Source organism: Nannospalax galili, unplaced genomic scaffold (genome assembly GCF_000622305.1).
Source record: "Nannospalax galili isolate Female #2095 unplaced genomic scaffold, S.galili_v1.0 scaffold261, whole genome shotgun sequence".
Classification (NCBI taxonomy): domain Eukaryota; kingdom Metazoa; phylum Chordata; class Mammalia; order Rodentia; family Spalacidae; genus Nannospalax; species Nannospalax galili.
In genome coordinates this window covers 2,205,362-2,262,736 of record NW_008345226.1, presented here as the reverse complement: position 1 = coordinate 2,262,736, position 57,375 = coordinate 2,205,362, and the positions used below count along the sequence as shown (strand labels likewise).

The 57,375-nt window shown below is 40.2% G+C and overlaps 1 protein-coding gene across 1 annotated transcript; it reads right to left on the bottom strand.

Moving 5' to 3' along the window:
- Positions 1 to 6,399: 6,399 nt before the first annotated feature.
- On the bottom strand, positions 6,400 to 25,666 carry LOC103740747 (leukocyte surface antigen CD47-like). The gene is made up of 4 exons (XM_008841431.1): positions 25,291 to 25,666; positions 16,008 to 16,097; positions 6,893 to 7,056; positions 6,400 to 6,525 (listed from the first exon to the last, which is right to left on the bottom strand). Exons 1-4 carry the CDS (start codon positions 25,664 to 25,666, stop codon positions 6,400 to 6,402), a joined length of 756 nt encoding a protein of 251 aa, XP_008839653.1.
- Positions 25,667 to 57,375: the final 31,709 nt, after the last annotated feature.

Genomic DNA, 57,375 nt, shown 5'->3' with positions numbered 1-57,375 from the left:
TGCAGCTTCAGTTGCAGCGAAGACCCCAGGATTGAAGGGGTCATGGAGAGAATCTGAGGCTTTGCACCTGGAGAGGCAAGAAGAGGCCATTGGTGAAGGTGTAGCCTCAGTTTCAGTGGTGACCCCAGCTTTTTGGAGATGCCGGGACCATGGGACGACCACCAAGGACAGCAATAAGTGTGGAATGGAGCTGGCCTGGGTCTGCGAGATGAGCTGAGTGTGCTGTAGACTGCAGAGTCAGAGCAGTGGAGCTGCCAGTACCCTTTGGAGCCAGAAGATCGTGAATCCCAGATGTCCAGCTTTGAGCTACTTTGCTGGTCTTTGGTTTTGCTTAGGTGTACCTGATTCTTTCCTTTGAAATAAGGCAGTACTTGTTTTGGATTTTACAGAAGCCCACCCACAGTTGAGACTTTTAAAAGAGACTGTGGACTTTTAAGTGTTAGATATTTTTTAAGGACTGTGGGGTTTTTAAGGTTGTACTGTCTTATGTTGTGATATTAATGTTAACATCATAGCTTGGGGACAAGAACTGGAAAGCTTATGGTTTAATAGTGATGTGTTTGTGTGTCAAGTTGACAAGGGGTCAATTGTGCTGGATAGCTTTAGTGTCAACTTGACACACCTGGGTTGAGGGAGCCTCAATTGGGGAATTTCCTCTATTGGACTGGCCTGTGGCCATGTCTGAGGGCCATCTTCTTGATGAGTGATGTGGGAGGGCCCAGACCACTGTGGGTGGTGCCACCCCTGGGCAGGTGGGCCTGTGTTGCATAAGAAAGCAGGCTGAGCAGGAGCCAAGGGAGCAAGCCTGTAAGCAGCGTTCCTCCATGGCCTGTGCTCCAGCTCCTGCCTCCAGGTTCCTGTCCTGAGTTCCTACCTTGGGCTCCCTGATGAACTACAACCTGGGAGACGAAAGCTGAATAAACCCTTTCCTCCTCAAGATGGTAGTGGTCAGAGTGTTTTGTCACAGAATGAAGAAACAAACTAGGACACTTCCTAACTGCCTTACAAAGATCCAGATGAGAAATCTCCCCTCATCTTTTATCATGCCCTCTGTATTAGCCAGGTTCTCCAAAGAAACAGAACTGATAGAATGAATATATATGTATAGAGATTTATCAGCTTAGCTCACAGGATAGAGTCTGAGTAGTCCAACAATGGCTGCACCAACACTGGAGAGGCTGAGAATCCATAGTTTCTCAGTCCATGAGGCTGGATGTCTCAGTATTCCCAATCCAGTGCTGAAGGTTTGATGAATTCCAAAAGATCAACTAGTCTTCAGTCTATAGCAGCAAGATGAACTCACTAGCAAGAGAGAAGGCAAGCAGCAGGAGGCCAGGCGTTCTCCTCTGCCATGCCTTTTATACGGGCTGCCATCAGAAGGTAACACCGACATTTAGGGTGTGTCTTCCAGCTTCAGATGATACAATCAAGATCTCTCTCATTTCAGTTAATCCCAGATTCAGTCAAGTTGCTTAGCCATCACAAATCCACCTCTTGTCAACTTGGCACCCAATAGCATTTCTCTAAGCCATGCTTATTTTTCAAATGAAAACAATGTTGAGCTCATAATTTCACCTAACATGATATGATTATCCCATCATACAATGACCAATGCATTCTATATCTTAGAGTAGGTGATAAAGTCTTCGAGGAATGCCTAGTCCTTTAGTATCTCATAACCCAATATAATCATATAGGTTTACAACACTTAACCACTTAACACTTATCTCAATTACACATTCAAAAAAAGACTAAAAAGCAGATACTTATCTGCTTAACATATGTGTATACATGCACAAGCCTATTCTTAACCAAATAGGACAAGAATAATCATGTCAATTTCAATCCACTTTTCTGCAACTGGTCATGTGGCCTAAATTGGTATTTGTAACTACCTTCCTCTAGTACCCATTCTGTATTTCCTCCACCATCAGCAAGCACCTCTGCAGGTCTCGGCTCCTTCCCTGGAGGAGTGACCCATACTTTCATTCCTGAAGGGTTTTGGCCACTTGTTGTCCTATCTGGATTGGGTTGTTGCAGTTTCCCATTGAACTTAATCGCAGGACATGGTAACACCAAAAGTCTCCCTAAGGAATCTCCTGCCTTCCAGATATAATCTTCATTACCTCCATTGTGGAGAACCAGTCCAATTTCCCCCTGGTAGACTGAGTCAATCGCCCCTCCTAATACTGTTATTTTTTTCTTAGCCTGCTGAGTTAAGGGCATCAGAAGCCCAAAGTGTCCAGGGGGAAGTCTTAGCTTCCAGTTCAATGGAATGTTTATTGTCTCTCCTGGCAGAAGCACTCCCTCCTCTGGAACCAAAACATCCAAGCCAGTAGAGTGCAAAGTCGAGGTCATAGGAAGCAAAAATTTTCCTAGTGGGTCACCAGGTGTGATAGTGAGTGGAATCATTCCCACTTCCATCCCTTGATTCCTGGACCCATGAATCCTGGCTATAGGAGAAACTGTACCATATATTGGATGCTGATTCAAAGCATATACCACCTTTTGAAGGACCCTGCCCCAGCCCTCCAGGCTATTGCCACCCAATTCTTGTTGTAACTGTGTCTTTAAGAGACCATTCCATCGTTCTATCAAGCCAGCTGCTTCAGGATGATGGGGAACATGGTAAGACCAGTGGATTCCATGACCATGGGCCCACTGTTGCACTTCTTTGACTGTGAAGTGAGTTCCCTGGTCAGAAGCAATGCTGTGTGGAATACCATGACAGTGGATAAGGCATTCTGTAAGTCTGGATGGTAGTTTTGGCAGAAGCATTACATGCTGGAAAGGAAATCCATAATCAGAATAAGAGTCTATTCCTGTAAGGACAAAACACTGTCCCCTCCAAGACGGAAGTGGTCCAATGTAGTCAACCTGCCACCAGGTTTCAGGCCGGTTGCCACGGGGAATAGTGCCATATTGGGGGCTCAGTGTTGGTCTCTGCTGTTGGCAGATCTGGCACTCAGCAGCAGCTGTAGCCAGGTCAGCTTTCATGAGTGGGAGTCCATGCTGTTGAGCCCATGCATAACCTCCATCTCTGCCACCATGGCCACTTTGTTCATGGGCCCATTGAGCAATGACAGGGATAGCTGAAGAAAGAGGCTGCCAGTCCACAGAGCAGGTCATCCGATCTACTTGATTATTGAACTCATCTTCTGCTGAAGCCACTTTTTGATGAGCATTTACATGAGACACAAGTATGTTCACATCCTTTGCCCATTTGGAGAGATCCACATACTTCTTCCCCAAATGTCTTTCTCACCAACTTTCCAATCATGCTCCTTCCAAGTCCCTGACCATCTAACCAAACCATTGGCTACAGCCCATGAATCAGTATATAATCGCGCTTCTGGCCATTTCTCCTTCCAAGCAAAATGCATGACCATGTGCACTGCCTGAAGTTCTTCCCACTGTGAAGACTTCCTTCCCCAGTGTCCTTCAGGGTTGTTCCAGAAATTGGCTGCAATGCCGCAGCTGTCCACTTCTGAGTGGTGCCTGTATAGCGTGCAGAACCATCTGTAAATCAAGCCCTAGTCTTCTCTTCCTCAGTCAACCCATCATAGGGGTCATCATAGGGGTCATCATAGGGGTCATAGGTGCATGCTTGAGAACAGGAGGCATCTTAACAGAAGTAGGAACCATAGGCATTTGGGCAACTTCTTCATGTAACTTTCTTGTGCCCTCTGGGTCTGCTTGGGCCCAATCACATATATACCACTTCCATTTGACAATGGATTGTTGCTGTGCACAGTCTACTTTATGGCTTGGGAGGGTCAGCTAGCACCCAGCTCACGATGGACAGCTCTGGTCGCATGGTGACTTGGTGGCCCATTGTCAAATGTTCAGTTTCCACTAAGGCCCAATAGCAGACTAAGAGCTGTCTCTCGAAGGGAGACTTGTCTGCAGATGAAGACAAAGAGAGCTGTCTCTCAAAGGGAGAATAGTTGTCCTCAGATGAAGGCAAAGCCTTGATCCAAAATCCCAATGGCCTCTGCTGTGATTCCCCTATGGGGGCCTCCCAGAGACTCCAAACAGCATCCTTATCTGCTATTGATTCCTCACTGAAACATCAAGCACCATCAGGTCTGCTGGATCATATGACCCAAGGGGCAGAGCATTTTGTACAGCAGTCTGGACCTTTTGAAGGGCCCTTTCCTTTTCCAGGCCCCACTCAAAAGTAGCTGCCTTCCGAGTCACTTGATATATGGGTCATAGTAACACACCCAGATGAGGAATGTGCTGCCTCCAGCATCCAAACAGGCCCACCAAGTGTTGTGCTTCTTTCTTGATGGAGGGAGGGGCCAAGTGTAACAACTTCTTATTCTTCTTAGAAGGAATGTCTCTGCATGCTCCACACCACTGAACTACTAGAAATTTCACTGAGGTAGGAGCCCTTGAATTTTGGTTGGATATATTTCCCATCCTCTCATGCGCATATGCTTAACCAACAAGTCCAGACTGTCTGCTACGTCCTGCTCAATGGATTCAATCAGCATAACGTCATCAATATAGTGGACCAGTGTGATATTTTGTGGAAGACTCGGGCAATCAAGATCCCTTCGAACCAAGTTATGGCACAATGCTGGAGAGTTAATACACTCTTGAAGCAGGACAGTAAAGGTATACTGCTGACCTTGCCAGCTGAAAGAAAATTGCTTCTGGTGGTCCTTATGAACTGGTACTGAGATGAAAGCATTTGCCCCTGGCAGAGGCAATTCCAGTGGTTTCCATTTAGCCTTTCCAAGCATAATAGCCCTCACTCCACAGGTCAGGGAACCAATGTGGGGATTCTGCCAAATCCTAAGTATATCTATCCCAATTATACATTCTGATACTGGGGAAATAACCACAGGATGAGTTCGGGGACCCACTGGACCCACTGTCAGTCGGACTTCAGCCAAAACTCCACTTATCACCTGACCTCCATAAGCCCCTACTTTAACTGGAGGGCCACAATGCTTTTTAGGATCTCCCAGAATCAGTGTCAACTCAGAACCAGTATCCAATAGGCCATGGAAAGTCTGGTTATTTCCTTTCCCCCAATGTACAGTTACTCTAGTAAAAGGCCACAGATACCTCTGGGGAAGGAAGGGTAAGAGGCGAACAGCATAACTCTTTGGTACTGTAACAAGGTCCTTCCTCAAGGGCACCTGGCCTTCCAGTCTGGAAACTGGTTGAGTGAGTGAGATTCTCTATTGCTAAGATCCAATACTGACTTCCTCTGGTTATTTCCTTTCCCCCAATGTACAGTTACTCTAGTAAAAGGCCACAGATACCTCTGGGGAAGGAAGGGTAAGAGGCGAACAGCATAACTCTTTGGTACTGTAACAAGGTCCTTCCTCAAGGGCACCTGGCCTTCCAGTCTGGAAACTGGTTGAGTGAGTGAGATTCTCTATTGCTAAGATCCAATACTGACTTCCTGTCATTCGTCCTAGAGCTTTTCTGCTTATACAGATCAACTAAAAACTCAGTAGGCTTCTTATGTATGTGGTTCCTGGAAACACCATGATTGATTAGCCAGTACCACAGGTCCATTTGAGTCATGCCATTGTAGGTATTGTTTTGCCTTTGCCGCCCATTACGATAAGTATGCTCATCTTGTCTTTGGTAATTCAATATTGTCACTTGACCCTACTCCGAGGTCCTATTACACCTACTATATTTACATTTAATTTATGCAATTGAGCAGCAGCATCTCCAACTGTAAGATTTGACATAAGGAAGAGAGCAAACACAAAGCTCTTCAAACGTTCTGGTGTCTCTCTCAGTACTTTCCATCTTATAAAATCAGTAAAAGGCATGTCCTCTGGGCCTCCCATTGTGGAGGATTTGGTGTTGCACTGTGAATCCACTCAAGCATACCAATTTGCCTGAGCCTTACAATCCCTTCATCAACACTAAGCCAAGGGATATCAGATATCTCCAGCTCTCTGTCAGTAGGCCAGCTTTTGATAATACCTCAGCCAACCAATCAAATAAACTTTTAACACCTTTTTTAACTGCACGAGCTTCCATATTAAACCTAGAATCTCTAGTCAGGGGGCCCATGTCAGTAAACTCAGCGTGTTCCTTCCACCATTATCCCACACCCTTAAAATCCATTCCCAGACATATTCACCCTCATTTTCAATATTTAGTTTGTCTCAGAGATGAATTGACTGTTTTTCAAGTTGTGTTCTGATTGCTTCTCCTCCCCAGACCCTCAGCAACCATAGATGCACAGAGACCTTCCAAATCCATGTTCCTAAAGCTTCCACCTGCACCGAGTCTGCCTAAGAAACTATAGTGGCATTCTACAGTTGGTTGCTGTGACCTTGGCCTGTTGGCTTTTCTTTCCATGTGCTCTCTGCCCTTATTTTCTCCCACACTTCCAATCCTTCAGTTGCAAGAACTACTTCAGACAGACATGGTTCCCATGTCAGTGTCTGCTTCCACATCCTGGCCAATGAAGTTAGCTTCGATAGCAGACTTGGGGGTGGCCCTGGTTATATTCCTACTTTTTGTCCTCAAAACCTTATTTGACTATATGACAAAAGATCTGATTAAATTAATGATCTAGAAGGAGGAGCTTAGCCTGAGTTAAGTGACTGTCTCTAATTCCAATGAAAAGTGTCCTTCTGAAAGAAGGGAAGGGAGGGAAATTTCACAGAGGGGAACACAGAGGAGAGGAGACACTGGACCACGCAGGCAGAGATGCCAGCTACTCTGCCACAGGCTAAGAAATGCCAAGCATTGCCTGCAAACACAGAAAGCTAGCAGAGGCAGGGAACAGTCTTGCCCAGAGTGTCAAGAGGAGCACACAGTTTCCAGATCCTTGAGAGAATTTCTGTTGTTTGAGGTCACATCATTCGCCATCTGTCACAACAGCCCTGGAAACTGATGTACCTACCCTGGGATGCTTCCTCACATCAGCCCTGCACCCACCACAGTACCTGTGCATCTCACATGGGATGAAGAGAATGGCTCCAATAATGACAACTATGGTGACCAACAGTCCAGCAGCAGTTAAAAAAATCATTTTCTTATTCATAGGGTTGGATTTATATTTTTGTACTTTAAAAAAGAAATAATTACATGAACTCAATCATAAATGAATCCATTTCTACAGTATACATTATACAGAGACAAATTGGCAACTCAGTACAATAGGATAACCCCTGAAGAAAGCTCTTACCAAGTTACGTGTATCTTTTCATAAGGCAATGGATAAATAGGGTCGTGGAAATATTAATGTAGATGCTAAATGTGTAAGTGACACTGTATTCTGGAATGTTTTAAAGAGGAAGTTACAATACACCAGGCTTTCTCAATGGAGGCATTGAGGCACCTCCTGTGATGGTAGCTCTGTGCATTATAGAACATTGAGCTACATCCCTGGACACCACACAGAAGATGGCAGCAATATCCCCCAGTTATATGTCAATTTAAATATCTTCAGATAATGTCAGTGTTTCCTGAGGAGAAAAATCATCCCAGACCGACAAGACAGTAGTGATGTACAGCTGATGAGAAATAACTACTTTGCAATATCAGAAAGAGAATTAAGTTCTACCTTATATAAAATTAGTAAAACACCTAGAAATTGTGATAATTTGTTTTGATAAGAGGACAGAATAAACATTAACACATACCCTTGTGGAATCCTGGAGGAGAAAAATGCCTAAAACTTTTAACTGAGGTATTTATATAAAAGCACATCGCCAGGGTTCAGGAAGGTTCATGGCAGATGTCAGTGTTCCTGACACAGGCTCACCCTCAAGTGCTGCTGCATTCCAATATAGAATAATGATGACCTAATGATGCTTGCTTTTACTCTTTATTGACCTTTTGGTTGGATTAATGTTGAAATTAATTTTCTGTAAAAGGGCAACTAAGACCAGATTGAAGAGCAGAGAGCAACAGGGTGTGTGACAGAAATTCTGCTGGTGCCTCTTACACGTGACTTTCTCCCTCCTGGGAGTGAACAGATGATGGGGGTAAGAGGGAAATATTTTAAGTATATATATTTCTTTTAATTTTCTTCTAATAAATGATGAACAGATTAAATATAGAAAAATCAACGAAGTATTATTGACCATGATAAAAATCTGGATTTGGGTTATGATCGCATTTCTAGTCACTTTAGCAGGGAGACACAGGCCTAAACAATTATCATCCACAAAGCTCAGTAACTTGACACCCATGTGGGTCAAAGACATATCCATAAAAGTCAGACAGCATCCTTTGGAAAGTTCTCTGAACTTTTGATCTGTTCTTTTACCTCTATCCAGCCCTAGGACTTTTTTCAATGTAGCTAAAAGGAAAAGAATCTGATGTATATGCCACAGAATAGTCCATAAAGCTTTTGCTTGTGTCATTTTCCAATCCTTTAAAAAAATCAGTTTATCCTTACTTATCAAAATCTTAAAAGCAGCAAAGGAAATAAATTCAAGTAATCACTCAATAGTATGAAGAGAAAACTAATTTGATGTTTTCTTAACAAACTCTTATCAAACTTGTGGCTGCTTGTAAGATGATCTGTGATTCAAAATACTTGCATGCTTCTTAAAACAACTGTTTGCACTCCTTTTTCATTACAATAATGAAATACCTGAGGGCGGTTTTATTTTACAAAGAAAACAGGTTTATTTAGCTCATAGTTTTGAAGGTTGAAAATCCAAATGACATGGTGCTAGCTCTAGCACAGGCCCCATGGAACACGACAAGAGCATGCTTGAGTCCTGAAATCACATTTCACAACAGGATGTCAGTGAAGGTTTCTAGGGATAAGACTTTAGATTTTTTTAGTACTGACTCTAGCAGGAACTAATTCTAAGAAACCAGCATTCTCTTCTGAGGATGGGACCACCAGAGACCCATGGAATTCCCACTAAGGCCCCATAATTTAAGATTTTTCACTACCACTTTTAAGGGTTCTTTGACCACTCTGAGGACCAAGCCTGTAATATATAACCTTTAGATAATAAATTTAAACCACATGTACCCTCAGGTAAAACCACCAATGTCAACACAGAAAAGCAAGTTGGAAGGTCACTGAAATGTACCAACAGTTTTCCAGATGAGTTTTTTCTTGATTGCTTCCCATACTATACTAATGTTCTAACATGACCTATATTGACTTATTAAAGTCAGAAAGAAAGTAAAAATATGGCTGACTATGAACAGATCCAGGATTAATTCATTCCATTAAAAGTACTGTTACCCTTTTAAGTCCACACCCTGGAGTGAGGAGATGGAGAGGTAGGATAGTGGGCTCTCTCCTACACACCCATGAGTATGAAAGAAAACATACTGGAGGACAGAAAGGATGATAGAGAAGCAGTCTGACAAGAATAGAGTTATGGAAAGAGTCTACAGGTAAGGAATAAGATGACAGCTAAAACTTAATAGATTTTATACTTAATTCTAGCAGGAAGTTTTTTTTTTTTTTTTAGTTCCAGTAAGACCCCTTCAACTGACCTGCTCAGATGGATTCAGAGTCACAGCCCATCATCTGAACTAAGTAAGGCTGGGGGCCTGCCAATATTCTCTTATTTTTTTATGGGAACCAATCTGAAAATATAGGGAGAGTCCAAAGTATCATTCTGGGAAAAGAAAAGAGTATTTCTAAGTAAAGCCATTGGATTCCCAATTCTAGGGTGCCCTCCAATGCTAATGGAGCTGTCCAGTTTATGCATAATAAAGAAATCTTTGCTGTTGCTTTCTCCGAATTTCAGTCTTCTTTCTTTCCCAGAAAGTCAATTCTTTGCTAGTCTCTCTGAAGGAATCCAGACCCCTAGACATGCCTATCTGATCTACATCAGACCCTCAAACACCCCATTACAATCTGATCCATGATTCTGAAAAGAGATGAGAAGTATTGAAATGCAAGGGAGACTCACAGTAAACAGAGGACAGTGAGAGGTCAGATAACATACAGAGATGGACATTGGATTTATAAAGGAAATAACAAACCGTAGCCTAGAGCGGTGGACAAAAGTGCTATGGAAAGAGAAGCATGCTTCCCTTTGGTCTGGGTATACAACTGAAAGTCTAAATGAAAATGTCCAGAAGCAAAGACAGAAAAAGAAAATTTGGAATCACAGTCCCACAAGCTGTATGAAGCAGATGCTGGGAAAATACCAAGTGCTGATGTCCGACCCTGTGTCATTGCCCATTAGGCTGGGATAAGAAGGGCACAGAATGAACTGATCTTCTGGGAAGAGTTGAAAATTGCACAATAACCCCTCCCAACTCCAAAATACCCATCCACCTATTAGGAGCACAAGATCCAGAGAACCACAGAGCCATATGAACACCCCCTGGAGTTTATCTGAATTGCAACTCAGCATAGCAAGTACACTTAAGCTAAGGCCATGGACACAAGCAGCTCAAGCCCTGGTAAGAATATCTACCTGCATAGGAAAACACAAACTTGGGCATGCCTACATCAGAACCTCAGGCATTGAGATCCAGTGGGGAAGTGAGGAGAGCACCCATCACATGCTGAACACATGTGCTAGCTGAGAAGACTCTGAAGTGACACTCCATGCTGAGGGATGGGAGACTCCTGTTGATGCCTGGGCAGGATTCTACACCACAGGCAACCTGTTTGAACTCCACTGAGACAGGGACACTGCATACAAACCAGTGTGGTCAAACAAGTTTGAACTGGAGACACAAGTGGATGGTTGTCACACAAGTGTTAAACCTATGACAGCTCAGGAAGGGAAAGACATTGGTTGATGCATACATACACACACACACACACACACACACACACACACACACACACACAGCTTTAGTTTTCTAATTGCTCAATTAGGTCTTTGGGTTTTTGTTTTTTGTTTGTTTTTTTGTTTGTTTGTTTTTTGACAGGGTCACCCTAGTTCCAGCCTGCCTGGAAGTCACTATGTGGACCAAGCTGGCCATGGATATCATAAAGACCCAGTGGCCTCCTGAGGGCTGGGTGCAGGCAACAACACCTGCCATTCAATTTGGTCTTATAATTATTTGGCTTCAGCACCTGCTCTACAGTGTTCTCTCTACTGGTTTTCTTGCCTACAACCTGTATACTTTCCCTCTCACTTTGACCTCACTTTCTCTTTCTTTCAATCTCCTCCTCTATATACATACTTCTTAACTGATAGACTTTATGATGTTTATATCCCAACTCCTCATTTCTATTTATTTTTCCCCATCTATTTTTTTTGGTCTTTTTGAGACAGGGTCTCCCTGTAGCCCCAGGTGTCCTGGAACTTACTATGTAGACCAGGCTGGCCTTGAACTCACAGAGATCTGCCTGCCTCTGCCTCCCAAGTGCTGGGATTAAAGGCATGTGCCACACGCCTGGCTCCTCATCTATTTTTATCTCTTGTTCTTATACTAATTCTTAGTCTTACTCAGATTATTTCTTCCATTCCTACATGTAATAACTAATCCTAGTATATACCATGTTATCCATGTCCTCTTTAAAAATTTTTTGATTTATTTATTTGTATTTTATGTGTACGAGTATTATGCCTGCGTGTGTGTAAGTGTACCTGTGTCGTGCAATGCTGGCAGAGGACAGAAGAGGGTGTTGGATCCCTTCAACTGGATTTATGGACAACTGTTAGCTGCCATGTGGGTGCTGGGATTCACACCTGGTTCTTCTGCAAGAGTAGCCAGTACTCTTAACTGCTGATCCGACTCTCCAGACTTGTTTCTTTTGACCTAAAAGGTATTGGAGTTGAGGGAACAATTGTTTTTTAATACCTATTAGTGTATTTTTATAGAAGGTGCATTTAAAAGTTGTGGTTGTTTCTGCAATTAATATTCTACTCTCATGATGCTGGAGACTGTGTCTAGTGCCTTGAGAATTTAACTACTGAACTATACCCCTGGCTCAGAAGGTAGGAACTCTAACCATAATACAACTCAGTTCCACTTGAACATTGCAAATCTTTCAACTGAAAGGGTATGGATTATTAACCATCAGCAGCAGCAGTCCAACCAATGACCTAATTTTAGACATGTAAGTTCCAATGTAGAAACACAAGAAATATGAAGAACTTAATACAAGCAGACATAGCCATACTAATGTTTGAAAGTTATACTTTAAACCAAAATTAGTAAAAAGAAATGAAGAAGGTCATCTCATGTTGCTTAAGAGAACAGAAAATTATAATTCTAAACTTAAATGCACCAAACTTCAGCATATCCAATTTCATAAAACAAATACTCTTAGATGTAACAGCATAGATTGAACTCAGCACAGTCATAGCAGGTGACTTCAGTATCCCAGTTTCATCAGTAGACAGGCCATCCAGACAAACCTTATCAAAGGCACATCATAATTAAATGTCATTGTAGATCAAATAGACTCATCAGACAGCTACAGAATATTCTATCCAAAGACTGCAGGTTCTCATTGTTCTCAGCAGCCCAAGGAACATTATGTAAAATAAACTATATTTTAGCAACTCTTAACAAATACAGAAAAGTCAAAATTATTTCTTAGAAAAATAAATCAAACCACTTTTGTCAAAATCAGGAACAAGGCCAGAGTGGCTATTTTCTAAGTCTTGAAATATTAGCTAGAGCGAGGAGATAAGAGAAAGAAATGAAAGGACTATAAATAAGAAAGGAAGAAATCAGTGTCCCTATTTGAAAGTGATGTACAACACTCTGTAGACCCAATCCTATAGAAAACACTTGAACTAATAAGCACTTTCGACAAAGTACCAAGATATAAAATCAACATGCAAAAATCAGCAGCCTTCCTACATACCTACATAGAGAATATGATGATAAATGAGAAAAGCAAGACCCGCTGGCAACAACTTCAAAACAAAACAAATAAAACGCTAGTAATAAGCCTAATAAAAGACAAGAAATACCTCTACAATGAAAATTTTAAAACATCGAAGAATGAAATTGAAGACATTAGAAGACGCAAAGAATATCCAGACTCATAAATCAAGAAATTTAATAGTGACAATTGCTAAATTACCTAAAGCAGCCTACAGCATGGTACTGGCATGAAACCAGACTTTCGGATGAATGGAACAGAATATAGGATTCTGAAATAAAACCACACAGCTACAGCCACCTAATTTTTGACAGTGATGTAAATAACTTACATTGGAGAAAACATAGTATCTTCAACAAATGGTACCGGGAAACTAGGTATCCACATGAGGGAGAATGAAACTCTATACAAAAATCAATACAGATATAATTTAAAGTAAAACCTGGAATTTTGAGAGTGTTAAGAGGAAAACACAGAAACATTTCAAGGTATTGGAATAAGCAAGGATTTTCTAAATAGAATTCCAATAGCTGAGGAAATAAACCCAAGAATTGAAAACTATGATTTTATGAAATGAAATTACTCACTCAAATGAAACAGTGAAAAGGTAGCCTACAACATGGGAGAAAGTCACATCTGGCAGAGGATTAATACCTGGGATATATAAAGAGCTAAAAAAAAAATACCAAGAATCCAAGCACTCTTAGTCACTAAATGTGCTAATGAAATAAACAGTTCTCAAGAGATGAAGTAGAAATGACCAACAAATACATGACATAATATTCAATATCCTTAGACATCAGGGAAATTTAAAATAAAACAACACTGAGATCTCACTTTCTTCCAGTTAGAATGACTATCATTAAGAAAAAGAAAAAAATAAAAACTAGGAAATGCTGATGAGAGCACAGCAAAGAGAACACTCTGCTGGCAGAACTGTAAATCAGCCCAGCTGCTATGGAAATCAGGATGGGGGTTCCTCAGAAAACCAGCGCTAAAACTACTCCATGACCCGGCCATGCGTCCTGGGTATATACCTGAAGGACTCTAAATCAACATACCACAGACGTACTTGCACATCTATGTTTATTACAGCATTATTCATAATGACCAAGTTATGGAACCCAACTAGGTGTCCATCAACAGGTGAATGGATAAAGGAAATGTAGTATATGTATGACTGAGGGGATTTTTGGCATAAGAAGAATGGAGTTATGTCATTTTCAGGAAAATGGATGCAACTGGAGTCATTATGTTTTGTGAACTAAGTCAGATGGGAAAGATGAATATCATGCTTCTCATTTATATATATGGATAAACAAAATCATGCACATATGACGTGAGTCTAGAAATGAGCTTGCCTGTTTAGTGAAGAGAAATCGTAGATTAAGGGAGGGAGAGAAAGACAATGGGAAAGATGGACTGCTCAAATCATGAAACACTTGTGTGAAAATGTCTGTAACAATCTTATCTCTATGTACAATGAATGTTTGGCAATAAATTTCTTAAGAAAAATAAACAAAAATGTAATGTTCCTAATAATAACTCCATGATCATCAATCTTCTACCAACCATTCAACAAGTCTCAGTAATGTGAAGTCATTTTGTGATCTTAAAAATGATTGTTCACTGCCCGATCAGATAACTCAGCCCTGAAAGCCCAGGTATGCCAATGTAGCTAAAAGTTTTCCCTAATATCAGTCACTATGAGCAGGGCCTGAGGCAGTACCAGTCTTTTCCTTAAAACAAAGGGCTTACAGAAACACTAAGATAACTTTCAAGAGTGTCGACACTGTCTTAAAGGTAAGAGTTATGAAATGTCTTGATAGTTGCACTGTGTTTCCCCTTCTTTCCATTTAGGCAGAACTTGAGAACACTTCTGAAACTGCTAAGCATTTTCAGAGTGCTATGCATTGGGCAAAGCCCTTGAATCTACCCCAATCAGCTCACTTCTATTTTTATGTATCACTGAGGACACACACAGCTTCAAATTCTGAGGAAAGTAAAGTTTATGAAATATACCACGGGCTGTCCTCTGCAATAATTTACTAGTGTTCACTTTTCTAAAGGCTGCAGAACAAATTAAATCAGCATAATTTTACCTGTATAGGTGTTCACTTGTCCTCACCTCAGTGACTACTTTAGGGTCCTTATGGGGAGAGTAGGAATAGATTTTACATTTTAGAAGTTTAAAAGATTAGACTTGCCTCAAAACTTCACTAATTTAGTAAATTTCCTTTTGCAAATTGTTTTGGAAATATGGTTGGGTATAAACTCATATAATCAATCATATAACTAATGATTTTTCTTATTTCTATGACAAAATACTTGGCAAAAAGCAACTTCTGGGTGGAAGGATTCATTTTGACTCATGGTTTGAGGGCACACTCTGTCATGTCAGGGAAGGATGACCACAGGAGCAGGAGACCACTTGCTACTGGACAAATCAGAAAGCAGAGACTGGGCAGGCAGCTGGGCTGGGGTATAAACCTCCAGGATGGCACCAAGAAGTCTACTTCCTACAGAGAGGCCCCTGTTTGCAAAGGCGCCGCAGTCTATCAAAACAGCACCTTACTTGGTCATCAAGTGTTAAATTACATGAGCCTGTGAGAGGCATTTCACATTCAAACCATATCACCTTGTAATGACAATTTTAAACTGTTCAGAAAAAATAAGATACAGCATCAAGATTGACCTTCAGCTTCTTGGCTGTCAGTACAAAGTGAGATCACAGAACAGATTCAGTGGTTGTCTCAGGGCTGTGGAGCTGAACATGGAGGCCAAGTCTGGGTACAAATTGGGCTTTTTCTGTGGATCAGTTCAAACTGGGAAAGTGAAGAGGGACATCCCAGGGCTCCAGAGGGTAAGGCTCTTTCTTTGAACTAATATAGCCTGTGACCATCTGTTTACCAAGAAAAATAGCATTTGAAAATAACAATGCCACAGAAGTTTAAGGTGTTGTTGCTAGTTTTTCCAGTATTCACTTTAAAAGACTTTTAAAACAACAACAAAACTTCTTCTTAGGAATTAAAAATTAGCTGTAGCAATATACCAGAGACAGTATATAATTCAAGGACACTAATACTCAATTCTATATGTGTATGTACTCTTATTTCTTAGAACATCACTCCTCCCAATACAACATAGTCACACAGAATATTTCACTGTATTATCTCCAGAAGTAACAATCTTATCCCTAAAATATAAATGAAAAGTAGAAGGAAATACTTACATAAAATACCAAATTGTGCCCAAAACAGAAGAATGGCCAAAAATGGGAAAATAACAATGAAAATATTTTTACTTAAATAAAACCAAGACGCTGAGGAGAAAGAGAAAAAAAAATCACATTTAGTATTTACTGTAATTACTTTAAATAGTGCTAATAATCTCAAATATATCTTTTATTATGCAGGCAAAAGATTAAAATAATCAAAGCTATGACCCTATTTTATACATGAACATGTACAAAACAAAATTTATGCATAATTTACTCATATAACAAACTATCTAGGAAGGACAAAGTGCTGGGAAACTGGGTGTGCTGCATCACATCTCCTGACCTGTGGTCTGTGGAAGGGCAGTGCAGCTGCTGAGAGCAGGCTCAGTCCACATTGCCAGGTGTGAAAGCCAAGTCTGACTCAAAATCTGTGTGATTGTAGACAGTATGTGAACACCTCTACTCTTCATGCTTCTTTAGCTGCTGCACAGGAATGACACAGACTACATCCCTTGAAGCACTACTGTGACTACTAATAAAGACGATATATGCAAAGACCTATGGCAAAGGTTGGCACACCACATTTTCTTCATTTATCATTTGATATTTAGGTTGGTTCTATCCCTTGACAATTGTGACTACTGCTGCGATGAACATGGGATTGCAGACGTTTGTCCAACCTGTTGATTCAATGTTCAGTAGGTACGTTTTGAATTTGAAATGTCCCCTTCCCCACAGGCTCCTATGTTGATCCCCACAGGTGGCACTATTTGGGGAGATTGTGGAAACTTTTGGGTGGGCTGCATGACTGAAAGAGGTGAGGCGTTTAGGGGTGATAGTATGGCCCTGCTGCTATTTGAGTTACTTGTTGGGATCTGATACTATACTTTCCTTTTGTGCTCACTTGCTCACTTCCACTGACAGAGCCCTCTGTTATACTTTCCCATCACAATCTATTCCAATTTTCTGAAACATGAGCTGAAAAAACAAAACTCCACCCCCTGCCCCCCTAAAAAACCCAAAAAAGAAAAAAAACACTCCTTTCTCCTTTAACTTGCTTCTCTGAGGTATTCTGTCCCAGAGACTGTATTAGTTATGTTCCTTATTTCTGTGACAAAAAGGCTTGGCAGATTAAGGATAAAAGAGGAAGGTTTCCTTTGGCTCACAGATTGAGGGTACAATCCATGGTTGCAGGGAAGGCACGGTGGCGAGAGTACGAGGTGGCTGGTCATATTGCATCCATGGGCAGGTAGCAGACGACAATGAATGCTGGTGCTCAGCTGGCTTTCTTTTATTCAATCCAGGATGCCAGCCTATGGAATGGTGCTGTTCACAATTATGATGAGTGCTCTACCTCAGTCAAACTTCCTTGGGAATACTATCAGAGATAGGCCCATATGTTTTCTTTTCTGAATGCATCAAGTTGAAATTCAAGATTAACCATCACAGTGATGAAAAGACTAACACAGGTTGTATATCAGTACTGGCATTGCTGGATCAGATGGTAGGTCTAGTCTTCATTTTGTGAGGAACCTGCCTAGTTTTCACATCAATAATATGAAAGTGTTCCCTTTACTCTACATCCTTGACAGTCCTTGTTTTTCAGCTAATAGTGATTCTAACTCAAATGAAGCAATATTTTAGTTATTTGTATTTTCTTGATGATTAGTTGAGTATTTTTTACATACCTATAGCCCCTTTGTATGTCCTTCTTTTATAATAAACCCATGCAACTATAGCCACCAAATTTTTGACAAAAATGCCAAAAATGTGCACTGGAGAGAAGACAGCTTCTTCAACAAATGGTGCTGGAGAAACTGAATACTGACATGTAGAAGAATGAAGCTAGATTCTTCTCTAACATTGTTCTCTGGATTGTTCAAGGATGTCAACATAAAACCTGAAGCTCTGAAATAGCTAGAGAAAAGTAGGGAATACACTACAAGATATATGCATAGGTAAGGTCTTTCTAAATAGGACTCCAGAAGCTCAGTAAATAATGCCAAGAATTGAGAAATGATACTTTATGAAGTTAAAATTTTTCTCTACGGCAAATCAAGCTGTTAACTGAGTGAAGAAACAGACTACAGCATGGGAGAAAATAATCAACACATAGAACATAGAATATTTAGGTAAACAACACAAAAAACAAAGCACGAAGAAACAAACAGCCCGATTATTTTAAAAAATGGGGGGGGGACTATAGAACTCTAGATCTGAACAAAGAGTTCTCAAAATAAGAAACGTCAATGACTATAAACACTTAATTGTTCAACATCCTTAACTGCCATGAAAATACAGTTTAACATAACTTTGAGGTTCCATCTCACTCTAGTCAGAATGCCTATTATAAAAAAACAAAGTGACAGTAGATTGTGGTGCAGTTGTAGAGAAAGAGGAACATTTATTCACTTTTGGAGCAAATACAGCCTGATGCAGCAGCTATGGAAATCAGCATGGAGGTTCCTCCAAAAAATAGAAAGAGAACTACCATATGATTCAGCATATACCCAAAGGACTTCATACACTGCTACAGAGATATTTGCTCATCCATGTTCATTGTTCCTCTACTGACACTAGCTGGGAAACGGAATCAGTTTAGATGTTGTATTACTTACTTTTCTGTTGCATAAGACACCGTGACCAAGGCAACTTATAGAAGGAAGAGTTTATTTGGGCTTATGGTTTCAGAGGGATTGAAGTCCATAATGGTGGGGGTGGTATGGTGGAAGGAGGTGGCCAGAGCAGAAAGCTGAGCAATCATGTCCTCAAGCAGGCACAGGAAGCAGAAAGTGACTGGGAATCTGGCAAGGCTTAAGAATTCTCAAAGACTGTCCCCAGTGACGTGCTCCCTCCAGCAAAGCTGCACCTCCCTAAAACTTCCCAAAACACTGCCACCAATTGGGGACAAAATGTCCAAATTCTTGGAGGCTCTGGGGGACATTCTCATTTAAACCACCACATTCCACTCTCTGGCCCTCATAGGCTCCTGACCATAAAAAATGCAAAATGCATTTAGTCTACTTTCAAAAGTCCCCAGAGTCTTTTCCAGTCTCAATACTATTCAAGAATCTAGAGTCCAAAGTCACTTCTGAGGCACGAAGCAATCTCTTAATTGTAAGCCTCTGTAAAATCAGACAAATCATATACTTCCAATACACAATGGAACCAAAATCACATTCCCATTCCAAAAGGGAGAAATAGGGGCACACTATAGAAATACTGGACCAAAGCAAGAACAAAACCCAGCAGGGCAAATACCAAATCCAGTAGCTTCATGTCCAACTTCTGGGACTTTACTTTCAAAGGGCTTAGATGGCTCAGCCCCTCCAGCTTTGCTGCATGCAACACACATCTCTTTCTTGGGTTGGTACCACTCTCTATATGTAGTTCACTTTGAAAGGTGCCTCATGACTCTAGCATCTTCAATTGCTTAGGGTCTTCACTGCCAACCAGGCTTCACCTTCACAGCTTCACACAATGACCTGTCAGGGCTTTCTTTATGCAGGGATGCCGCTGCTTTACACTGCCTGGCCTTGGCAGCTCTCTGAAACTGTGGAGGAAGAACCAATGATCCCTTCATTTTTGCATCTTTCATGCCTCTAAAGCCAGCACCATGTGAATGGCACTGCCCAGTTCAGCTGCCAACCTAGGATGGACCCTGGCCTGCTTCATCCACATTATCAGCTCTTCCATGCTTTGGTTTTCTAGGATCAGAAAAACCTACTGGTATTTTACTTTCACAAGTTGGATGCTTATCTGGATGTGGTCTTGCCCTAAAAGTACTCTTTCCATTGTTTAAGTACAAATCTCTGGGCCTCTCTTTAATGGCTCTAATTGCCTTATCAAAGAGAGCCTCTCCTTCAGCATATACCTTGGCTCCAACATTATGCTCTCTAGTGCTCTTTTTCAATTCAAACTGTACATTCTGCATTTCTTTCTGCCCCACTTGCTCTTTTTCATTGTACATCTTAATAATATTCACCATTAATAACCATGCCGTCATTTCTACATTAGGTTGTCTTGAAATTTCCTCCACAAAAGAAATTAGTCCATTGCTTTACAACTTAGCTTCAGGCAAGCTCTTCAGGCTGTGGGCAGACTCCAACCAGACTCTTTGTCAAAACATCCCAGTTAATGTTTAAGTCCTTATTTCCTTCTGGAGCTACTTTGCTGTCAGTACTACTTTTTTCCAGGCTCCTACTGGAATGGCCTGTTAAGCTCTGCTTACAGCATTCAACCTTTTTTTTTTCTTTTTCAAACTTCCAAAGTCTTCCACATTCCTCCAAAGCCCAACATGGTCAGGTTCTTCACAGCAACAACCCACTCTCTGGTACCAACTTCTGTATAAGTTACTTTTATGGTGCTGTGATAAAACATTGTGACCAAAGCAACTTATAGAACAAAAAGCTTGAGCTTACAATTCTAAGCGTAAGAGTGCATAATGGCGGTGATGGCATAGTGGCAGGGTGGCTAGCACAGAAGGCCAAGTGATCACATCTTTAAGCAGGCACAGGAAGCAGAGAGCTCCTCAAAATCTGGAAAGGCTTAAAAACTCTCAAAGCCCTCCTCCAGTGACATGCTTCCTCCAGCAAGGCTGCACAAACTAAAATCTCCCAAAACAGCTCCACGAGCTGGGGACAAAATGTTCACATATTGGAGCCTATGGGGGACAGTCTCATTCAAACCATGACAGATGTTCATCAACAGATGAATGGAGAAAAATGTCATGCATATACACAATGGAATTTTATTTTATTTTCAGATAAATGGAAGGAACTGGAAAATACTGTTCTGAGTAAGGTCACCTAAGCCCAGAGAAACAAATGCTGTATGTTCCCTGTCATTATGTGGATCCTAACTCCAAATCTTTAGATGTGTACATTTAACTTGGAGTACATACAGAAGCCGGGAAACTAGAAAGGGGCCATTGGAGGGGGTGCCTTAAGAGAGGCTGGGTAGTAGAACACAGGTGATCTGAAAGCATAGAGGGGGAATAATGGGGGTGGAATGATTTAAGCAAGGATGGATATGGGGTGAAGATGGGCGAAGCTAGGGAACAGGAAACCTACTATTTCATAATCTAATTAAAAATACTATTTAAAAGATTAAAAAAGAGAAGCAAAATTTCCTGTATGGTTGAATAATTCTGTTCCTAGAATACATTATTTATCAAACAAAAATCCTGGTGTTAGTGTGGGATACTGCCCTATGAGTTACTGGGCAGGAAGGCCCCACAGACTCCCAAATCAATACTTGTTATCATCATTCCTCTTGGTTGCCCACCACAGCTAGATGATAAGACCCTTTTCCTGAAGATACCACATACCTTAGTTGAAATATATAGAAAAATCAATCTGGAACTGAGCTGGACAATTTCTGCCTTCGAAGTGCTGGAAGATGATGATGAATTGCAGGTGGCTGAGGGAGATAAGGCATCAATGGTCTTGTTTAGTCGACAAACTACAATGCCAACTTTGCCCACTTATCCAGTAGTGGCACAGCTGTTAGTGGGGGTAACCAAGTACTCTGCTTGGAGAAGTGGCTTGCTAATGTATGCCTTGTACTATAAACCCAGTCCAAAAAAAAAAAAAAATCCTTGTAAGGGAGGTCATAGGCAATAGGAGAGAACTCACTCCTATTGTTTAGCTAAAGACACATGGCACCAAACTACATTCTGAATATTTATGTTTATTCCCATAGACAAATGTTACTCTCATCCTTAACCCTGAATATTTCTCTTTGCAGTGAAAATTAGTGAATACAGTGACTGTAGTTGTTCAAGATGATTGGAGTAAGTGACAGCTGATTAACCTTAAACAGGACAATTATACCACTTCCTCTAAGGCTCAGGGAACATAGCAGAAGAGGGAGCAGAAAGAATGTAAGAGCCAAAAGATAAAGTCTGTGAAATGCTAGCCTCAAGGAATGATAGTCATTGCAAATATGATCTCATAGCAGCTGTGAATGCCTACATAGGTCTGCATAAGACTGGGCCTATCAATAACTAATCATGAATTAGAGAGGAGCTCCTAGGGCCCTATCCTTCCTTGATAAACTATTGGCTACTAGTAGACTCTGGGGGAGAGATAGTTGATGTCTTCCATTGTGTTCCCAACAGTGAGTCCACCAGGATCCATAGACAAACCCGTGGCCACACACATGGTCCTGGTTAAAATCAGTAGGTCAGAGAACAAAACAAATGACATGAATGTGGAAGAAGGACCTGTATGAAGGATGTGGGGGCAGAGAAATGACAGATTGGAAAGGAGATAAAAGAAGGTGGGGTGAGAATAAACAGAATATACTGTGTACATGTGTGAAATTGTCAAACTGCAATTCAGTGAAGAACAAAAGAGAAATGTCTCTTTAGGTCTGCTTCCTATTTTTGTTTTTGTTTTTAAAGTGTGGAGATATTTCACATTACTAAGTTCAAAGACAAAAGCCCTCTGACCTATGACCTATGGTCAAGTCTAGTGCACTGTGCTTTGGTTTGTTCTCATGGATAAAGATCTTAGCAGCCTTGCACTCAGGGAGCATGTCTGTTTTTCAGGAGGATCAGCTAGTTTGTTTTGATTTTCTTTTTACTTATTATCATTGAATATTAAATTGACTTCTTACATATTTTGGCTATTAGCCCTTTTATCACAGACAGAATTTTCAAGTATTTCCTACCATTGTTCAGGTTGACCCTTCTCTATGTTGATCCTCTCTTGGCTAGACAGAAATGTAATCTTAGTTGTTTACTTTTTGTTTTGTTGCTTGGAGTTTGGAGGTTTATAAAAAAAAAAAAATTTCTTGCCGGGCATGGTGGCACAAGCCTTTAATCCCAGCACTCAGAGGCAGAGGCAGGTGGATCTCTGTGAGTTCAAGGCCAGCCTGGTCTATATAGTGAGTTCTAGGACAGCTGGGGCTACAGGGAGACCCTGTCTCAAAAAGACCAAAAAAAAAATCTTGTCCATTTAAATGTCATAAAATATTTCCACAGGTTTTCCTCTAAGTATTTCATAGTTTCAAGTCTTACATCTGCATCTTACATTTATTTTTACTTTTTTTATATGATGAGAAATAAGGGTCTAACTAGTTGCATTTTCTGCGTGTGGATATCCAGTTGTTCCAGTATCATTTGTTGGCAAGACTGCCCTTTTCATAATACATGTTTTGGAACAAGACTAGATGCCACTTTCCCCACTTTTATTCAACATACTGGTGGGAGTCCTAGTTAAAAAAAAAAAAACAAAAAAAACAAAACCAGGCAGCAGAAGAAAGTGGCTTCCAAACAGGAAAGAAAGAAGTTGTCGCTGATTGCAGATGACAAAATTTAATATATAGAAACCCCTAAAATAATTAATAGGATAAATAACCTCAGTAATATTCCAGGATACAAAATCAACATACAAAATGAGAAGCAGTCTCTGATTCTATTTCTTCTCCTTTGCACAGGGAATATAGCTAGGACTTGTCAATCCTTGGTCCAAAGGGGAGGTCACAAAATAAAACACAAAAAGGCTAAACAATTAGAAAGACATCAGGAGTAAGGGAGAAAAGTATATGAAAGAAGGTACTTTTGATGATGGTAAGCCAAAATGCAAAGCATATGAGCTTAGGATCCATCACCCAGTCTTTAGACCAAAAACCTGAGAATCATGCCATATAAAAATGAGCAAACAGTAAGTGAATTTCAGTGTGAAAAGTAGAAGGGTATGGCTGAAATAAGAAAAAAATTATTTTCTTAATGATGAAAAGTATATTATTAATTCTTCTCATTGTTGTGACAAAATAACTAGCAGGCAGAAGAAACTGAACAGGGGAAGGTTTTGGTTCATAGCTTCATGTGAGGCAGGCAAGGTGGCAGAGCCAGCATTGTCAGAAGAAGTGGGAGTGAGTGGACACCAGCCTTTGCATGGAGGCAGACCTGAAGGTAGAGTGCCAAGACCAGAGGCAGGCACTCAAGTCTTCCCTCTACTTTTGCTCATTATACCCCACTTCTCAGAGGTTCTACAACTGACCAAAATGTGCCAGCAGCTGCTGGAGTACAAGATAAAGTCCATGAGGCTCTGGGGGACATTTCACATTTAAATCACAGCAGTTATTACATCAGTATTTAGTATAGTAGTAGTAGTAATAGGCAGCTGATTTTTTAAATTCAGTATAATTCCTTCTTCATCCCATTTCCTTCCAATTCCAATAGGATCAGTTGTAAAAGGACAAATAAAAATGAAACATTTATAGAAATCTTTTTTTTTTGGTTTGTTTTCTATTGCTATAACAGAATACCTGAGACTAGGTGATTTATAAAGCAGAGAGCTTTACTCTGGCCCATGATTCTTGAGACTGAGAAATGAAGAGCATGGCATTGTCATCCTCTCAGCCTCCTCCTCATCCTCCTCCTTTCCTCCTCCCTCCTCTTCCTCCTCTTCCTCCTCCCCATTCTTCTCCTTTCCTCCTCCTCTTCTCCTTCCTCTTCCTCTTCCTCCTCCTTTCCTCCTCCTCTTCCTGTTCCTCCTCCTTTCCTCCTCCTCTTTCTCTCCCTCCTCTTTCTCCTCCTTTCCTCCTCCTCCTCTACCTCTTCCTCTTCCTCCTCCTCCTCTTCTTTTTTGTGTGGTCTATGTGTATGGGTTCATGTGTCCCTCCTTTACTCCTCCTCCTTCTCTTCCTCTTCCTCCTCCTCTTCTTTTTAGTGTGGTCTATATGTACATGTTCATGTGTGCACATGTATATATAAAGTTCAGAGGTTCATGTTATTTCTCAGTTGCTCTCCACTTTATTCCTTGAGCCAGTGTCTCTCAGTGAACCTGTAGCTCCCTTTTTGGGAAATACTATCTGGCTACAAGCTCTAGGGATTGGCCTGTCTCCCTCCAGACTCCTACCACCACCCTCCCCGGGTGTAGAGTTACAGATGCATGCTACAGAATCTGACTTTTACTTGGGTTCTAGGGATCTGAACTCAGTACTCCATTCTTGCACTGTAGGCACTTTTCCAACTGGACCATCTTCCCAGCTTGGCATCTGCATGGCTTCTGAGGACAGCCCTGTGCTGTCTTACAATATAACACCAAGTCAAAGAGGAAGAGCACATTCCACAGATAAGATGCATAAAGGGTGACTCTGCTTTAGAGCACTCCACACTAGTGATAACTAATCCACTCCTTTGAGGATTAACCCATTCCCTTAAAATAGCATCAATTTCTCTTAATGACCCAATCACATCTGCCTCCAAACACTGCCACAGTAGCAATCAAGTTTCAGCATGTATTTCAAAAGAGACAAACCACGTCTAAAATATGTCACTTACCATTACGGTATTTTAGCTCTACGGTTGTTATACCTTCTCTGCTTAATTCTGTCACTTCACATGTGTAATTTCCCACTTTAGCGTCCTCCTTATTCAACTTCAGAGAAGCATTTCCTTTCAGAAATTCTGAGGAGTCAATTTCTGCACTCAGAAACTTGTCATTTTTGGTGGATTTGTTTAAAGCTCCATCAAATATTAAAATGGCCCTTTCTTTAAATTTCCATTGTAAATACAAGTCGTTAATCCTTTCTGCCTCAATATTGGAAATGTAGCATGGAATGAGAATGGTTTTGTTGCAAGAGTTGAACTCTACAGATTTAATTTTTTGAAACATTATCTGTGCTGAACCTGGGAAAGAAAAATACAAATATTTCATACTATCATAGAATTCTATACTGCAAGATCTTATATATACTACACATACTTGGAGAGAAACACTTCAGTTGTTCAAGTAAGAAAACAGTGTAGGAATAATGAAGACCAGTAAGGTGAAAAACAGTATCAAATCTTTTCGGTATTAACTTACACAGCTGGTAGAAAGCACTACAAATTCTCAGTAGTACCAAGCATACATTACCATATATTTTGTTAATAAATCCAGAAACTCCTTTGAATCATTCAGGTGTAGTATCCATCTTTGAACTTTGAAGTAATTATTTCTATCCATTAATAAATATATTGTCCTTACAATGGGAAATTTTTGAGGAGAAAATCAACCCTGGTTCTACTACACTTTAATATATAGGTAAAGATAGAATGCTGAAAAATCTGAGGAGTGCAAGCAGGTGATACAACACAGGGTTGTAAGTGTGGTTCTTCCCGCCTGAACACAGTGCTGTGGAGGCAGAGAAGCAGTCTGTCTAGCATATTGTTAAGAAAAGTTGCTTGCTACTAGGGAACAAGAATGTCATAGAGCCTCTGCTCACCTGGGCCCCTAATCTTTTTAGATGGTCCAGGTAAAATTTATCCCCTTTTTAATGATCCTTAAACCATTCCCCTTCAACCTCTCCTACTACACTCGCCGGCAGCATCCTCTCTCCCCATCTAATTCAGACTGAGTCCTTCAGGGAAGTCAGAGGCTTGCAACACTTCCCACTGATAAACTTACCTGCAACCTTCCTCCTTTCAAGAAATAAATTCCCTCACCTGAGAGTTAGTTTTGATTTCTGCCTCCAGCCCATCCTTCTCAAGGATGTGTATGTTACCAACCTCCATATCTCCTTGTTCCATTTATGAAATGTTTTTTTAAGTCATCTTTTAAAAGTGCTTGTATATTCACCCAAACTCTGTCACCAGGACTCTATCTGGGGCCCCATAATTCATTACTCCAGCTCTTACCCAAATCACCAATGACCTCTTGTGCAAAGCTGCATGGCCTGGCTCGTTCTCTCTTGACTTCCCTACAGTTCTTGATCCAGTTCCTGGCTTATCTTGCGCTTGTCTCTATCTATATTGCACCTTTTGATTCCCAATTTCCTCCACCCTGTCCTAGCTTTTAACACCCATTCCTTGGCTCCGACTAAAGGTTAGTGCTCCTGAGGGTTTCATAGTCAGCAACTTCTCCCCAAGCATTATCCCTCACTGCCATGGTTATAACAACCAGCACAGGTTTTCTTACTGAACCAGGTCCCACTTTTCTTCTGAACTGCAGACCTTAAATAATCAATGATATGCTACACACTCGGCAAGAGGTCCTACAATTATTTAAAAAGAACACGCTCAAAAACCTATATAACACTGTCCTTCCCAATCCTCACCAATGAGACTTGACCCAAGAGGAGTGCTGGATTCCCCTTTCTCTTTAGCCATGGAGAATTCCTGGTAGGTTCAACCTACTAGTAGCTCCTAAATCTAGCATCTGTTGACTGAGAAAATTAAAGAGTCACCCTTGAACTGCTCCCATACTTCTAAACTGCTTTCATTGTCAACATTTCTATCCCAACCTTAGTGTATTTTCCAGTCCTCAAAATAACTGTCCTAAGTAAAAATGTATTCTTTGTCCATTAACACCCTCTCCTTAATGATACACTTTCCTATTTTCAAGCTGTTCTGGATAGCTTTAGTGTCAACTTGACACACCTGGGTTGAGGGACCCTCAATTAGGGAATTTCCTCTATTGGACTGGCCTGTGACCATGTCTGAGGGGCATCTTCTTGATGAGTGATGTGGGAGGGCCCAGACCACTGTGGGTGGTGCCACCCCTGGGCAGGTGGGCCTATGTTGCATAAGAAAGCAGGCTGAGCAGGGGCCAGGAGAGCAACCCAGTAAGCAGCATTCCTCCATGGCCTGTGCTCCAGCTCCTGCCTCCAGGTTCCTGCCCTGAGTTCCTACCTTGGGCTCCCTGATGAACTGTGACCTGGGAGATGTAAGACAAATAAACCTTTTCCTCCCCAAGTTGATATTGATCAGAGTATTTTGTCACAGCAATGAAGAACTAGAACACAAGCCCATTTATACATTGACATGGAACACAACTGAGGTTCTCCAAGACCATTTCCAGCAACACATGCTGTATTCTCTCATTTCCAGACTAAGCTCCTGTAATAATGACATTCCCCCAGCTCTGTGAATAAGCAAATGCGCTCTTCCTGCCATGCCTTAACACATCTGCTTCCCATCCTATGGAGGGCCACATCCTTCCCTGGATGTATAATGTGTGTTGTGGTTAAGGGCACATTCAACTTGCAGCCCCTACCTAACAGTTGTAGAAATTTACATAAGCTGCTTAACCTCCACACCTAGGTGTCCTTATCAAGCATGAATGGTGATCATCTATACTAACTCACTGAGCTTTTCATAAGATTTAGTGAAATGAACATGAGCACTGCTCACACACATAGCAAGTGCCCAAAGAAGCTGCAGCTCCAGTTTGCCTGCTTTCCCTCTTCGGTCATAGCATCATTAAGAATAATCACCCCATCATCATCCCTGTCTGCTGCCTGAGCATGACTCAGTTGTCCCTTCTTAATGATCCTTGCCTCCTGTTCAAATGGTGTTTCTGCACCTGCCAGCAAATATTAGAATTACTGTTTTCTTTATCTTACTCTTCAGTAGTCTCAGAAGGTAGAGTGATTTCTACGTTGCTATCCTAAAGATCTTATCAAGTGTCCAGAAAGTAAAAGTCCATACATACCATATGAATGTGAAAAGTTTAGATATCAAGAAGTTCAAAACATCGAAATCGAAGTCATATGGGAGAAGGTTCACTCTTCATATTTCAGGAGAATCCCTGGTGCTCCTATCACACTGCTTATGGAATTGTGAAGTGCGTATTTTAATGGAAAAATCTCAAACCAGTTGCATGCATGATAGAAATGTTCCTTAGACATACATATAAGTATATTTAAGAAAGATCTTAGAGGAAGATATTAAAATTGGGTTTGAAGGGTGCATAGGAGTGTGATGGAAAAGAAAGGACTTTCAAGGTAGTGTAATATATATATATATATATATATATAAGAATAAAGAAAATAAGTATCCAAAAAGCAGAAAATTCAGATGAGTGCTAGGAAATAAGGTTGGAAAGATGCTTTAAAAATCTATGAAAGCTTCCTTGAATGTCATGCTGAGCAGTTTCAACTTGACAATAGAAGGTTCAATTCAGATCTACTTTCATTTTAAAAAGATAGAAGTTGGCAGTAGTCTGAAAGGAGACTGAGAACAGAAAGGGTTCGAGAAGGGAGGCCCACTAAGAACCACTGCCACAGTCCAGGTAAATGACAACTCGAGAGAAGGCCCCAAAGTACAATAAGAATCAAAGCAGCAAAAGCAACAGAAGTCCTGTGTGGGAGGTAAGAGAGATAAAATGGGAAAAATGAAAACTGGAAACTAAAATAGTATGTGGAACTAGTCAGGTTGTAGATTAATTATAGAGAAAAGAGGCTTGGAGATGTAGGGAAGATAACCTTTCCGCTGAGCATTAAAAATGCCAGTGGTGCCTTGGAGTGGACATGTCCAGGAGACCTCAGGATATACCACTCTGGGCTTAGGAAGAAAGGTCAGAGTTATCAAGACTTGGGAATCAGCAGGAACGTAGTTGGTCACTGAAGTCATGAGCATAAGGAAGAATGACCACAAGGTCCTTGTAAATAGAGCTGGTGGTAAAGAACAAAAGCTTGGAAGTATCAATATTTATACTCAAGGAAGTGAGAAAAAGAAGTGAGAGAAGCAGAAGGGGCAAAAAATACAACAGCAGACTTCAAGGCAGGGTCTTGACAGGTACAAAGCAAGTTCTAAACAATATGATAAGTAGTGATGGCCTGAAAATTGAAAACTAGCTTCTTTATGTGTAACAATGTCATTGAACAAGTGGGACTACATGTACCTGACACTTGAGAGGTGAGGAAGACAAGGGAGCAATGAAATAGCTTGCCATAACTTTAAGACTAGTTTTGCTTAACAACTGATGGTGGGACAGCCAGCAATGACTTTGACACTGGTTTTACCTGGTTACTGTGGCCACTCAGTAATAATACTTGCGTAGCACTTGTGGTACTTGCTCTTATAGTACTTGCGTAGCAAGGGGTGTGATTGGAAGGACTTCATTCGGCATGAAGATTTTCACATTTCCCCTTTTAATTGAAATCTTTACACCATTGCTAACCAACCAATCTGTTGTTAAGCTTTGATTATGTTTTAGTGTCAGAATGAACCTGTCCCATTTGGTTTGGTTTGATATTACAAGAAAAAGATGTGAATCAGTATCACAGATAAGGCCACATTTGAACAACAAAAAAATTAGCAGGAAAAACTGTCTCAAGGTAGGGTCTGTCTTTAGTTAGCATCGGGTTTTATGTTATTACTCCAAAAGGCAGCAACTACCTCAAAGTGTTGAGCTAATAAATTCTTTTAAATTTTTATTTTATTTTTATTTATGTGTCTGAGTGTTTTGCCTGTATGTATGTAATGCACCCATGTCATGAAGTGCCTGCAGAGGCCAGAAGAGGGTGTCAGATGCCCCTGGACCTGGAATTACAGAGGATCGTTAGCTGTTATGTTGGTGCTGGGAACAAAACCCAGGTCCTCTGCAAGAGCATCCAGTGCTCTTAACTGCTGAGCCATCTCTCCAGCCCCAGAGCTAGGTCTATTCTTTTAAAAGAATTAGTTGCACAAAGATTAGGCAGGCAACAAGAACAGAGCTTGAAGATAACAAAATATAATCGACAATACTATCATACACTACAATGATAAGACTACAAACCTAGTTTACAATATTATCATAAATACACTACAATGATAAGACTATAAACCTAGTTTTGAAAGTAATTAGCTGAATATATTGCAAACCAGGTATACTTTGTGAGATACATTTGTGACATAGAGCTTGGTTTTTCTTATCTTTTACCAAGAGGGGAAAAGAAATCTAACAACTGAGGTCTATACTGTTGAATTTACATCTCTGGGTACAATCTCTCTTTGACATGATGATGCAATATAAGAACCAGCCTCTGTTTAGAATGGACCCAGAAATATCACAAACTGCATTAGCCCTTATTTTTATTATTTATGGAGCTATTATGCTGTTTATGTATGTAGTTGACTGATACACTCCTTAAAATAAAAATATATCCTACTTGAATATAACATGTGAATTCAAATGGATAACAATACATTTAAAGAAACTAGCAATAATTATACAACATTTTATTATTGGTCTATTTACTGAATTATTGGGGATTATCAACAATTTGTATACTAGAGGCATACATTTTCAGGCTGTCAAATTCCATGTTCACAATCTGTGAAGTCTTTTTTTTTTTGTAGACTTTAGGTACAGTTATGATAAAATAGGGAATCTGAATTTATAGTAATCTATGTTTCTGTAATAGAGTAATATTATTTTATAGTATTTGACACTTTTTAAAAAAGGAACTAAATCTATGATTTGAACAGTTGTCTGTAAATCAGTAAAATCTGTTACAAGGTCAACTATGGATTCCCTAGTATTACGTATAGATCAGAGGTTTTGGTGACAAACCCATATCCAGGTCTTGGTAAGGTTTCTCCCTTTGGCGATAGACTGGAAAATGCAAATCGAAAGGGTTATCTTTCCAGGGAAATAGAGGTACATGAGAAGAGATTTAAACAAAAGGAAGAGTATACTGAGTTGGTCCAGACATCTTGGGATAGCAGTGTACTTCCGAAGTCATGTGTTTCAACTATGAGTGAACTTTAGCTTTAAATTCCCTGCTGAGATGTTTCAATTAGGAGTAGCAGTTTGTTTTTTCAATGACATCTATAAATTGAAACATCAGTGTCTTTGAGATTAGCAGCATGGACATTGGTTTTAAAGGTGTGATAGAGACACTTCAAACCAGTCTGCAGAGGTTCCTCACATAGCAGACAAAGCCACCAGAGGGCAGATCCTGTAGTTTCAGGCCATTATCCCCTGGCAGTGCCCTATGGAAAGACTGTTCAACCAAAGTATAATTTTTATTAATTCATTAATTTAACGATTTTGAGAAGCCTGTATTTAAGGTTACTTGTTGCAATCTTTTTCATGAATCTGATTATACATTTCTCTTTGCTTATCTTTTGATTTTTTTCCACTACTTAAAGTTGTCTTAATCAAAATTTCGTACACAACTTTTATAAGTTTACCTATCAGGAAATAAAGATCCTAAAGCATGACTTGATCCTACTTTGTTAGAGCTTAATACTCAACCTATAGTTATCAATTTTTAATTTAGCTCAGAGGTGAAAAGGTTTATAATTTTCCTAATGGGTTAAAATGTGTATGAAAAAAGAGCCATAATTTTTGAACACACATATGTCATATATATATATATATATATCCAGTTTTCATCAAGTTTCTTGGAATCTATTTTGAAATCCTAGAGCAGGAGGATTTCCTAGCCTAGATTCAAGAATTAAATTTAAAATAAGATAGCAAGAGAAAAAAACAATGCAAGCTTTTTATGGCATTGAAACCCTCCTGAAGGAACAAAGGCCTCAAAGAATCTACCCATATATTGTGTTAGACAAACATCAGTAAACTGTAAAAGTGCAACTGGATCATGTTGGGAAAATTACAGCATAAGCGCTGTATAGTATTCTTGCCTTTTAGATAGACTGTTGTCTTTCTTCTAGAATAGGGAGTGTGTCTTTCACTTGATAAGTTTACTGTTCGCTTTAAGAAAGAGCACAACTACTTTACATAAGTAAAGTAAGTCTGCCAGTAAGTCAGAAAAGCAAATTTTAAAATTAACTTTTCCATATCTCCTTTTAGAATTTCCCTAGAAGTTTCATAAAAACTGATTTGGTGCCTGTGGAGAGAAGAACTGAGTTCATAGCTGAAGTTGTAGGAAGGAGTCTCAGTGGGCCTTGAGAAAATATTTGCAGAGAGGCAATTCCATTCATTTTTTTTTCTGGGTCACAGGTGCATTTCAGATTCTTACAATGCCAACTGAGCTAGATGTCTCATTCAAATTGTTTTATTTTGTAGCCATGGTGTTTATACTTCATACTAAAATAAGCAAGCTTGAGGAACTTGAATGATACCCAAAATGTCTGAAAATTATCACCAGTAGAAGATCCCACCACCCCAGGAATTATTAAGAGCTCCAAATATAAATAAATTAAACTTAGCAATTGGCTTGACCCTGGATATGCAAAAGCAGAAGTTGAAAAAAAGACAAACCAATAAGGTGCATAAAGTGAAGTGCAATGTGCAAACGTAGAGGAAGGACAAAAGCTGTGAACACGAGAGTCCTTTATACACACAAGGAAAAGGCTGCTCAGAGAACAGATCCCACAGGGATGCACAGGGCTCAGACCAGACGAATAGGCAGCTCTGTTTGAGACAGACTCACCGGGGTGAGAAAAATCAACAGAAAGGTAGGAAAAGATTCAAACAGCCAGATATAGATACCTCTGCTGTCACTACACGGTCTGTTAATCTCTGAAATGAATCTGCTTGGATCTCACTTCTTTTTTAAAATATTTTATTAATTTTATTTTCTGTGTATGAGAGTATTGCCTGCATGTATATAAGTGCATCTGTGTCATGCTGTGCCCGCAGTAGTCAGAAGAGAATGTTGGATCCCCTGGAACTGGTGTTACAGACAGTTGATAGCTGCCATGTGGGTGCCGGGAATCAAACCTGGGTTCTCTGCAAGAGCTGCTAGTGCTCTCCAGCCCCTGGACCTCATTTCTGATACCATGTAATGTCAAAATCAAAGCCAGAATCTCCAACATTAGAAATATTTTATTTGGGATAAACAAAGAATAGAATGTGAATCCAGGACATACTCAGAATAGGTGGCCTCAGTCTGGTATGTCTGAGGAACAAAGAGAAGATTGTTCAGTGTTTTATGGGAGAAAGAATAAAGTTACTTGAGATGTTTTGAAAGAAAGATCAGTGGGCCTTCAGAGGTTATAGAGAGTTTGGTGAGTGGCTACAATTGCCAGATAAAATTAGTCTTAAAGTCATAGTTGGCTGTTCCATTATCAGTTGCTCAATAAAATTACCCTTAATTTAACTGCAGGCTATTTTGTTGGGTTGTTCATAGGAGACAAATTCTAGAGCAGGTACTTATGATAGGAACATTTTTTTTTGTAGGATTTTTGGTCTTGTTTTATTTTTATTTTTTTCCACGTATGTTTTCTTGACTCCATGTCAGTAGAGTAGAACTGAATGACTCCATTTGACTCCATACTTTTCATAGGTACATAGAGGCTAATAAAACCAAATTGATTTATCAGTCTAGGATAATGGAGTTATTTCCATTCCCAGTACTCAAACTGAATTCTAAATCTTACCAAAGTTTCCAAAAGAGTCTACAGATTTGAGTGTCACAGATACTATAGGGATATGAAAGTTTCCATTTATCCCTTAGTTTTTACAAAGGAACCACCCACATATTTTCACAAAAGTGGTTTCTGAAAGATTGAGGGTGTGTGTGTGTGTGTCCTACAGTATATGAGTGTTTTAGTCCATTTTATAACAAAATGTAACAAAACACAAGAGGCAGTGTGCTTTGTATTTTAAGAGAAGCCTGACTCACAGTTTCAGAAACAGAAAGTTCAGAATTTTGTAGCCTTATCCATTGGCATTTGGTGAGGGCCTGATAGCATTCAGGGGGCCAGGCTCACTGCTTTGAAACAACTTACTTCAGATGAAATAAGTCAGGTCATAGTCACATAAGAATGTTCATAGCTTGACCCAATGGCCCACACACTTATCCTCCCAGCCAGCTTGAGCCCAGAAGTTGGAGGCAGTTTTAGCAACACAGCTAGATAATGGATCATGTGTGTATGTGTATGTACATGTATGAGGAAAAATACTTCTAGAAGTTAGGTGTTGGCATCACTCAGCTGATTTCCCACTAGGCCCCACCTTTTAAAAGTTTCCCTACCTCCTAACACTGCTACATGAGGGAGCGGTGGGAGTGAGTTAAGCTCCCAACACATAAACCCTTGGAGAACAATCTACATCCAAACCACAGTAGGAGGCAAAACCAATTAGGAGTCAAAAGATGTCAAATCCCACCATGCTACACGTGTTTTGACTAGAAATTATTATCTTCACATTTCAGGAAAATGTGTATAACCTAAAAAGATTCCTCTAAAATAAAGTGGGAAAACTTCAATGAACAATTTATAACTTACATTAAAAGTGGCTAATAGATCATGGACGTCACAAGGTGGTTTCTAGATTCTTTTTTAAAAAGTTTATAATTTTTATTTTTATGTGTATGAGTTTATTGCCTTCACGTATGTGAGTGCACCCCATGTCATGAAATGCTGGTGGAGTCAGAAGACAGCATTGGATTCCCCTGGAACTGGAGTTACAGATGATTGGCAGCAGCCATGTGGGTGCTGGGAATCTGTCCTCTGACTCTGCAACAGCAATCAGTGCTCTTAACTGCTGAATTATCTCTCCAGCCCCATTTTCTAGATTGTTTTAAAAAAATACTTTCATTTTATGTGTATAAGTGTATTGTCTGCATGTGTGTAAGTGCACCCATGTTGTGCAATGTCCAGGAGGCCAGAAGAGGGTGTCAGATCTCCTGGAACTGAAGTTACAGATGGTTGTTAACTGCCATTTGGGTGCTGGGCACAGGCAGGGTCCTCTGTAAGAGCTTCCAGTGCTCTTAGCCCTATCTCTAGATTATTTTTAGTATTAAACAGTCACCACCACATGTTGCCACAATGTGACTATTCTGACATGAATGAAGTCATTTTAAAAGAGGTGCTCCTACTCCTGGCTATCAGACTATTGAAACAATGGACCCCAAGAAATTATAAGTTACTGGGCAATCTCACGTGGGAGAAGGAAACCTGGTACTACTCAGAGGAAATTTGTTTCCTGGGAAAGATTTTGCACAGTTCTGACAACTTGTCAGACCATCTTACAGGAGACTAGAGCGAAGACTATAATGGGTCAGTGATAGGTGGGAACAGCTTGGTTTGCACAACTTTTGACCAGGATATATCCCCAAACCTCATGTCAGGCCCCTGAAGATGAGCTTGGTGACATGTTACTGAAACTTAGTATTTCTTTCTCCCCAAGGTAGCCACGTTGAATAAATCTCCTTTCTCTGCTTTTCAATGTCACTTGCCTGTTTAATTGGCCTACTAAGTGAGGTCTAGCAAACCTAGCCTGTAGGGCTGCCATAGCCAAGGCTTTGACCTAACAACCCCTAACAACTCCAGGAAGATATGTCTTTTTAACTCCCCACCATCAGACAAGTAGGACAAAATCCTGGGGTTGGGGGTTTATCTCAGTAGTAGAGTGGTTGCCTAGCAAGCTCAAGGCCCTAGGTTCGGTCCTCGGGGGGCGGGGGGGGGGGGGGACAAAAAAACAAAATCTCTCTTCATGGGATTGCACTAAACCGCATACTTCATCAAAAGAGACCTGGGCCAGCCTTCAACCCCCAAAGTCATGTGAAGCCACTGAGAAGGGATAGGGGAGCAAAAGAAGTGGGTAGCTGATACTTGTCCCCTGACCTATACTTGCGTCCTCAGTTTCTTCGCAGTTCAGGTTTGCACAGTCGCAGTTCCCACGCGGACCCTGTGATGGGTGAGGAAGGAGAGCAGCGAGCAGAGGCAGAGGGGCCCTTTCAGGTCCGCACTCCGAAGGCCCAAGCTCAGCGCCCAAGCTCTAGGACTGAGTCCCAGCCACTCACCGCAGAAGAGTGAGTCCAGCAGCAGTGCCACCACCAAGGGCCACATCCCTGTCAGGCTCTCTGCCAAGACCAGTATGACCAGTATGGCTGTTAGAGCAACGCCAGCCACACATGCGCATTCCACAACCTCAACTGTTGCCCGGGCTGGACACCCCTCTGCTAATTGAGCATCTTTCTCACAAAGGGCCATCGCCTCAGCACAAAGCTTATACTGGTGTGAACACAAATGCCAAAGTGGCAGAATCCCGGGGTGCCATGCCCAGGGTGTCACATCCAGGCCAGTTTCTAGCCCTCGGGTAGCTTCCACTCAATGACCCCTCCTGACTCAGATGTCATCACTGGCCTGGCTTGCTTCAGATTCTATTCTTATCCATTGTTGTTACTTTATTTGCTAATGAGTTCATCCTCAGATCAGGTTAAGCAAACAAGTTCCTTGCACTGTGAATAGCTTAAAATATGAGGGGATGGAGAGCTGGCTCAGTGGTTAAGAGCACTGGCTGCTCTTGCAGAGGACCTGGGTTCAAATCCCAGTGCCCACACAGAGGCTAACAACTGCCCATAACTCCAGTTCCAGGGGACCCGAGGCCCTCTTCTGGCCTCCACAGACATTGCATGACATAGGTGTAGTTATATACATGCAGGCAAAACACTCATACACATAAAAATAAATACATAAATAAATAAACCAACAAATAAATAATAAATAAATTTAAAATGTGAATGGTAAAACCTCAGGGGGCACTGGGCATTGTCTCAGACAGACCTTAGCAGTGACAGAACCAGAACACCTTGAAAAGCAGTGTTCAAGAGCCTGGTTTGCAGTTTCACCTTGTGCAGACCTCTATGTTTTGAATAATATACTTGAAAAATGGATCGAGAAAATGCCTCTCAGACATGCTCCCAGGCCAATCTAATGGAGGAAATTCCTCAGCTGGGGTCCTTTCTTCAGTTGTGTCAACTGTACAGCCAAGATTAGCCATCATAGAGGGTTTATTTTGGCTCTCAGATGAAGGGACACTCCATCATGACAGGGGAGTCACAGCAGCAGGAACGTGAAGAGCTGGTCACACTACCCTAAGTCAAGAAGCAGAGACATGAATATTCACGCTCAGCTCACCTCCTCTTTATACAGTCCAGGACCACTGCGCAGGGAATAATGACACCCACAGGAGGGCAAGTTTTCCCACCTCAATTAACCTAATCAAGATAATCCCCCAAAGGCATGCTTAGAGGTCCATCTCCCAGGTGATCCTCCACCTCATCAAGCTATTGAGAGTAACATCTCAGCTGCACCTCTCTTCAACTTGAGGCCCAAACACATCACTCTAAATCAAAACCTTCCACTTATTGTCCCCAAAATTTCAGGTCCATCTCATAATGTAAAATAAGACCCAACTTCAAAATCACCATAGTGTTCAAGGATTCCAGCAGTTTACAAGTTCAAATTCCATGCCTCATTTGAAACTCAATGGAATCTCTTATAAAATGTGAACTCCTATAAAATAAAAAGCAAGTTATAGACTTCTAATATACAATAGCAGAGAATAAATATTCCAATTCTAAAATGGTAAAATTGGGCAATAGCAAGAAATCAGATCAAAGGAAGATCAAATCCAGAAAGGCAAACACCAAATCCTGCAGTTCCATGTCTGACATTTGGTGTTCATGGAACTAACTGGGCACCAAAAGGGTGAGGTAGCCCTACTCCTCCACCTCTGCTGCTTGTAGCACACAAAGATTCTCTCTTGGGCTAGTTCTACTCTATTCCCTCATCTTTTCTCAGCAGACTTCCAGTATTCTAGGGCTCAGTTGCAATTTAGGCTTCACCTTCACAGCTTTACACAATGGCCTCTCAAGGCCTCATTGCAAGAACTCAGTATTGCCTGGCTCCAGCTGTTTTCTGAAACTATAGAGCATAACTCCATAACCCTGTCAACCTTGTATCATCTGTGCCTGCAAAACCAATACCACATGAACAGTGCTACCAGGTTCTGCTGATAGCTCGAGATGTAGCCTGGCCCTCTTGGACCACAGCAGTAGCAGTTTCTGTGTATTGACTCTAAGGAAACACCTATCTAGGCAGCTACATTTGTGGACCAGGGAACTGGGTCAGTTTAGGTTTTCTTCCTTCAAACTAATTAGGATTTTCATGAGATGGAACCTCTGATGGGTGGGGTTTTGCCTTCAGGATATCTTTCCTAGTGTTCTAGTGCAGTGCAGGAAGTTTCTCTTCAGTGGTGCTGATCTCTTCAACATGCTTTTGAGTCCTCCTCTGCCAAACAAATTCATGCATAACTTTAAATTCAGTTTCACTCAAGGTCTTAGAACATAGGCATAATCAAGCCAGATTCTTGAACAAAATATCACACAAATGGCCCCTAGCCAAGAGAGTTTTCATTCCCCATGAAAACTCATGAGCCAGACCTTCTTTGTCCACATTTCTTTCAGTTCAGAATTCTTGTTTTCTAAGCTTCCACCAGAATGGCCAACTATACTAGCTTATAGCATGCCAGAGATTTTCAATCCCAAAGTACCAAATACTTCCATATTCTAGCTACAAAACAGTTCCAAAGACCTATTAACCACATGGTCAGATTTATCACAGCAATGGCTCCACATCTCAGTAACAGTTGTCTGTTGTAGTTACTTCTCTGGGGCTATGATGACATACCATGAAGGGAAGGTTTATTTTGGCTCAGTTTGAAGTATATTCCATCAGGGTAGGGGAGCTGTCCCACAGGAGCTTGAGGCAGCTGGTCATATTACATCCAGAGTCAAGAAGCAGAGAGTGATGAATGCTCACTTTCTCCTTTTCAGACAGTTCAGGATCCTAGCTCAGGGAATGGTATCATCCACAGTGGGTGGGTCTGTCTACCACATTTAGGACAATCAAAATAATCCCCCCCCAGGCATGCCCCAGAGGCCCATCTCCCAGGGGATTCTAGGTCTCAAGTTGACTACTGAGATTAACCATCACAAAAAGTGTTTGAATTAGTGTGTTGATGTGATTTGAGGACAGTATTGCTCTAGTGAGATTTGATTGTGTCCAACAGTCATCTTATTAGAACAGTAGTTAATAATTATGGTGGCAATGACTTGGAGAGCAGCCTTGCCACCCTGAGATTATCAAAGGAACAGATCTACTGATCTATTCTTCTCTAACTACTGTTAGCGGCTATACAAAAGGACTGTCATCCTCTAGACTTTGAGCTTTCAGGACTTTGAACATCACAGAGCAGCTTGTTGGCTAAGTAAGTCTGTCTGCTCTCCCTGGAAGCAGTTAATTCTCCTAAAGCTGAAGAGAGACTAGAAAAGAGTGAGTCCAACCTGCAGAGGTAGCAATAGACACAGTGATGCCCTATGCAATACTGGAGCCGTCTGCTTATTGTCTTTTTCAATAGAAAATAGAATAGATGAGCCAGGTGTATGACGACCACCTGGGTGACAAATCCTTCCTTCAGGGACTCTGGCTGGGACATGTTGGGATGGTGTAACAGGCATGCCTAAAAGGAATAAGGATATTCTAAACAAACACTAGTATCCCTTACTTTGGCTGTCAGACTACTGAAACAATGTATCCAAAGTAATTGGAATTTCACTAAGAATCTTATGCTCAGAGGTGGAGGGGGCAATCAGACAGGGAATTTTCTCTTAAGATGTGATTTGCCATTTGTCAAACCACCTTGGAGGAGAGGCTGGAGTAGGGAGAAAGATGGGTCAGTGATGGGTAGGACCACACCTTGACTGTGACTGCTTAGCTATGCATAACTCTGACCCTCTACTTAAACTTAACCTCATGCCAGGCGTCTGGAAATAGACCGGGGGCTGTATAGACGGGATCTCTTATCTCTTTTCCCAATATGGCCACATTGAATAGATCTCTTTTTTCTGCCTTCACTGTTAATTTGGCTTTTTAAATTGGCTTATTGAGGATAGTGGGCTGAGACTAGCTTGTTAGGGCTGCCAGGGCACAGGCTCATCTGACCTAATTCTATTAGCAATGAGCTGAGCTCTGGGGCAGCATTCATGTGTCAGCTACACTACTTACAAGCTGTGATGAAAACGTCCTGGAACCTGAGTTTCTGCTCATGAACAATGGGTATAACTATGCTTCTCTTTGGGGGACTGCTTTAGGGGACAAATATGAAAAACACCTAGCTGTGGTGGGCAGAATAATGTTCCCCAAAGACTTGCAAGTCCAAATCCCCAGGAGCATGTGAGTTAGTTTACAAGTCAAAGGAAACTGTGTAGATGTGATGATGGTTGTACAGACCTGGATTACCAAGTGGATTCCATCCCATCACCTGAGCACTTAAAAGGAGAAGGCAAGAGTGATCATAGAAATTAGAAACATGACAGAAGAAGGGAGGCACAGGAGATATGACACCCTAAGTAGTCCGTGTTCCATTTCAAGATCTGAGATGTTCAGAGATGGGAGAACCCTGGGTGTCAATCAGTAAGGAAGCAGGGGTCCTGATCCTGCACATACTGAGGCCTGCCTGCCACCTGGATGAAGGTCCCTGCAGCCTCCAGAGGGACAGCAGCTCAGCCCAGGCCTCTGGTTGATTTCAACCTTGTGAGACTCTTTTGGAGAAACCACCTGAGTTCCCTGGAGCTCTGGCCTATGGGATTTTCAGATAACAAATGTGTGGGGTTTTAAATTCCTGAATTTATGACTATTTGCTAACCAGTAATGGAGATTGCATAGCACAAACCATACACCTACTACATGTATTATGCAAAGAATTAGGCAAGAGGCAAAGAGGTCTCCCAAGAGACCTCTCAAAGACCTGAGCATGCTATGATTTTACAGCCTATCTAGAAGATAACTTTTGGAGTACTTTTCATGCTGCTGTGACTATGGACTCCCCATATAAGTAACCCAACTAGCAAGAGAAGGGGTAGGTACAGGCCAAGGCAAAAGCATCTACTAGTATGTGCTATGTAAAGGGAAGTTCGCAGCAGATCAAATAGCCACTTCTGTGGCCATAGACCCCTCACCTACCTCAGGTCATTATCCTTAATATTAGCCCCTAATTGAAGTCAAACTGGGAAAATCTTTTCCCACTACTAAGAACCACCTTCCCGTTCTCCTATACCAAATTCATCTCTCCAATCCCGCATTAATTTTTCCTGGCTATTGAAACATGCGGACCCAGTCCTTCCCCTGACAGTACAGAACCTTGTTGCTTCACTGATTTGTTTGATTCCCAGGATACCTAAACAGTGGGTCAAGTTAAAATAACACCCAGGACCCTGGGATCTGAATCAGGTGTCATAGGTGAATGGCCCTAGTCATTTAATTAGCAATTTAATTAGCAATAACATAGAAGAGTAAGCAAATTAAGGGATGCTGAATAAAGATTGTTGACATTTCCCTAACTCAATGTGCCCATCATGATTCCTGAACAGCAATTCTAGTGATTTTTTTTATAACAATTTCCACTGCCCTTCAAGGACCTATCTCACTACAAGAGATTATTACGATAGTAATAATGACTAATATTTATTGTGTGCTTACTATGCATCAAGCATTGTTCTTCAAAGCTATAAATATAAAACTATGTGAACTCTTAAAATTTTCAAGTAACTTGAAGAGATAATTTCTTTGTATTTTTATCCCCATTGATTTACAAAAGAAGAAATAAGGGCACAGAAAGCTAAGTATCTTTTCAAGGTTAACAAGTACTAAGTAGATTAAGCTTAACTCAAACCTAGGCTAAAGTTACTCTGTCTACATTTCCGGCTATGATTTCTTTTGATTGATCCAACACACTTAAGTTTCCACCAGATACTGTGTTAGCCCTTGGAGACTGATGGTTAATCTTAGCTGTCACCGTGACTGTATTAAAGGATACCTAGATAAGTGGTTAGGGATTTTATATCTTGCTGAGTCCATAAAGATGTATGTCCAGGAGAGATTGGGATGTGAATAGATGGATCAAGCAGGGAATATAGTCTTTTAATTCTGGTGAACACTAATTGTCTGAAGAGCCTGACAGAGCAAACAACAGGAAAATGGCAAACTCTTAATCTCTTTCTCTTTCTCTTTCTCTCCCTTTCCCCTCTCTTCCTCTGCTTTTTTCTTCTTCACTTGGACATATGAATTCTATGTTCTCTGGCCTTTGGGCCCTATGATTAGCACCAGTGGCCCCTGAGGGCTCAGGTCATTAGCTTTAAACTGACAGGTGCATTAATACCACTGGTTTCCCAGACTGTGAGCACTTTGAACTTGGATAGTCATGCTACTGGTTTCCCCAGTGTCTATCTTGAAGAGGGCCTATGATGGAACTTCTCAGCCTCCATAACTTCAAGAGCAAAAAATAATTCTCATCTATCATCTATCTATCTATCTATCTATCTGTCTGTCTGTCTGTCTGTCTGTCTATCTATCTATCTTATCACAGGCTATACCTATCATCTCTATCTATCTATCTATCTATCATCTATCCATCCATACATCATCTACATATCTGTCCATCTATCTATCACCTATCTATCTATCTATCTATCTATCTATCTATCTATCTATCCATCCATCCTAGAACTTCTGTATAGTTCTACAACCATAGATTCAAACAACTCAGATCAACAATATTCAGGGGATGAGAGATGGTTCAGTGAATAAAGCTCTTACAGCTCAAGTGTGAAGATCAAAGTTCAGATACCCAGAAGAACCCACATAAAAGCTGGGCATGCATGGAAGCTGCCTATATCCCAGGTGGGGTGCTGAGACAGACCATTGCTGGAGCAACTAGATAGCCAGATTAGCTAAATTGCCAAGCACTAAGTTCAGTGAGAGACCCTAACTCAATATACAAGCTGTAGAGTGATCAAGACAACTGATATCTACCTCTTGTCTCCACATGTGTGTGCATGCACACCTGCACATGTGTGTACCCCTTCACAAGCAAATATGTATACACATATGCACAGATACCACACATATGTGCACACTGAAAAAACATATTCAGAAAAAATTGAATGTGTACTGAATACATACAGACTTCTTTCATGTCATCATTCTCTATATAGTACAATATTACAACCATTCACAAAGTAGTTACACTATACTAAGCATTATCATTATTCTATAGATTAAAAGTACATGAAATAATATGTGCAGGTTATTTGAAAATAGTGCACCATTTTATAAACAGTAATGTGGCAACAAGAGATTTCAGTAGTTATGGGGGGTCCAGAACTAATTTTTCAAAAACACTGAGGGAAGAGTGGGGGGTATATGTATATTTTCTATCAGTTTTGTCTCTGGAGAACCCTGATTAATTCAGAGACACAAATGTATGCCAAACAACTTCATTGTCTCTGAGCTAATACCATATGAGGAGACAGATACCTAGTGATACATTTTATTAGCAACATATATTATCACAGGAGAGATTAATAGACATACAAAGTTTCATAATGTCATGGAAAAAGGGAAGAGTAGACTTGAGAAAGGCTTCTTGGAAAAGATATTTGATATTGGTTTTATTTAAAGAACAGGAATTCTTAGGACTGAGAAAAGAACACGAGGAAGAACATGTGAAGAAGACAGAATATCACGAGTCAAGTATGGAAGCCTAGAAATAGAGTAGTCAAGGCATGGAGTTATCCAGCATTGATGGTTATCAAGTGCCTGACCATGGAACAGAAATCAGAAAAGATCATGGTAGCCACAAATGTTAAAGTTACAATAATCCTCAATTGAAAAAAAATAGAAAGAAGACTAAGCAGAAAGAGAAAGTGCGCATTAACTTCAACCAGCTGATTGATAAGCCAGATACAGAATCTCAATGCTGCTAAGAACCTTTGAAAAACATAAAAGTCAGGAGCCATGAAGCCTCTCAGGCAAGTCACGTCTCAGGCAGGTCATGTACCGGTCAAGAATTCCAACTTGCCGATAAGTAAGCTTCATGGCCGAGACATCTCCAACTCGCTAATGAGTGAGTTTCAAGGCTGAGACATCTCCAACTCACTGATAAGTAAGTTTATGGTTGAAACATCTGGCTTAATGATACAGGAATTCTTAGGACTGAGAAAAGAACACGAGGAAGAACATGTGAAGAAGACAGAATATCACGAGTCAAGTATGGAAGCCTAGAAATAGAGTAGTCAAGGCATGGAGTTATCCAGCATTGATGGTTATCAAGTGCCTGACCATGGAACAGAAATCAGAAAAGATCATGGTAGCCACAAATGTTAAAGTTACAATAATCCTCAATTGAAAAAAAATAGAAAGAAGACTAAGCAGAAAGAGAAAGTGCGCATTAACTTCAACCAGCTGATTGATAAGCCAGATACAGAATCTCAATGCTGCTAAGAACCTTATTGTCAGGTAATTGACAGGGTTAGTTCAGGAATGACTCAAACAGTTTATTGATTCATTCCCTCAGTCATTTTTAAGAAACGTTTTGAGTAGCTACTACATGCCAAGCAGTGAGACTAGTTGTGAATAAAACCCAAATAATCTCTCCTTTCTTTGAGCTTACTCTAGGAAGGAGTTAGTGTTAACCATTCCTTTCAAGTAGTAAACAGTCTGAAAATTCAGAGGGCCACCTAACTGATATTGGCATTCTTTGTGACTTTGATCTTCTGTCTGGTCTTTTGATGTAGGTCCCCATAGGTAGAAAGTTGCATCTTATTCTGCATGAGACATAACCCATTTCTCTTTAAGTACCTAGAGTCCTCATACAGTGCTCAGGGGAGCCCAAGACAGCACTCTCTCTCATACCACTGAATGACTCTAAAATGAAGAAAGAAATTTGTCAAATAAAAAATAACTATAATGATACAACTGTATCTATATAAGATTTTAGATATTATCCTATCCATTCATGCTCTGTGGCCATAAGCAAATGTAATGTTGAGGAAAATAAAGGCAGATGTGTCCTTGAGACAGAATGTAGAGGATATGTGGCTGGGAGTGGGGAGGGGTGTGAGTGTGAATGCAGATACCTATGGATTCTGAAAGAGAGCTTCAGATTTCTTGGAACTGGAGTTACAGGCAGTTGGGAACTGCTTGACCTGGGGGATGGGAACTAAACTTGGGTTATCTGGAAGATCAGTATGCTCTCTTAATCATTGGGCCATCTCTCCATTCCCCAGAATCACAGTTTTGCACAAAACAATCTCAACCTTACATTGAAAAATTGTCCTTCTGCTACTGGGTCTACCTAGCCCCTGTGTGTTTAATCTTTGGACTGATGCTCTTTTTGTTGATCTGGTAGTCTAAGATTATTGTTTCAAAATATCCTATGCAATTCTAATCTTGCCTTTTAAAAATTTCCTATGCTTCCCCTTCCCTCAACTTTCCTTGAAAATGCCCGTATTCTACAGTGATGCGGTGTGTACTCAAATTTCAATGCTCCGTTACTCCCAAATAAATTGAACAAATCTTTAGAAAATCTTTGTCTGGATGTTGGGTTAACAATTACCATTTTTTCAGATGGCAGATTCAGAAAGGCTTCATGGGACTATGTGGAGTAGGGAAGAAATGAGCCACATCGTATCACAAATCAAAAGAAAACAATCTGTTCATTTTCAACAGCCACAGGGGCTCGGCCACCTGGATAAAGTTCTAGTAAGCTAAGATAAAGTCCTTGTTCTGATTTCTGCCTTCAGAAAGCCAGTAGCATCCTGCTCATGCTGAGCACTGCATCCTCTACACACATAACAGGACTGCTGAGGATGAATCCCTGGACTTACTGATGGATAAATTTCTCTTCTTCAATTGTCAGGATGGTTTCTTAATTTTGTCTAATATACTAGCTAGATTGCCTAATAAAGTTCACCTGTTTCCTTCTACAGATCAAAATTCTGTGAACCAGGATTGGTTTGGGAGTACTTTCTAATGAAAATTCATACTTCAAAATACTTCCTTCTCTCCATCATAAGAATCCTCATGGTTATTGGAGAATGGTATAGGACAAGATAGTCTATGGAAAAATTTTGTCAACATAAAAGGTTTCTTAATATACAACAAAACTTAATTGAAAATCAAACATGCAATTGAAACGGGGAGAAAGAGGGTCCCCTAGAGGGTTCTTAGTCTCATTGATAAAAGAATTTAAGAATGGACCCAAACAGAAGCTTTTTACAATTTTATTAGAATCTTAAAGAAAAATCCCCAGGGCAGGTAAAGCTGGTAATCTTGGCACCTGACTTGAAGAGGTGAATGGTGGGAAGAAGGAAAGACAGCCATGAAGCCATACAGGTTTAGAACCTGCATAGGTGATAAGATATATAGCTAATTGGCAGCCATATGACTGGAAGAAGGAAGCCACGAAGTCATGAAGGTTTAGAGCCTGAATGGAGGTCAGACATGTGGTTGGCTGGCAGCCACATTGCTGGGAGAAGGAAGCTTTAGACAAAAAGTAAAGAAATATAAGATGCTAGAGGCACCCCAAAGCCTTAAAGAAAGCATGTTTAGTAAGAAAGCCATGAAAAAGAAAAGGGGAAATTATTCTTTCCTGAAGAATTCAGGGAAGCAGATAGATTTACAGAGACCTACATAGCTGTGGCTCATTCTGAAGTTCTGCAGAGTTGTATGCTGCAAGGCAGGGTTCCAGGTATGAAAAAATTCACTACCTCATTAACACACCAGGTATTCTGCCCAACAATTTGGCATAACTTAAGGTGAACGTGCTTCATAGAGGTGGTTCTATCAAGAGGTGATTGACCAGTGAAACTGGAAAGGTCTGTCCCAACAGGTAGACTAGAGATTTTACAACCTTGGCCAGTTAATATGGAATCCAGCATGTTTCTGGCAGCTCTCAGCTCTGTTGCATCAGGTGACTTCACAGTAGCCTTGGTTCTGAACATATAAAATATGTACTCTGTGAAGTGTATGCCATTACACCACACAGCCCCAACAAACACTGCCTGAAACACTTTTGTATGTTAGAAATTGCAATGCTTTGTTGTACATACAAAGATTTCAGTTCATATGGAAACATAATGGTTTGATTACAGAAAGCAAAGACATTTGATATTTTCTTAACATCTTTCTTCAGCATGTAAGTTCAAATTAGTGTATCTTCAAATTGCATTGTGTTAGAATGTTTAACTTTTAAAATGCTGTTTATGATGCTGAACTGAGTTCATAAAAAATGTTAAATTAATCTTGGCTTGGGAATAGAGCAGAATTTCCAATAATTTCTGTAATGGTCCTAAACAAATTTCTTCAATTTTGTACATGTAGCTAAGTAATGCAGCATTGTCAGCAATGATGATTACAAAATCAAAATACTGATCAACACTGAAAAATGCTGAAGATGTTCTATATTATGCAGCATTAAATATTCATCCAAAATTTAATTCTTCATGTAAAAATAGGCAGGCACGTGCATCTCATTAGTGTGTAAATTTGCTTTTATCTTTACTATATGGTAAAATAATGTATACATACATTTATATGTATTCATATATACATATATATGTGCTATATACACAGACATGCTGTGAGAGTATATAGATGGTTGGGCTTGGTTTATACGGGAAGACTGGACAACTTCTGATGGGTTATGATATTCAATTCTTCATTTGTTCGTTTTTCTTTTTGATAGACACATCTTAAACTTATACATATTTGGAAAGTAAAATGATGCTTTGACTTATGCATACATTGGGTACTCAGGTAAAGAATAATATAACTTACCTTAGACTAAAAATTTCTTTATAGTGAGTACAGTGAAATTCCATTCTTCTGTTTCGAAATATAATGCATTGTTGCTAATCATATTTATCCTGTATTCCGTAGAGCCACACATAGTTTTCCTTCCATCTAGGGATAACAGTGCACCTGTTGTTGACTGACATCTCCCCCTTGCCCCTCTACTCTACTCTTGTGATAGGAAGCAAAGGCCTGGAAGAGTTGCCGAAATTCTTGCATTGTAATGGTTGCTAAGAACTTTGAATGGTTACTAAGAACTTTGAACCCAGAAAGACCCTGGGATAAGATAAAAAAATAAGATGGGGGGGTAAGCATGAATCTTTATCCACTCCCAGTAGTTATCCTGATAGAAGTCCTTGTTTTCCAGCCCTGCCTCATTCCTTATCCTTTATGACTGTGTGTTACCTGTAAATCACTTACTTCATTACCACTATATATTATTTACCCTTCACTTGCATTCCTCACATGAGTATAAAGGCACCCAAAAACTTGAGGGGTGGCTGGCTTCTTTATGAAATGATCTCTGGGTCAGTCCTGCTAGTGGAAGAATATATTCCCTTTCCTCTCCTCACCTGACTTTGGCTGTTGGTCTCTGATTTCCCTTAACACTCTTCCAAGTTTGTGCTAACCATGATTCTATTTCTGATGTCTGTGAGATTAATCACTGGTTTCCACTTATGAGTGAAATTGTGTGTATCTTTCTGGGTCTGACCTATTTCACTTAACATCCTCCAAGTCTACCCATGATGTTGTGGCAAATGACAGAATTTCATGCTTTCTCTGTGACTGAATAAAAAGAGAAGGCATAATATTCATTATGTATACAGGCCAGATTTTCTTTATATATTTGTTCACTGATGGACACTGAACTTGATTTCATATCCTGTGCAAAACGGTTTCTATTGTGAATAGCGCTGTAATAAATGGGAGGGTAATTGCTTTGCTTTTGGATATGTACCCAGTAGTGAGATTACTGGATCATATGTTAGTTCTATTTTCAGGAAGCTCCATACTACTCTCCTTAAAGATTACTAATTTACATTGCTACCGACACTGTATGAATTCCTCTTTCTTCACATCCTTGCTAGCATTTGTTAGTTTTGTCCTTTGATGATACTGTAGGTTGTGATTTGATTTTGCCTCAGGGAGCTCTCCTCAGCTGTCCCAGATCTGATTAGGATTCCCAGAGCACTTACTCCTTTGCATTCAGGCACCAACATTGCTTAAATGCATATTGTTTTCTGAGAGGTAGAGACTTATTATTCACTATGATCTGGGCTTTAATGAGTTTATCAGCTTAGAAGAGAAACTCCCAGGGTCTTTGAGTAACAGAACCAGGGAGATAAGTTTTAATAATGACAGGTGGAAAAAGGAACGTGAGTTCTGAAACACTATAGAGACTATGACAAGGGACTCAAGTCATGGCAAGAGACACTGGTTACAAGGGAAGAAAGATGAAGGAATGAAGTGTGAAGGCTGACACAGAAATGCCTTCACAAGCCTCCAGGTTGTTTATGCCTGGAGTTCATAGCCACTGTCTGAACAGACTGTAGAAACTCCTGCTGGGATGCAGATAAATTCCACCTGTGCTGAGGCGTCTCAGTTTCCCAGGACTTGTTCATCTATGAAACACCTGAACCATGTACCCATAGGAAAACAACATAGCAAAATTCTGCCCTATGAGCTTGAATTTTATTCTGGTGATGGAGAAAGACAACAAACACATCACAAAGGAGGGGTTGTTGCTTTAAATGATAACAGACACTGTAGAGAAAAATAAAGAAGCAAGACTGCTATTTTACTTGATGGTGTGTGTCTGTGTGTGTATGTACATGTGCACATGTGCATGTAGGCCATAGGTCAACCTCCAGTGTTATTCCTCAGGTGCTATCTAGCTTGTTTCTTGATACGGAGTCTCTCACTGGGACCTAAGGTTCACCCATTAGCCTAGGCTGGGTGGTCAGTGAACCCCAGGGATTCATCTGTTTCCATATCCTCAGAACTGCCACACCTGGCTTTTTATTTGGGTTTTGGGGATCAAACTCAAGTCATCATGTTTGCACAGCAAGTACATTACTGACTGAGCTATCTCCCCAGCCCTAGGGCTGCCATTTTAAATAAGGTAGTCAGAGAAGGTTTCCTATAAGGAAACAGCTTAGTAAACAGTGAGTGGGGAGTGAGCAAGCCAGGCAGTTCAATGTCAATGTACTTTCTCATGCTTGAGGTTCCTTTTCATAAAGATAAAGCCCATGAGTCAGTCTTAATTTATATCCAGCAACCCCATGTGATCCTAGGCAAACAGTTCATTATTTATATCTTTGAACATAGTTGTGTCCAAACATTTACATACAGAAATACATATTTATTTCATATTACTTGCCTTTTTCATAGTATAGTCAAAGCATAAGGGAATTTTAAAAAAATCTTATGAATATAAATAATGTATGCTATCCATAATAATTATTTCATGATATTCAGGGGAAGGTTACTTTCAGTTGTTTTTGTTTTTGAGACAGTGCCTTTCTGTGTAGCCTACATTGACCTTGAACTCATGATCCTCTGGTCTCAGATTTCTTTGTGCTGGGATTTCAGGTATGTGATGACATTCCCAGTTACTTTTCTTTTGTTAACATATGAAGGGGATGTACTAGGTTTATGAGTCTGAGAATAAATCTTCGGAAAGTTTAGCATACATAAGACTCCTCTAGTGGTCTTGTTAAAATGTGGTTTCTGATTTGATGGTTCTGGATTGAGGTCTGAGAGTCTGCATTTTTATCAAACCCCTGGGTGGCGGTGGTGGTGGTGGTGGTGGTGGTGGGGCTGCTGCTGATGCTGCTGCACTGGGGTGGACCACATTTTACACAAGAGAATATCAAACCCCTGGGTGGTGGTGGTGGTGGTGGTGGTGGTGGTGGTGCTGCTGCTGCTGCTGCTGCTGTGGTGTGGACCACATTTTACAGAAGAAAGTGCAGGTATGAAGATGTGAAAAAGTAGAAGAGGGTTTCTGGGAAAGTACTCGTAACTTGGCATAATAAGACCATTAAGTGGCCTGGACCATGTGATAGGAGGTGAGGTTGGAGAGGGAGGTGGGGTCAGAACTTGTGTGACATTGTCCACCCTGTGTAGCCTTCATTTTGTAGGCAAGGATGTATCCAAAAGGTTAGAAGCAGATCTGTGTCATATTAGAGCTCTGCAACACCACGTTTGGGATGGCTCTGTTGTATTCAGTGAATCCCGTGTATTGTCAAGAAATTCTGAGACTCCTAAACCGAGGAAACCACAGTGGAAGTGGCAGAAAGTTGATTTTCTGGAGTTAGATTTCCTGAGGCTTGGTTGAGAGAGTGTGGGTGGTGAAGGAGGATTGGAGATTATTGTAAATGTTTGGATTCTGCCCTGGATGTAGAAAGATGCCACTAATCAGCAGCATTGACAGCAAGGCATGAAGCTTAAGGGCATGACTCAGGGACTGTAGCTTTCAGGCAAAATGGATTCAAGGTGCCTATTCAAGCAAAAACTACAACAATAGCCATTTGGATTTCAATTGTTGTGAAAACCTTTATCAAGGGTGTGTTGTGCCTTATGACAGCAAAAGAAATTATTTACTAAACTTTGTTGATTTGCCATGGATCTTCAAGAAAGTATAGAGGAAGACATGCAAACCTAAATCCAGGCTATCCATCTACCTTCCTTTCTTTTTCTTTCTCCCCATCTCCCTCACACTACACTCACTTCTTCTCCCAAACTTCTGCATGCTGTTGTTAGATAAATCGGGAATGAAGTCCCCGGACACACAGAAGGACTCTGGCAAAGTAGAGTTATTGCAATTGGAAATCCCAGAGGATAGCCCCTCAACTCGGAAGTGAGGAATGGTTGCCTATTTGTGGGCTGTTGGCTGGAGGCTTTTATAGGGGGTGAGGGGATGCGGAAGGCGGGAAAAATAATTCAAACAGTTTCAGTGGGAAGCAGGGGTCTATACATTGTGAAACTTATCAGGGGGAAGCAGTTTGTGCTGAGACAGCTCTTGCAGCAATCAGGTCGTGGGTGCAGGGGCCTGTTTATCTTCTAAACTTATCCAGGGGAAACAGACTATATTGAAACTGCCTCCTCATGATTCATGAGTAGTTGCTGGCTCTATTCCTGTTTCCAAGAGGCCCCCGAGGCCTGTTTTGTGAGGTCTTACTGCACTGGGGGAGGATCGCTGCAGACCTGGACTCTAATAGCTGTGACCTTATTGCAAAAATGTGAAATGTGATGTGGTCCATATTCCCATGTTTAAATAGGTTAAAATCCACAACCCCACAAGCAATGAGTCTGATTCAGTTCAAGGGGCCATATCCTTGTCTGGAACTTTAATGGTTTTATCTCATTCTATTTTCATGATACTTGTAAGAAGAAACTTCATATATGAAGAAACTGGATTATTGAGGTAGCATAGTTTGCCTAAGGTGAGACAGAAAATGGAAAAGATGAGTTTAGTCTTGATCTCATTTCTTGTCTTGCTCACACTATAATTCATCTCCTCTAACCTTTCCCCTTCTTCCCTTGTAAGATACCCCACTGTTCACACTTCTGTCCATACCTATTTTATGCCTGAAATCCTCCTTCCTGAATCCAAATCAAAGTCCTACCTAGCATTCTGTTAAAAACTGTTCTATATTGTGAAGACTCTTTTACCCTCTTGACTTCATTCCCTGAACACAGCTCACCTCTTGTCTGTGTCATGTTGTACTGTAATTCTCCACCTCTATCTTGTGGGCTCATGACAGTCAGGGACATGTCTTAGTCTTCCTCCATCATTGTGTTCATTACACATGACAGTCCAACAATGGCTTCTGAACTGAACTGGTATGTGCAGTTCTTAGTGGGTCTTTGTAAATGTATCTAGGTAGTAGTACCTTGGCAAATATCAAACAACTTTTATAGAAAATAGATGTTAGCAACTGACAAAAGAGTTGTCTTTGAAAATCACCTTTCTTTCTTCTTTCTCCTTCTCTCCTTTCCTTCCTTCCTGCCTTCCTTCCTTCTGAGCATTGACACACTAGCGAGATGGTGCAACAGTTAAGAGCACTGGCTGCTCTTGCAGAGGACCTGGGTTCAGTTCCCAGCACCCACATGGCAGCTAACAATCATCTGTAATTCTAGTTCCAGAGGATCTGACACCTTCTGACTTCTGTGGACATTGCATGACACAGGTGCACTTACACACATGCAGGCAATACACTCATACACTTAAAATAAAATGGAGATAACAAATAAAATATAGTCTCATGTTGCTGAGGCTAGCCTTAAACTCACTATGTAGCGCAAGATGACTTTAAACTTCCAATCCTGTTCCTTCCATCCTATGATGTTAGAGGTATGTCAGTATTCCCAGTTTTATGTAGTGCTGGTGATCAAGCTCAAGGCATTGTGTATGCTCGGGTAGTATTCCACCAACTGAGCTACATTCCAACAGAAAACAGTCATAATTCTATTTATTTATTATTTATTTATTTATTTATTTATTTTTGTTGAGACAGGGTCTCCCTGTAGTCCCAGCTGGACTAGAACTAGCTATGTAGATCAGGCTGACCTCAATCTCACAGATATCTACCTGTCTCTGCCTTCTGAGTGCTGGAATGAAAGGCATGTGCTACCATACCTAGCTAAAACCATAATTCTTAATACATAATTTATGAAACTGATATGCTGCCTACTACACTAAGGACATGCCTTTAATCCATAATTTATATGTACAAATTTGTTTAAATGACAAATTTCTAATCATATTTCTGGGAGGGGACAAGATAACTATGTCTCTAACAGAGTTTTGAATCATTATGTCACCAAGGAAATGGAAACAATCGATAATAGGACAGCATGAGAGAGATCTCATTCCACATATTGATACACCGGTGGGGTGTGTGTGTGTGTGTGTGTGTGTGTGTTTGTGCTTGAGCCCTGGATTAACTGCTTCCAGATTTCCAGAGAGAAACACACCTTTTCATGTTTGATTTATTATATTTGTTTATTAGATTTAATTGATACTTTTAATGACAAGTAGTAATTATATATATTTGTAGAATGTGCAGTGACATTTCTATACATATTTACAATGTATAATGATCCAATCAGTGTAATTGGTATTTTTGTTGCTTCAGACATATTTCTTTATGCTAAGATCATTCAAAATCCTCTCTACTAGCTATTTTGACATAATTAATTGCTGCTAACCATGGTTATCCTACTATATTATAGAACATTATGTGTAATTAATCATACTCTCTCCAACTCCCCCCCTCTCTGCTCCCTTTGGTTAAACACAGATCTACTCTTTACATCTTTGAAATATGCTTTGTAGCTTTCACATATAAACAACCTGTAGAATATATTGTCTGTGCCTTACTTACCTCATTTAACATAATGTTCTCTGGTTTCATTGCTGAAAATGACATTTAACCCTGTTTTATGTCTGTATAATAGTTCATTATATATGTATTCATTATACTATATTTTCATTATCCATTCATCCCTGAATAGACACTTAGGTTGATTCTATGTCTTGAGTATGGTCAGTGTGCTGTAATAAACATAGGGGTACAGGTCTTGCTTCTACATATTAATCTCCTGTACTTTGGCTAGAGATAGTAGTGTAATAGTAGATAATGTTGCAAAACAATTCTTTTAAAAAAGATTTATTGTTTTTATTCTTTTAAAATTTATTATTTTTATTTTATGTGTGTGTGTGTGTGTGTTCCCTGTATGTAAGTAAGTGCACCTTTGTTGTGCAATGCTCCCAGAGGTCAGAAGAGGCTGTCAGATCCCCTGGAACTGGAGTTATGGATAGTTGTTAGCTGCCATGTGGCTGCTGGGATTTGAACCCAGGTCTTCTGCAAGTACAACCAGTGCTTTTAACCACTGAGCCATCTCTCCAGCCCCTGTTTTTGTTATTAATCATGTATATGTGCATATATTTGTGTGTAGGTGAATGCAGATGCCTGCAGAGACCAGTGGCATCTGATATACCTGGAGCTGGAGTTACAAGTGGTAGTGAGCCACCCAACATGGGTGCTGCGAACCAAATTTGGTTTCTCTAGAAGAGCAGCAAGTGATATTAACCACGAATCATCTCTCCAGTTCCTATTTTTAATTCTTCTAGGATCATTCCCACTGCTTTCCATAATGGATGCAATAATTTACATCCCCAGTGGTGTATTCAAGTTCTTGATTTTTGAATCCTTGCCAGCATTTGATTTGTTTGTCTTTTTGATAATGGTCATTCTAATTGGGAGGAGATGAATCCTCACTGTGGTCTTGAATAGCATTTCTCTGATGATTCTTGATGTTGGCCACTTGTATATTTTCTTTGAAAAATGTTTATTCAGGTGATGTGTCTATCTTAAACTGGATATTTTATTTTTTATGTTGTGCTACTGTGTTGAGCTTCTTGTCTATTCCAGAATACAGCCTTTTGTCAGATATATAGTTTTCAGTATTTTCTCCTGTTATATAGGTTGCTCCTTTACTCTGTTGATTACTCCCTCTGTGCACAAAAGCTTTTTAGTTTGTCAGTTTTTGCTTTTGTTTCCTGTGTCTTTAGAGCCATATCCAAAAATTATTTCCTAAGAATAATGCCTTGAAATATTTGCCTTATATTTCCTTCTAGTAGTACATAGCTTTGATTATTTCTGAATATTTATATACTATTAGAAACGGAAGTCCAGTTTCTTTTGCATGTGGCTATCAAAACAGAGTCTCAGCACCACTTATTGAAGAAATTTTCATTTCCTCAATGTTTACTCCTGCTTTCTTTGTTTAAAAAAAATCACACAATGGAAATTGCAAAGATTATTCCCCAAGTTCTTTATTCTGTTATATTTCTTCATTGGCTACGCTGTATTCTATATGCTTGTTTTTATGCCAACCCCATGTTGTTTTAGTTACTGTCACATTTTAATATGCTTTAAAGTCATGTTGTTATAATGCCCCTAGCTTTGCTCCTTTTACTAAACATTAATTTGACTATTTGAAATCTTTGCAGTGCAATACAATCTTAGAAGAGTTTTTTTTCCGTTTCTGTGAAGAATATCATTGGTATTTTCATAGATAGTACATTAAATCTGTATGTAGCTTAAGATGATCTGGCTGTTTTAACAATATTTTTCTCTTCTATGAACATGAGATACCTTTTCATTTTTGTGTGAATAGCCCATTCAATTTATGTCATTAGTGTCCTAGTTTTCTTTTGGTTGCTGTGATACAAACACTGACCAAAGGCATTTGGGAAGGAAAAGTTTTATTTCACTTATAGCTCAAGAAAAACCAATGTAGGAATTCAAGGCAGGAACCTGTGGTAGGAACTGAAGCAGAGACCATGGAGGAAGACTCCTTACTGGCTTTTCTTCCTGGCCTTTGCTCAGCCTGCTTTCTTGTACAACCCAGGACCCCCTGCCAAGGGGTGGCACCTCCCACAGTGGGCTGGGTCCTCTCATACAGTTAACAATTAATAAAATGCCCCACAGACATACCCACAGGCCAATCTGATGCAGGAATTTCTCAATTGAGGTTCCCTCTTCCCAGGTGATCTAGCTTGTGTCAAGCTGACAAAAACGAACCAGCACAATTGGTCTTTTTAAGTGTTCAGTGTAGAGATCATTCTCTTCCTTAAACAAATTTATTCTTATGTCTAATATTATAATAATATATGAATTTATTGTAGTTATAATAAAGGATGGTTTCTTAATTCTTATTCAGGAATTTTATTACTGGTAGATAAAATGCTACTTGTTTTGCAAGTTAATTTTTATATCCTGACATCTTACTGTATTAGTTTTAAGTTCTAACTATTTGGGGAGATCTTTAAGTTATTCTACATTCTAATTCATGACACCTACAAACATGAATAGTTTGAACTCCTCCTTATCTATTTGGATAACATTAATATGTTTTATTCTCTATTTCCCCAGATAAAATCTCCAACCCTGCACTGACTGAAATTGGTTAAAGACATTTTAATTTTGTTACAGATATTAAAGGAAATCATTTCTATTTTCCTTTTTCAGTATGTTATAGACTGTCCTTTACTATCTAAAACCTTATTATGTTAAGATATCTTCCATGTATGCTTAATTTTTGAGGACTTTTTAAAAAATTATTTATTTAATAACTACATGAGAGGAAGCATTTCATTACAACAGCATTGACATATTCAATAACAATTTCCTGACCTAAGATGCATCTCTTTCAAAATTGGCTGTAAATTTTTAGGTTTACAGGAATTATTACAGTTATAAAATATTGTAT

Coding starts and splice junctions, on each gene's coding strand:
- LOC103740747 (XM_008841431.1), bottom strand. CDS start 25,666: ATGAAATATTTGTATTTTTCTTTCCCAGGTTCAGCACAGATAATGTTT. Junction 16,098..25,290: donor AGAGCTAAAATACCGTAATG/GTAAGTGACATA, acceptor CTTTCTCCTCAG/CGTCTTGGTTTTATTTAAGT. Junction 6,526..6,892: donor ATGTGAGGAAGCATCCCAGG/GTAGGTACATCA, acceptor TTTGTCATATAG/TCAAATAAGGTTTTGAGGAC.